The sequence below is a fragment of the Grammomys surdaster genome, unplaced genomic scaffold (genome assembly GCF_004785775.1).
Source record: "Grammomys surdaster isolate TR1022 unplaced genomic scaffold, NIH_TR_1.0 165, whole genome shotgun sequence".
NCBI lineage: Eukaryota > Metazoa > Chordata > Mammalia > Rodentia > Muridae > Grammomys > Grammomys surdaster.
This window is the reverse complement of record NW_021604613.1, coordinates 5,650,250-5,722,338: the sequence shown is the minus strand read 5'-3', so window position 1 is coordinate 5,722,338 and position 72,089 is coordinate 5,650,250. Positions and strand designations below refer to the sequence as shown.

Below are 72,089 nucleotides of genomic sequence, written 5' to 3'. Positions count from 1 at the left end.
GATTCAGGCTAGTTGAGTCTGCTGGTCTTTCTATGGAGTCACCCTCCTCAGAGCTTCTTCCAGCCTTTTCATAATTCAACCACAGGAGTCACCAGATTCTGTCCATAGGTTGGGTATAAATATCTGCATCTGACAGCTGCTTTTTGGCTCTTTCAAACGGTAGTCATTATAAGCCACTGTTTGTAAGCACATCATGGCATCAGTAATAGTGTCAAACCTTGGGGCCTTCCTGAGAGCTGGATCTCAATTTGGGCATGTCACTGGATCTCCTTTTCCTCAGGCTCTTCTCCATTTATGTTCCTGAAGTCCTTTCAGATTAGAACAATTCTGGGTCAGAGTTTTTGACTGTGGGATAGCAAACCCATCCCTCTTCTTGATGCCTCATCTTTTTATTGGAGGTAGACTCTACAAGTTCCCTCTCCCCACTGTAAGGCATTTCATCTAAGGTCCCTCCTTTGAGTCCTGAGAGTCTCTCATCCCCAGGTCTCTGGTATATTCTAGAGGGGCTACCACCTCCTACATCCAGAGGTTTCCTGCTTTGATTTTCTGCTGGCCCTCAGGGCATCAGTCCTGTTCCCCCCAATAGCTGATCGTGATTCCCTACTCTCCTCCCTGTTGCCTTTTTCACCCAGGTCCCTCCTTCCTTCCCCCTCCTGTGATTGCTTTCTCCTCCTTCTCAAGTGGAATTAAGGTATCTTCACTTGGGCCCTTAGGACTAGTTAGTCCTCTTCAGTTCTGTGAATTGTATCCTGGGAAGTCTGTACTCTTTTGGCTAGTACCCACTTATTAGTGAGTATATACCATGCATATCATTTGGGTCAATGTTACTTCACTCAGGATGATATTTTCCAGTTCTATCCATTTGCCTGTCAAATGCATGATGTTCTCATTCTTAATAGCTGGATAGTATTCCATTGTATAAATGAACCACATTTTCTGTATCCATTCTTCTGTTGTGGGACACCAGGATTGTTTATAGCTTCTGGCTATTGCAAATAAGGATTCTAAAAAAATAACAGAACATGGGGCCCTGTGGTATGATGGGGCATCTTTTGGGTATGTGCCCAAGAGTAGTATAACTGGGTTTTCAGGTGGATCTATTTCCAATTCTCTGATGGAGCTCCAGATTGATATGCAGAGTGGTTTTACCAGTTTACAATCCCACAAGCAATGGAAGAGTGTTTTTTTTTTTCTACACATCCTCACCAAGATGTGCTAATCACCAGAGTTTTTTTATATTAGCCACTCTGATTGGTGTAACATAGAATTATGGAATATCAAGGTCATTTTGATTTGCATTTTCCTGACAATAGAGGGTTTTGAAAATTTCTTTAAGGGCTTTTCAGCCATTCAAGATTCCTCTGTTGTGAATTCTCTGCTTAGTTCTATACCATATTTTTGATTAAGTTGTTTAGATTCTTGGTGGTAAGCTTCTTGATTTCTTTATATACTTTGGATATTAGCCATCTATCATATGTGGGGTTAATGAAGAAATTTCCCAATCTGTAGATTGCTGATTTATTTTATTGGCTATGTCCTTTGCCTTACTGAAGCTTTCCACTTTCATGAGATCCCATTTTTCAATTTTTTACTTTACAGCCAGAGCCATTGGAATTCTTTTTAGAAAATTCATCCCTGTGTCAATGAGTTCAAGGCTCTTTCCCAATTTATCTTCTATTAGATTCAGTGTACCTGGTTTTATGTTGAGGTCCTTGATCCACTTGGACTTGACCTTTGTGCAAAGTGACAAATATGGCTCTATTTCCATTTTCTTACATACAGATAGCCAGTTAGAACATCACCATTTATTGAAGGTGCTTTCTTTTTTTCCATTGTATATTTTTGCCTCCTTTATCAAAGATCAAGTGTCTGTAAGTGTCTGAATTTATTTCTGGGTCTTCAATTCTATTCTATTGATCAATGTGTCTATCTCTTTATTAATACCATGCAGTTTTTATCACTAATGCTCTGTAGAATAGTCTGAGGTGAAGGATTGTTATTTCCCCAGAAGTTCTTTTATTGTTAAGAATTATTTTTGCTATTCTAGGTTTTTTTTTACTTTTACTGATAAATTTGAGATTTGATTTAAGAATTATTTTGGGATTTTAAATGGAAATTGTGTTGAACCTGTAGATTTCTTTTGGTAGGATGACCACTTTTACTGTGTTAATTCTGCCAATCCATGAGCATGGGAGATCTCTCCATTTTCTTAAATCTTAGATTACTTTCTTGAGAGTTTTCAGGTTCTTTTCATTCAGATCTTTCACTTGTTTTCTTAGTTACCACAAGATATTTTATATATTTGTTACTATAGTGAAGAGTATTATTTCCCTAATTTCATTCTTTTGCCATTTACCATTTGTATAAAAAAGACTACTGATTTATTTGAGTTAATTTTATATCCATCCATTTTGTTGAAGTTGTTTAGCAGCTGTAGAAGTTCTCTGGTTGAATTTTTAGGTTTTGCTTATGTATACTATCATATCATCTGCAAATAGTGATACTTGGACTTCTTTGCCAAATTTTATTCCTTTGATCTACTTTTATTGTCTTTTTTCTCTTGCTAGAACTTCAAGTACTAAATTGAATGATATGTTGAGAATGGACATCCTTGTCTTTTCCCTGATTTAAGTGGAATTGCTTCAAGTATTTCTCCATTTAGTTTGATATTGGCTTTGGTTTGCTGTAAATTGCTTTTATTATATTTAGGTATGGGCCTTGAATTCTTGATCTCTCCAATACTTTTAACATGAAGGGGTGTTGTATTTTGTCAAATGCTTTTTCAGCATCTAATGAGATGATCATGTGATTTTTCTATTTCAATTTATTTAGACAGGCTGTTGATCTGCCACAGCAGAACAACTAAAATATTTATCAAAAATATTTTTAATTCAATATGATTTTGTAAATGTAGATGTGAGAGAAACAACTCTCAAAGGAAAATACTGCATCATGAAATAGCTTAGTGTCCTCTAAGAAACAAATTAAAGCATATTCCACTACAAAAATAAAAATAAAAATTAGAAACCAGACAAATAAATGAAATTTGTTTTTCTGTTCGGCCATCTACTCCTCAGAATGGATCTTACCTTGGACTGCAGCTGTAATACTCAGTAACATTCATTGGAAAATAATTGAATTTCCCTTTCCTATCAACTTTCAACGGCAAATAGTATCTTTGTTGGGGATGAGAGTTGACATTTACTTCCTTTTCTTTGTGCTGTGGATTTACATGGTCTGAACATTTTTCTGATATCGATTTTACTTGTTTTTACTTCTATTTCTACATTTTCTTCTATTTTGGAATTTTGAGATCAAAAGGAAGAAATAACAGGAAATTTGCTGTTGAAAATGATGGGAGAATTTTGAAGTCGATATACGATGAGAAGAAAATGATCAACATTTATTATATGGAAAATTCAATAAAAACAAGTAAACATTAAATAGCTAATGATACAACTTGGGAAATTCACTAGAAAATGGAAAGATCACCATACTCATTGTTTGCCATAGTCATTGTAAAATTGACCATACTATTAAATTCAATTTATAGGTTCAGTGCAATGTCAATAGAAAAATAACATGATGTTATTCAAGTAAATTTACAAAATGATCACATTGAAGCATAAAAGAGATTCCATAGCTAAAACAATCTTGAATAAAAAGAATAAGACTGGAATTTTTTTTCAACAGATTCAAATTATATTACAGAACTATAGTAATAAAACAGTATTATATGTCTCAAAATATTGTTATAGATCAATAGAACAAAATAGAAAGTAAAAACCTAAACAAACATGATAATTACAATTTTATTTGTGAAAATGATGACAAAAATAAACACTTGAGGAAAAGACAAGCAATTCAACAAATGGTACTAGTTAAGCTACATATCTACCTGTAGAATGCTAATAGATTAATGCTTATCACTCTCCACAGAGTCAGTTTTAAATAAATCAAAGAGGTATAGGTAAAGCCAAATATGCCAAATCTGATACAACAGAAAGTAGGGAGCAATCTTGAACTGATTGACACAGAAAACTTCCTTAAAAGAACTTCGTTAACAGATGCACTAAGAACAATAATTAATGAATGGTACCTCACAAAATTGTAAAGCTTCTTTGTGGCAAGTAACATCATCATCTGAAGAAAGAAGAAGGCTACAGGGTAGGAAAAGATATGAAAATAAAAAGCTTAGGAACTTGAATAGGAACAACCAAAGCAAATCTATGAACCATAATCAATATTTGGAAAATAAAACTTGAGGCTTTGAAGTCATGATAGAAAATCTGGATATCTTAGTAAAAAAAAAAAAAACTTAAATCTCAAAATTTCTGGCACAAAGCGTCAAGAAATTTGAGATGTTATATGTTTAAATAATAGTAATAGAGAAGAAACCAATCAAAGGCAGAGAAAATATTCTAAACAAAATCTAGAGAAAATTTGCTTAACATAAAGATATATATGCCTATCAATCTTTAAAAGGCATGCAGAACAGCAAATAAAGTGAACTAGAAAAGAAAATTAAGTACATAATAATCAAAACAGTAAATTTATAGAACAAAGAAAAAACATTAAAAGCTGTCTAGAAAAATGGACCAAATGGCATTTAAGGCAGACCTATTATAATGGCTTAAGTATTCTCAGTGGAGCCTCTTCAAACCAACAGGAACTGGACAGATGTGCTGCAGACTCTAAAAGACTATAGGTGCCAATCCAGACTGCTATACTCTGCAAATTTTTTAATCAAAACATATACAAAAAATAAGATATTCCATGATAAAACTAAAATTTCACAACATCAACGTACTATAAGTACATCTCTGATTGAAAGAGATTAATTATACCAAACAAACACAGGTAATAAATAAATAACCCCAGACCAGATAATCAAAATCAAAATAGGTCAAGTACACACACACACACACACACACACACACACACACACAAACGTGCACGCACTCAGGTATGCATGTAAACAACATACGAAAACAAAAACAAAATGAAGAAAAATCTACAAACTCTTCATTGATACCCATCAATAGTCTCAATTCTGCAACAAATAGACACCGAAAAATAGAATTGTTATGAAAATAAAATCCATCTTTCTACTGCATAAAAATATACATCTTAACATCAAGTATAGGAATCACTATAGGATAAAAGGAGAGAAAAACATGTGATGTAAGAAACTAACTGGTATATCCTTTTAAATATCTGACAAAATAGGCTTCAAAGAAAAACTAATCAAAAGCAATTTGGAAGTACACTACGAAGTTATGATAGGAAAACACATGCATACCGATCAGTACAAAATTGCAATGATTAACATGTATGCACCGTACTCAACTGCAATCGAGGTCATAGAAGAAATGCTACTAGACCTTAAATCAAGTAGTGACTCCCATGCCCTGATAGTAGGAGACTTCAATATCTTATGCTCACGATTAGAAAGATCATTCAAACCAAAACTGAACTGAAGTGTTAGATCTAACTAGTGGAAATTAAAGACTTTCTAGAATTGAATGAAAATGAACGCATATTGTTAGGCATGGGTCCCGTTGGGCTGAATTGTGGGTCCCTTGTGTCTGCCACCCCAAGGTGCTGTGGCTGTGGCTCAGGGAAGCAAAAGCATGGGAATTTGACTGTGTTTACTCAATGCATGCAGGGCAAACATCGGGATTTGAGAAGCTGAACTGCTCCACTTCGGTCATGGGGAGAACACAGTCTGAGACCTGACGGGGCCAGAGCTGTTGGGTTGGGGATCCCTGGGCCAGGAGTAGCCAGAGCCAAACTGGTCTCAGCCCTTGCGCTCTCAGGCACCGCTGGGAGGCTGCAGAAAGGCTGAAATTGGAAGTATACAGGCTAGACAGACCTGCAGACAAAGGGGCAGGGGGGAGAAGTTCCAGTGGCTCCAGGCGGGGAGAGAGTTCTTGGTCACTGCGACTAGGTTGCCTTGGTCACAGCTGGGTCTCTGTGGCTGGAACATAGAGTGGTCTTTGAAGACCTTCTCCACAGTTCCTCAAGGCAGGCCCCAAAGAGGAGAGGTAGTCCGGGTCTTAAAATGTTTATTGTTGTGGTGGAAAGTGGATGAAGCTATATCCCATGTTCTCAGAGAGGGCCTCAGGTTAAATACCTTTTGCAAAGAGGGAAGGAATGCAATTAATTGGGTATGCCCTCTGGCCTTTAAGTATCACATGAATATGGAGATTGCTTCGGTGGTCCGCAGGTCAGGGTCTAGCAAGAGAGAGAGTGGGGATGGAGACTTGAAGAATGGAGACAAGACAGGGAGTCTGGTCTATTCTCCTCTCAAGTCTCTCCTCAAGTCTCTCCTTTACTGAAAGGAAATTATGGGTATATATAAGCACAAGCAGGGGAACGCAGCTGAAGACACTTTACCATGTGCACCCTGCAGCTGGGGGCAATAAACAACAAAATAAGATATGTAAGAAAAGCAAGATAATTATCAGAGTGTGCTCAGCTCTTGTAGGCTGTCGAAAACAAGTCTCTTGTCAGGGTATATGGCTCGAGATGGTTGTAAAGATGATATCCACTTTCGGCTAGGTGTTGGCTCCCAACAGAGATGTCTTGAGGCTCTGTGGCCTGTGTCACTCACTCTACCTGTGCTACATGACCGATGGCCACAAACCTCCATGGGAGGGGCTGTGGAGGACTGGAACTAACTGAAAGGATCCAGGGGGCCCAGGAGGACAGTCATACTCCTACTGTCCCTTTAGGGACTCCAGGGTTCAAAGCGTTCTTGACCATGTTCCCAGCTGCCTCTCACACCCCACCATCCCACAGTATATTATACCCAAACTTATAGGGAACAATGTATGTGGTTTTAAGAGGCAAATTTATGGCTCTATGTGCTTACATAAAAATTGGAGAGATCACATACTAGTAACATAACAACATACCTGAGATTCTAGAACAAGAATAAATTATATCCACAAACAATACAAGGTAAGAAATGATTAAATATATGATTAAAATAATAAAATAGAAACAAACAAAAACAATACAAAGTTATTGAAAGAAAGAATTTCAATAAAATTAGTAAGAAAATTCAAGAAAATTAGTAAGACTGGTAAACCCTTATCTAAATTAACTAAATGGTAGAGAGAGAATACCCAAATTAGTAAAATTAGAAATAAATAGGGAAAAATAACAGGCATTGAGGAGACCCAGAGATTCATAAGGTCCTACAAAACAATACATGTGTTTTAAAAATTTGGTACACCAAATTGAAGAATTTTTTTTAAGCAGATGATTTTTAGATATATGCACTGTACCAAAACTGTATCAACATTGAATTAGTAATTTAAACAGACCTGTAGCCACTAGTAAAATAGAAACAGTCAAGAAAAGTCTACTGACCAAAAAAACAATAACAGCAACAGAAATTCTGAGCCAAATGGCTTTAACAAAGCATTCTACCAGACTTTTAAAAAAGAATTAACAACAATATTCCTCAAATTATAAAAAAAAACCAAAAACCAAAACCAACAAATAAAACAACAAAACAACAAAAATTAACAGGAGGAGCATTGCCCATGTCTTTTATATCAGTTACCAAATAAACTCCCACATAAGGATGCAATTAAAAAAAAGAATTACATACTCATTATTCTTAGAAAAACAGATACTAAAATTCTCAGTAGAATAATTACAAACAGAATTCTCAAACATCATAAAAATCATCTGCCATGCTCACAACGTTTCAGATTGAACATATGCAAATCCACTTAAGCAGAATGAAAGTAAAATACAATATTCTTACATTAAAGGAAGAAAAAGCATGTGACAAAATTCAACACCCATTTAGGATAAAATCTTGGAGACATTTTGAATAATGAACTTCACATAATAACAGTACTTTACAGCAAAATTTTAGCCAACATAAATTTAAATGGAGAGAAACTCAATGGATTTCCAGTAAAATCAGGGCCAAAAGTGGTTGTTTTATGCTGTTCATACCTATCCAACATAATTCTTGGAGTCTTAGTTAAAATAATTTCACAACTGTAGATTAATGGAACACAATTGGAAAGGAAGAATCCAATGTATTTTTATTTGCAGATGTTATGATAGTACATAAAATGACCCTTAAAATTATACTGGGAAACTACTAGAGATGATAAGCACTTTAACTGAAGTAGCTGAATATAAAATTAACTCAGGAAAATCAGTATCCTCCTATATATAAATGACAAATGGACTGAGACAGATAAAAGTAAAACTATGTCTTTCACAATAGGTCTAAATAATATAAAATATTGTTAGTAACTAAAAAGGAGTCATTGAAGAAAGATGTTGAAGAAGATATCAGAGGATCAAAAGATTAGCCATGTTCATGAATTAGTAGGATTAAAATAATAAATATGTTCATCATAACATAAGCAATTTACAGACAATTCAATTTTGATTAAAATTACAACACAGTTTTTACAAACCTTTAAAAGACAATTCTCATCTTTATGTGGGACCTCTCTCTCTCTCTCTCTCTCTCTCTCTCTCTCTCTCTCACACACACACACACACACACACACACACACACAAAGAGAGCTATAAAAGTACTGTTGGAGGTATCAGTAACCAATGTTACAGATTTCAAGTTATATTACAGACCTATAGCAATAAAAATGTCATAATATTGGGAAAAACAGAAACATCGATGAGACGATTTTGCAAAAACAGTGAAAAAACTTCCACAAGAGGCATTGGAAGTATTGTCTGTCTGCATGTTGAATGATGCAGATAGATTCATATTTTTCACTGAACTTGATAGAAGTGAAAGTGGGAAATGTCCTTGAACTTATTGGCACGGGAAGCGATTTTCTAAACACTGTTAGCACAGGCACTAAGATTAACAAAAAATAATGTGATTATTATAAAACATATAAGCTTATCCACAACAAACCACACACATTCAGAAAAAGTGTCCGCCTTCAGAATGAAAAGTGATTTTTACCAGATACATATCTAATAGTTGGCTACTATTCAAAATATATAAGAAAAACATATCAGAAACCTAAACATTAAAAACATATAACCCAATTTTTAAATGGGGTATATATTTCTGAGAAACACGTAAAAATGTTCAATTTCCTTACCCATCAGAAAGATAGGAATCAAGACTACTTTGAAATTTTACTTTATACCAACAAGAATGGCTAAGATCAAAAAATATATATCTGTTTATGGTAATTAGGGTATGAGGAGAAATACTCATTCAATTCTGGTAGGATTACAAACTTAAACAACCATTATGAAAATCAGGGTGGCAGTTCCTTATAAAGATGGAAATTGATCTACTTTGAGAATCAGCTATACTACTCTTGCGTAAATACCCAAAGAATACTTCATCTTATCACAGAGACACTTGCTCAACCTTGTTAACTGCTGCTTTCTTCATAATAGCCAGAAACTAGAATCAGCATAATTTTCCCTCAACAAAAGAATGGATAAAGGCAACGTAGTATGTTTACACAATTGAATATTATAAAAGATGACAGCCATTATAAAAGATGACACCAAGAAAGTTGAAGGCAAATGGATAAAACTAGAAAAAAAATTATTCCAAGTGATATATTCTAGATACAGACCAATTGTAGGTATTTGGTTTTGGATGGCAATTAAATGAATAGCAAAGTTATTATGTTTAGACCCACAGAGCTTAGGTGTAGGATAAGGGCCTAGTGGGTACACAGACAGAGCTTGTTAGGAAAGGGAAATAAAACAGACAGTTATAGATAGATGTGTGTGAAGATTGGAAGAGGAGGATCAAGCAGGGGCCTGGAAAGAAAAACTAGGGATTACATCTCGGGAAAGACAACTAAAATTAGAGCAATTTTATGCTTTGAATGGAAAAAAGAGTAATTATTGAGCATGGAAAGTCTAGCTATTGCCTACATGAGACTTCACCTCTACGCTCTGAGTGGTTTTGATATCTGCTACCAAAAGTGAAACCTAAACACTAGGGCAGCCAGAAATGCCTTATTTTATAACAGTGTCCTCCATAAAAGGTATGGTAGGGCGATGATGGTACAAAGATTGAGGGAGAAGCAACCAATCACTGATGTGACATAAGGTCCATTTCACAAGATGGAATACATTCCTCACATTACTTGGATGACTAAGAACCAAAGAGTAGATAGCCAAAATTCCAAAGGTAAAGTCAAATACCACTATTCCAAAAAAAAAAAGTAACACTGAAATTATTTCTATAGGAATACATCAGTGCCTAACTCTGCTATCATCAAACAAGCTTGTTCTTGAAGCAGATGAGAACAAATAGCAGACCCACACTCACACATTATGCAGAAATGGAAAAACTTTTGAACACTTAGTCGTAAATATGAAGACTCTATCAAACCTCTCCCCTCACAGTTAAGTATTAGAACAAGAGGTGATAGAGGACAAAAAGAAAAGAAGTACATAAATAAATCTCATATGAACTTGTAGAGATTGAGGCAGCAAGCACAGGGCCTGCACAAATACGTACTGGGTCTCTGTATGCTTTAAGATTTCCAGTTTAGTGGTTTATGGGATGCTAGGGTGTACATACCAGTGGGTCTATGATTCTTGGAATCATTTTCTTTTTTGGTATCCCATTTCAAATCTTATTTGATAAAATATATTTTCTATTGTTATATTATCTTGTGGTACTTTATTGATATCCCTTATAATCTTGTTTGCTTTCTAATGAGAGACAAAAAGGAAGTGAATCAGGATGCTAAGATAGGTGTGAGTGAATAAAAAGAAATAGAGTAGGGGAAACTATAATAAAGATATACTACATGAGTTATCTATGCTCCCCTGGGCATAGATGGAAACTGGAAGAATCCTGTCCCTGGATGCTCAACATCATTAGTCATTAGTGAAATGCAAATCAAAACAACCCTGACATTCTACCTCATACCAGTCAGAATGCCTAAGATCAAAAAGTAAGGTGACAGCAGATGTTGATGAGGATGTGAAGAAAGAGGAACATTCCTTCATTGCTGGTGGGATTGCAAATTGGTACAACCACTCTGGAAATCAGTTTCTCAATTTGTCAGAAAATTGGACATAGTACTACTTTAGGACCCAGCTATACTACTCATGAGAATATTCCCAAAAGATGCTCCAACATTCAACAAGAACACATGCTCCACTATGTTCATAGCAGCCTTATTTGTAATAGCCAGAACCTGGAAACAACCCGGATTTCCATCAACAGAGGAATGAATACAGAAAAGTGGTATATTTAAAAAATGGCATAGATCTCAGCCATTCAAACAATGACTTCATGAAATTTGTAGGCAAATGATGGGAACTAGAAAATATCATCCTGAGTGAGGTAACTTAGTCACAAAAGAACACACAGGGTAGATACTTTTCAATAAGTGTACATGAAGGAAACCGCTCAGAATACCTATGATACAACTTACAGACCATATGAAGCTCAAGAAGAAGGAAGACCAAAGTGTAGATATTTCAGTTCTAATTAGAATGGGGAGCAAAATAATTGCAGGAGGTAGAAGGTTGGAAGGACTTTAGAAGAAGAGGGGAGAGAGAAAGAGACAAGATAGAGTTTGGGAGGAGACAGAAGTGACATACAGAGAGTCAGGAAATTGAACAGAGTTGTAGAGAAATGAGGGATGGAGAACTGAGGGTAGTCAACAGAAAGTCTCAGATACCAGGAAAGCAAGAGGCTGCTAGAAACCAACAGGGATGATACTAGTTGAGATACCCAACAAAGGGGAGGGAAAACATATAGAGACAATATCCAAAGGTTAGGCACAGCCCCCAATTGAGGGATGGGGCCACCCACCCTTCTAAAAATTTTAACACAGAATTGCTCCGATATAAAGGAAATAAAAGCACAAAGAGTGGAGCAGAGGCTGAAGGAACTACTATCCAGTGGCTGCCTCACCTGGGGTTACATCCCATATGAAACCTCCAAACTCAGTCACTACTGCTCATGCCAAGAAGTACTTGCTTACAGGAACCTAATATGGATGTCTCCTGAGAGGCTCAGCCAGAGCCTTACTGATACATTTTTGGATGCTTGCAGTTAAATATTGGACTGAGCATAGGGACCCCCATGGAGGAGTTAGGGTAAGGATTGAAGGAGGTGAAATGATTTGCAACCCCATAGGAAGGGAAACAATATCAACTAACCAGACACCCCCAGAGTTCCCAAGGATTAAACCACCAACCAAAAAATACACATGGAGGGACCTGCAAATGTCATGGACTGAGCTGCAAATGTAGCAGAAGATGGACTTGTCTGGCATCAGTGGGAGGGGAGTCTCTTGTTCCTGTGAAGGATTGATGCTCCAGTGTAGGGGAATGCTAAGCCTCTGAGGCAGGAGTAGGTGAGTAGGTAAGGAAACACTTTCATAGAAGCAGTGTGGAGGGGGAAATGGACGTGGGGGTTCAGAGGGGAAACATGGAAAGGGAATAACATTTGAAATGTAGATAAATAAAATAATCAATTAAGGTTTTTTTTTTAAATCTGTTGTCAAGAAAAATAACCTATTCAATATTGTATCCAAAGCATTAGCCAGAGCAATTACACAACTAAAGTACATCAAAGGGATACAAATTGGAAAGGATTCTTCCAATTTGTGACATGTCTTCAAAATATCACTATTTGCAGAGGATAAGATAGTAGACTTAAGTGACCCAAAAACTTCTACCAGAGAACTCCTAAACCTTATAAACAACTTCAGCAAAGTGGCTAGATATAAAAATAACTTAAACCAGTAGCTATCTTATACTCAAAGAATAATCAGGCTATGAAAGAAATTAGGGAACTGTCACCCTTCACAGTAGTCACAAAGAAAATAAAACACCTTGGTATGACTGTAACCAAGCAAGTGAAATATCGGTCTGACAAGATCTTAAAGTCCCTGAGAAAGAAATCGAGGGAAGACCTGAGAAATTTGGAATGCTCATATATTGGCAGGATTAATGCTCATATATTGGCAGGATTAATATAGTAAAAAATATATAATATATATAATGCTCATATATTGGCCTACTTGCAAAAAAAGAATGTACAGAATCAATTCAATCCCCACCAAAATTCTTAATCAACTCTTCATAGAGCTAGAAAGGGAAATTTGCAAGTTAATTTGGAATAACCAAAAACTCAGGCTAGTGAAAGCTATTCACAACAATAAGAGAACTTCTGGAGGAATCACCATTCCTGATTTGAAGCTATATTACAGAGAAATAGTGTTAAAACCTTTATCACTATTTGAACCTGTATTACAGAGCAATAGTGATAAAACCTACCTGGTATTGGTAGAGGAAAAGGCAGGTAGAACAATGGAATAGAATTAAAGCCCCAGAAATGAATCCACTTACCCGTGATCACTTGATCTTTGCAAAGGAGCTAAAACCATCCAGTGGGAAACCATCTGCTGGTTCAACTGGTAGTCAGCATGTAGAAGAATAAAAAAATTGATCTATTCTTATTTCCTTGTACAAAACTCAAGTCCAGGTGGATCAAGAGCCTCCATATTAAACCAGATGCACTGAAACTAATAGAAGAGAAAGTGGGAAAGGGGAAAATTTCCTGAAAAGAACACCAATGGCTCATGCTCTAAGATCAACAATTGACAATTGAGACCTAATAAAATTACAAAGCTTCTTTAAGGAAAGGACATTGTCAATAAGAAAAATGACAACAAACAGACAGGAAAAAGATTGTTACAAATCCTGTATCAAACAGAGGGCTATTATCTAATATATACAAAGAAATCAAGAAGTTAGATTCCAGAGAACCAAATAACCCTATTAAAACCTGGGGTACAGCAATAAACAAATAAATTTTAACTGAATAATATCAAATGACTAGGAAGCACCTAAAGGAATGTTCAACACCCTTAGTCATCAGGGAAATGCAAATCAAAACATCCCTGAGATTCCACCTTACATCAGTCAGAATGGTTAAGATCAAAAACTCAGGTGACAGCAGATGCTGGCAAGGATGTGCAGAAAGAGAAGCACTCTTCCATTTTTGATGGGATTGCAAACTTGCACAACCACTATGGAAATCAGTCTAGTTGCCCTCATAAAAGTGGATATAGTACTACCTGAGGACTTAGCTATACCACTCCTGGGAATATCCCCAAAAGATGCTCCAACAAGGGCACATGCTGTACAATGTTTATAGCATCCTTATTTGTAAAAATAGACTAACAGAGTGGATACATAAACAGGACTCAGCATATAGTACATACAGGAAACACACATCTGTGACAAAGACAGACACTACTTCAAAGTTAAAAGGATAGAAAAAGTTTTTCCAAGCAAATGGTCCAAAGAAACAAGCTAGAGTAGCAATTCTAGTAGCCAATAAAATAGATTTTCAACCAAAAGTTATCAAAAAAAATATGTTAAAGGACACTACATACTCATCAAAGGAAAAATCAACCAAGATGAACTCTCAATGCTGAACATCTATGCCCAAAATGCAAGCGCATACAAATTCATCAATGAATTGTACTGAAGCTCAAAGCACACATTGAAACTCACACAATAAGAATAGGTGGCTTCAATACCCCAGCCTCACCAATGGACAGATCATGGAAACAGAAACTAAACAGGCACATAGTGAAACTAACAGCAGTTATGAAAAAAATAGAATTAACAGATATCTATGGAAAGTTTGGCCCTAGAACAAAAGAATATACCTTCTTCTCAGCACCTCAAAATACCTTTTTAAAACTCAATCATATGATTGGAAACAAAACAAACCTCAACAGACTTAAGAACATTTAATTAATTGCATGTATTCTACTGTATCACCATGGAATATGACTCATCATCAATAAAAACAAAAACAACAGAAAGTTCACATATACATGGAAGCTGAACAACTATCTATTCAAGATAAGTTGGTCAGGGATGAAATAAAGAAATTAAAGACTTTTAGAATTTGATGAAAATAAAGACACAACATTCTCAAACTTATAGAAAAAAATAAAAGCAGTACTAAGAAAAGTAATCATTGTACTGAGTGCCTCCATAAGTATATTGGAGAGATTATACACTAGTAGCTTAATAGCCCTTCTGAAAGCTCTATGACATAAAGAAGCAAATAAATCCAACAGTATTAGATGGTAGGAAATAAACTCAGGGCTGAAATCAAACAAGAAGAAACAAAGAGAACTATACAAACAATCAACAAAACAAGGATCTGGTTCTTTGAGAAAATGAACAAGATAGGTAAACCCTTAGCAAAACTAGCTAGAGGGCAAAAAGACAGTATCCAAATTAACATAGTCAGGAACAAAAGGGGAGACAACAAAAAATGAGGTAATGCAAAAAATCATTAGATCCTATTATGAAAGTCTACACTCAACTAAACTTGAAAATTTAGAAGAAATGGACGTTTTTTTAGACAGTTACCAAATACCAAAGTTAAATCATGATCAGATCAACCATCTAAACAATCCCATAACCTCTAAAATACTAGAAGTTATTAGAAGTCTCCAAAACAAAAAAGTCTAGGATCAGATAGTTTTACTGCAGAATTCTATCAGACTTCAAAGAAGAACTAATAACAATACTCTTCAAAATATTCCACAACATAGAAACAGAAAGAATATTATCCAATTCTTTCTATCAAGTCACAGTTACACTGATGCCTAAAGCACACAAAGACCCAACAAGAAAAGAGAACTTCAGATCAATTTCTCTTATGAATTTCAATGCAAAAATACTCAATAAAATTCTTGCAAATCAAATGTATCTTATAACACATGAAAATGATCCTTCACCATGATCAAGTAGGCTTCATCCCAGGGATTCAGAGATGATTTTTTTTATATGGAAATCTATCGATGTAATCCATTATATAAACAAACTCAAATGAAAAAAACACAAGATAAAAAAAACCACATTATCATCTCTTTAGATATTGAAAAAGCCTTTGACAAAATATAATACCCCTTCATCTTACAAGTAATGGAGAGACCAAGAATTCAAGGTCCATACCTAACCATGATAAAAGCAACATAAAGCAAAACAATAGCCAACACCAAACTAAACGGAGAGAAACTCAAAGCAATCTCATTTAAATAAAGAACTATACAAGGTTGCCCACTCTCCCCCTATCTACTCCATATAGTACTGGAAGTTCTAGCTAGAGCAACAAAAGGAGATCAAAGGGATAAAAACTGTGAAGGAGGAGTGTCGAGATATCACTATTTGCAGATGATATGACAGTACATATAAGCAACTCCAAAAATTCAACCAGAGAGTTCCTACAGCTGAAAAACACTTCAGAAAAGTGGCTGGATATAAACTAACAAATCAGTAACCTTCCTCTACTCAAATAGACTGAGAAAGAAATTAATGAAATGACACCCTACACAACAGTCACTGATAATATAAACTTTCTTGGGGTGACTCTAACCAAACAAGTGAATGATCTGCATGATAAGAACTGCAAGTCTCTGAAGAAAGAAATCTAAGAAGAACTCAGGAGATGGAAAGATTTCCCAAGCTCATACTAAAAATAACCATCTTATTGAACACAATCTACAGAATCAGTGCAATCCCCATCAAAATTCCAGCTCAATTCTTCATAGAGTTAGAAAACAAAACTCTCAAATTCATTTGCAACAACAAAAAGCTCAAGATAGCAAAAACTATTCTCAACAATAGAAGAACATCTGAAAGTATCACCATCTCTGACCTCAAGTTATACTACAGAGCTATAGTAATAAAAACAGCATGATACTGGTACAGAGACAGGCAGGGAGATCAATGGAATAGAATTGAAGACTCAGAAATGAACCCACACACGTATGGTCACCTGATCTTTGATAAAGAATCTAAAATCATCCAGTGGAAAAAAGGATGGAATTTTCAACAAATGGTGCTGGTTCAACTGGTGGTCAATTTGTAGAGGAATACAAATTGATCCATTAATATCTCCTTGTACAAAGTTCAAGTTCAAATGGATTAAGGACCTTCACATAAAACCAGATATACTGAAACTAATAGAAGAGAAAGTGGGGAAGATCCTTGAACACATTGGCACAGGGGAAATTTTCCTGAACAGAACACCAATGGCTCATGCTCTAAGACCAACAAGAGACAAATGGGACTATAAATTTGAAATGCTTCTGTAAGGCAAAAGACACTGTCAATAGGACTAAACAGTGGCAATCCACAAAAATGGGAAAAGATCTTTTCCAATCCTATATCTGACAGAGGGCTAATGTCCAAAGTATACAAAGAACTCAAGAAGTTAGACTCCAGAGAACGAAATAACCTGATTAAAAATGGGGTACAGAGCTAAACAAAGAATTCTCAGCTAAGCAACCTTGAATGGCTGAGAAGCACTTAAAGAAATGTTTAACATCCTTAGTCATCAGGTAAATGCAAATCAAATATCCAAGAGATTCTACCTTGTACCAATAAGAATGCCTAAGATTAAAAACTCAGGTAAAATCAGATGCTGGTGATGATATGGAGAAAGAAGAACACTCCTTCTTTGCTGGTGGGACTGCAAGCTAGTAAAACAATGATGGACATCAATCATGCAGTTGCTCAGAAAATTGGAAATAGTTCTACCTAAAGTCCCAGCTATACCACTCCTGGGCATATACCCAAAAGATGCCCCAGCATATAACAAGGACTCATAAACATGCTCCACTATGTTTATAGCAGCTTTATGTATAATAGCCAGAAGTTGGAAACAAAATAGATGTCCCTCAACTGAATACAGAAAATGTGGTACATTTACACAAAGGTGTACTACTCAGCTATTAAAAACAACTACTTCATGAAGTTCTCAGAGAAATGGATGGAACTAGAAAATGTCATCCTGAGTGAGGTAACCCAGCCACAAAAGAACACACATGGTATTCACTCACTAACAAGTGGATATTAACTCAGAAACTTGCAATACTCAAGATGCAACTCATATACCACATGATGTTCATGAAGAAGGAAGACCAAAGTGTGGGTGCTTCGGTCCTTCTTAGAAGGAGTAACAAAATACTCATGAGACCAAATATGGAGACAAAGTGTGGGACAGAAACTGAAGGAAGTGCCGTCTGAAGACTGTTCCACCTGGGTATCCATTCAATGTGCAGTTACCAAAGGTAGATGCTGATGTGGATAGATGCTTCTTGGCCATTCAAGTCTCCTCATTTGAGAATTTTTTGTTTAGCTCTGTACCCCATTTTTAATAGGGGTATTTGGTTGTCTGGAGTCTAATTTCTTGAGTTCTTTGTATATATTGGATATTAGTCCTCTATCAGATGTACAATTGGTAAAGAACTTTTCCCAATCTGTTCGTTGCCATTTTGTCCTATTGAGAGTGTCCATTGCCTTAGAGAAACCTTGCAATTTTATGAGGTCCCATTTGACAATTCTTGATCTTAGATCATTAGCCATTGGTGTTCTGTTCAGTATCTTTTCCCCTGTGCCCAAGTATTTGAGGTTCTTCCTCACCTCTTCTATTAGTTTCAATGTATCTGGTTTTATGTGGAGGTCTTTTATCCACTTGGACTTGAGCTTTGTATGAGGTGATAAGAATGGATTGATTTGCATTCTTCTACAGGTTGTCCTCCAGTTCAACCAGCACCATCTGTTGAAAATGCTGTCCTTTTCCCACTGAACAGTTTTAGCTCCTTTGTCAAAGATCAAGTGACCATAGTTGTGTGGGTTCATTTCTGAGTCTTCAGTTTTATTCTATTGATCTCCATGCCAGTCTCTGTACCAATACCATGCAGTTTTTAATCACTATTACTCTGTAGTACAGCTTGAAGTCAGGGATGGTGATTCCCCCAAAAGTTATTTTATTGTTGAGAATAGTTTTTGCTATCATGGGTTTTTTGTTATTCCAAATGAATTTGAGAATTCCTCTTTCTGTCTCTGTAAAGAATTGAGTTGGGATTTTAGTAGGGATTCCATTGAATCTGTAGATTGCTTTTGGCAAGATGGCCACTTTTATATTAATCCTGCCAATCCATGAGCATGGGAGATCTTTCCATCTTCTGAGATCTTCTTCAATGCCTTTCTTCAGAGGCTTGATGTTCTTGTCATATAGATCTTTTACTTGCTTGGTTAGATTCACACTAAGGTATTTTATATTATTTGTGACTGTTGTGAAGGATGTCATTACTATAATTTCTTTTTCAGCCTGTTTATCTTTCAAGTAGAGGAAAGCTTTGCTGAAGTTGTTTATCAGGTTTATAAATTCTCTGGTAGAAGTTTTGGGGTCACATAACTATACTAGCATATCATCTGCAAATAGTGATGTTTTGACTTCTTCCTTTCCTATTTGTATCCCCTTGATGTCTTTTTGTTGTCTAATTCCTCTTACTAGGACATCCAGTACTATACTGAATAAGTAGGGAGAGAGTGGGCAGCCTTGTCTAGTCCTGGATTTTAGTGGGATTGCTTCAAGTTTCTCTCCATTTAGTTTGATGTTGGCTACTGGTTTACTGTATATTGCTTTTAGACTCTTTTTTTTCCCCAATGGTCAGGAACATGTCTGGGTTAAAAACTTTCAGATGGGTGCAAATAGTCCCAGCTCATTAATTTTCAATAATTATCTCACAAAATCAGTGCTATCTGATTAAAGACATGTCATATTTTAGGGTCTATGACTGAGATTAGATTACTCTTTTTCAATATCTCTTTTGTTACACAAAATACTATAATAAAATATCTTCATCCTTTAATCTTGTATATTGCTTCCACTTCATAAAAATGTGAAAAACTAGAATGAAATCAATATTATGAATCTAAATGTTTGACAAAATGGACTAAACCTCTAGCTTCATATGTTTTCATAACAAAATCTTTCCACTTTATTAAGTTGCTATACCTTCCATATAAGCTTGATTTCTCTTAAGCTAGACTTTCCATATGATGTTTATCTGTAGCTCATAGAAGATGCACAAACTGGAATAGGATTACCTCATCTCGGGTTTCCAGAACACAGTATCATCTAGAATTTTATATAACTATCTTTTACAACTCTGAAAGCTACTGCACTATAGTATTGGCTACTGGGAATGTTAATGATTGTGCAGAGATTTTTCTTATATACCTATCTATTATGAAACATGCTCTATAGAATAGAGTATATCTTATATTCTCTTATTAGTCTTCTTAAAGCAGCAAATCCATCATCATTTCACGATGTGTATAAATGTGAAATGCACTGTGAGGAAAAAATAGACTGTCTCCAGAAACAGAGAAACACAAATTTCCTTTTCAAGTATATAGTTTATGAGCAACAAAGTGGAAAATCTTCCCAAGGAATGTAATTACATAATTGTGTAACACTGGTAAGGTTCTACAATCAAGAGCTCTTAGTTTCATTATCTGGACTGTTTTCTGAAGATTTTAATGAAAAACAAAATGTATCAGACATGTTTCAAGATTTAACAAAAAATGTATGAAATGATTTTCTAGATATAATTCCTATTGTTATCATAAATCTCTTCAAGTAACACCAGCAACTAAATGAAATTCCATGAGCCTCACTTTTTTTAAACAAAAGTCTCAAATCACATGCACAGCAAAGTCCTGACCTGATCACTAAAACTCTTTTTCTCAGCAATAACGACATGTCCTAATTGCAAGTAATTGAAATAAATGTAATTCTATGATACTTTAAAACAATTATTAAGGTTTTGACATTAAGAAGGATTGCTTGTAATACTCAGAGGCACCAATTTTGTAGTATAGAATAACAACCTTTATTGAAGATCAAGTTTCCCAAACCAGAATAATGCCTAAGGGACTGGAGACTTTTCCTCAGACTTCAGTAAATTGAAATATGACATTATATGTCTGCATGTTTCCATTTATTTTTCATAATTTTAGTTGTATTATTGTATGATAAATGACCTGGAAAAATGAGAAAGTTGATTGCCAAATACATCGTGTTTGTTTGTGGGCATGAAACACTACTTAGTTGATGCTAATTTAATTAAACTCACCTAGAGCATACACACTATCATGATGCTTAATGTACTGGAAATATGTAGCCAGAAATTTTGACATTATTGTGTATTACTGATACATCCTACTCTTCATATTATATTAATATATCACTGAGACAGCTTCCAACATAGATATAAGATCACAGTCTCTGGCTTTAATTTAAAAATAAGAATTATTCCCAGGGTAGAAAATGTCCTTAAGACTTGAATTTTCTATTCCATTTTCTAATTTGGTAGACTATGATATAGATCATGGATGAAAATGTCTACTTTAGAAAAATCAGTATAATAATGAAGGGAATAAAAAGTAGATCATTAGAAATAAAATGTTGAATTTACAGTGAATAACATTGCTATCAATTTCACTTGTTCTATAAGATTATTTTTATAGTTTTCTTTCAGTTTCATTTTAAAAACTTAATAGATTTTTGATAGTTCTTAGCTAAGAAGAAAAAGTAACTAATTGGTTTGTGGTCACTATCTTGGCTGAAGGATGAAAACTGACATTAACTAGTAATTGCTGCATTTGTCAAGTGCCACATTAAAGCCTTGGTGTGTTTTACTGTAGTCTCTTGAGAAGGCTTGTGTCTAATTTTTATGGTGGTGATATGGTACATAAAACCGTCCTCTGCCTCTTCTATTTTCTCTTGCAATTATAAGGTTTCTTATTACTTTGTGAATACGCCTCAGAACTAATCTTAGCTTAACTGAACTTCCTTTGAAAACCTGCCTACCCATCAAATATGACGGACCTAATGCATTCAGTAGACATAGAAAATCAATGAGATGCATGCTTTCCTGCTTCCTGCCATGATCAATAGTATTCACATAATGGGTGGAAAATATTTAATCATGACAATTCAGAATCTTCTTACCATAAATACTTCCTGAAGTATAAACTCTTTATTTCCCATTTTCTGAGCATGTAGATATTGAGTAGCATCTATAAAGAAGCTATCATCTGAGAAGTAATGCATTTATACAACATGTCAATGCTAACAACTTCAGATCACAAAGGACTGTGTTCTGGACAATGTGTCATTTTTTATACTCCCTAATTTAAATTTATATGTTGAATATACTCCATAAAAATGTGAGAATTTGTTTATATCTATGTTCATTTAAATATGCATATAGAAGGAAGGTGAGACTTTTATATTTTAATAAACTAAATTGTCATGTCTTTGAAGTTTTTAGGAATGGTTTAAATGGTTTTCTTTTGTGGTTCTTGATTTGTTGGTTTTTGAATGTATATATATGTGTGTGTGTGTGTGTGTGTGTGTGTGTGATATACATATATATATGTATATATATATATATACATATATATATATATGACTACATATACATATGGTCTCAGACGATTAGAGTTGTAGTTCTTAGCACTTAGAATTGAGATTCAGGAGAACAAAGACAAACTGTAAAACATATTTGTTCAGAATTCTTTCTCTCTCTCTCTCTCTCTCTCTCTCTCTCTCTCTCTCTCTCTCTCTCTCTTTCTCTTTCTCTTCTCTTTCTCACTAACCATAAACAATGGGTGGGGCTCATATTTAGCAAGCACACATTTGACAACTGAGTTGTTTTCAATGTGCCCATTGTAGAATGTCATTTTATAAATCTATCAATTAAATGAAATATCTCATCATCTCTAAATAGTGTCCCATTGCTTTCTCTTTGGCTTGTACTCAGCTAGCTTGTTGAGGTACTGAGTACATAGATAGTAGAGAATCAATGTTTTTGACATAGTTCATGTTAGCAGATATTTTTAAAAACTGAAGCATAAAACACACTAAAGTGAGTTCTTAAACATATATTTCCTACAAAATTTCAAGAGATCTATAATTGTAATATTTGATAGTGCAAAAGAAATATGCATTATATTTCATTTTTCTAAAAGTAGGATGCATAGAAATGTTCTAAACTTTCATTTCATGAGTAAATACTTGTATATCTCTGTTCTTTTATTAACAAGTATTTGACTATAAGTTATTTTCTATACTAGGTTTTTATTATAGCTAAAATACCTAATGAAACTACATATATAAAAATTAGACAGTATATATAAATGACTCTAACTGACATTTTAAATTCTATATTTATTATATTTATAAAAATAAGATTGCTTTCACCATATATTTGATCTTAATGATCATAGTACAGTATAAATAGGAATATACTATATCCATGGCTTTGTATACACACACACACACACACACACACACACACACAACTTTAAATTAATTTTTGAGTGAAATTATCTAGGTCTCTCCTTACCAGCAAAACTTTAAAATAACTTCTTGTGTCTTTTTACTTTGATACAGTCAGTCGAAGATGATATTACAGCAGCTACTCATGCTGTTGGATTTTCTGTTTTACAGGAAAAAGTAGAAATAAAATCACTCTTGCTTAAGATGAGTAAAAGCCAGGTAAATATATGATAACTGGTACCCCTTTTCTTGAAGGTTCTTTAGTGTCGCAGCTTGTGAGAGAATTTTCAGTGACTCCTTCATCAGAGTTGTCATGTCAGATGACAGGAGAACTTCTTCAGGATAAGCTTTTCCTGGCATCAGGTATTTCAGATACTGTTCCTTTCAATTTAATGTAGAACAGTTTTGATGTTGAATTTCAGTACAACTGTAAGAGTTTAGTTCATTTGTTCTTATTAAGAAGGATTAAAATTAACCCTCTTAATACCCCCCAAAATACATATGTGTTCTTGGTTTTCTTATTCTTTCTTATGAATTTTGAGTTATAGAATTTGCTTCTTTTATTTATAATGCATCTAATTCACTGGATATTCAATTCCTTTCACACTTTATGGTCTCTGTAATCTGTGGTGATAGAAAGAATTGCCAGCACATTGTAAATGTAAAATATTTAAAGTTCAAAATTGTTTTAAAAGTCCCTCTACTTGGTTTTTAAGGATATTTTAGGAATTAACTTCTGTAACTTCTATAAAGTATTAAAAATAATAAAAGAAATTAATATCTTTAATAACATTTCCAGTTCTAAGTAAACAGTGTATGTCTTTTCTTTTTACTTTTATGTAATTTTTCTTTAATCATTTCTTTCCTTCTTTCCTTCCGTCATCCCTCTACCTCTATTTTCTTTTTCACTTCTTCCTTCGTTCTCTTTGTTCTTCCTCTTTTCATTATTTTTGACAGCCTCCTATTTCAAGACTGATGTCCTTGTTTTATGAATAAGATGATCCTAGACTAGATACTCAGAGTTCTGCCTTCACCTACAAGTGCTAATTCTTCAGTCATATACTGCTATGACATTTTTAAATCTGTATATCTCATTTTTTCTAAATTAATAAATTTTAACTCTGGAATAAAATGTTTTGTAGGTATACTATGTCCCAGTTCTCTCTCACACTTCCAGTATAATGCAAGTATAATAAGTCTGGAATTTTTTCTTATTTGTGATTCTTCTTTGTGGTTCTTCTTTGCGATTTCACAATTTTTCAAAACCAACCCTTACACATTCCTTACTTTCTGGATGTCTATATGTGTTTATCTATAATTATCAAAACTATGTCTTTTTGAGTGTTCTATTGTTGTAAAGTGACACCATAAAACATGAAAGCAGAACTCTTATTTTTAAAAAAGCATTTAATTGGGGCCAACTTGCAGTTGCAGACATTAATTCTACCCTCATCCTGATGGGAAACATGGTGGCCCAGGGGCAGACCTTGTGCTGAAAAAGAATCTAAGCATTCTATATCCTTCAATCTATTTGGAGTTCTGTAGACTTCTTGTATATTTATGTGCATCTCTTTTTTTAGGTTCCAAAAATTTTCTTCTATAATTTTGTTGAAGCTATTTACTGGCCCTTCAATTTGGGAATCTTTGCTCCTGTCTATACCTATTAACCTTAGGTATGTTCTTCTCATTGTGTCCTGGATTTCCTGGATGTTTTGGATTAGGAGTTTTTTGTATTTTGCATTTTCTTTGACAAATGTGTCAATGTTTTCTATGGTATCTTCTGCATCTGAGATTCTCTCCTCTATCTCTTGTAGTCTGTGGTGATGGTTGTGTCTATTTCTCCTGATCTCTTCCCTAGGTTCTCTATCTGCAAGGTTGTTTCTATTTTCATTTTGAGATCCTGGATGGTTTTGTTCAATTCTTTCACTTGATTGATTGTGTTTTCCTGTAATTCTTTAAGGGATTTTTCTGTTTTCTCTTTAAGGACTTCTAACTGTTTACCTGTGTTCTCCTATATTTCTTTAAGAGAGTTATTTTTGTCCTTCTAAATTCCTCTATCATCATGAGATACGATTTTAAATCAGAATCTTGCTTTGTGTTAGTTTATTTGGGGCTTGCTGTGATGAGAGAACTGGGTTCTGATGATATCAAGTAACCTTGGTTTCTGTTACTTATGTTCTTGCCCTTGCCTCCTGCTTTCTGGTTATCTCTGTTGTTATCTAGCTTGTCCCTCCTGCATGCCTGAGTGTCAGCACTCCTGGGAGACCTGTTCTCCCTGAAAGGAATTTGTGTATGGAGAGCTGTGGCACAGCTCAAGGCTGCTGACAGAAACCAGAAAGATCCTGTCCCAGGCCGTTCCTTTGTTTCTGTGTCCTAATGGCTCTGGGAAGGTCCCTCTTGGGCCAGGAATTTGATCAGAAGTGGTGGTCTCACTTGTGCTTACAGGTGTGTCAGCACTATTGGGAGATCAGCTCTCTCCCAGCAGGATTTATGTATGGAAAGATGTGCCATAGGATCAGCTGCAGTGCTGATGGAAACTGGAAGCATTCTGTCCTAGGCTGCTCCTTAGTTCTTGTTTCCTGAGGGCCCCAGCGTTGTCCTTTGGATCACAAGTGGTGGTCTGTGGGACTGTGTAAGGGTATCCTGGGTCATGGTTGACCAGGTGCCTAGAACACCGAGACTCTGCAGACTCTGCTGCGTGGAATTCTGCGTGAGAACCGGCAGGAGTTCGGTCCCTCCCATCATCCAGGATCCTGAAAAGCAGTCACATCTCCATAGAGTCACATAGGACAGGCTATAGGCCTCAGGCCCTAGGGATTTACATACTAATGAAGGCCAGAGGGCAGAGCAAATTAAACATGCCTCCCCCAGATCCTCCCCCAATCCTCCCCCTTTCTCCCTCCCTATATAACTCGGGACTGCCCTGAGTTTTGGGGGGTAGGCCTAGATCCATCTATTATCCGCCATGACAATAAACCTTTTTGGAACCAAGGACTTCCTCGTGTTACTAGGGCCTGCAGCCGCCAAGGCCCTCAGGCAGCTGGAACCATAGGACTCTCTCCCTAATGTGGGACCCGCCACGGAGGCAGAAGCTCCTCCGGGGCTTGCGCCGCTGTGGTGGCCTTCTTAAATTTTCCCCACAGTGATCTTACCTGTTCTCGCAGGCATCTCAGCACTTGTGGGAGAGAAGCTCTTGCCTGGCAGTATTTGAGTATAAAGAGCTGTGGTCCAGGGTCAGCTCCAGGCACTGATGGCAACCATACTAATAGGTTTTTTTGTTAAATGTATAAAATTTCCATTTTCTAAAGCAACTGTATCTTATATTTTAGTACTTGATATTTTCAGAGAAAATCTGGTCTACAGAAGGTTGACAGGTTATTAAACGACAGTTATTATCCCATAGGATGAGATCAATATTCTGGAATATTTCTTCCATTTTAGTCTAGTTTCTTTAGTATTTTACCTTGTCTGATATCTTCCAGTTTCAGGGACTTTTTGATTCCTATTTTTCATGTCTTCAGCTATCTGTCATGTGTCCTTGTGCCTTTCATCTTAATCAAGGTTCAATATGTGTTGTCTTTCACCTTTCACACTGAGAAACTTACTGTTTGTGGCAAAATTCCTGTGGAATGGAACACTGCAACCATTAGTTACAAATGGATAGAGACAAATTTTCATGTACTCTATATAATATAATAAAAATTAGTTTCTATTTGATGATTGATGTCAGAATAAGTGCTCAAGAAATGAATCTCTAAAATTAAATTTATAGTTTTTAGTAATGTATCCACAAAATATAAACTACAGTAATGAGAGGCGTTGAAAAAAAACCCTCTCATTAAAAAAAGTATGAAAATATATTATCTTGTTCTATATGAGTCAGAAATATTATGAACTTATTAAATGAATGACAATAACATAAGGGCAGGAAAATAGATGTGTAACATATAAGTAAATGTAAGGATTTTATCATTTATGTAATCAAACATAGATTAGAGAAATGTAAGAAGGAATTAGTTAACTAATAGATTAAGAAATCTTAAAGTTCAGTGACATGGAATACAACATAGTCAGGAGAATGTTCACAAATTATATAAAGATTCAAGGGAGTTTTTCTAGTATTGCTATAACTGGCATAATTATACATAGATACAACATAAAGGTAAATATTGGAGATGGAAATACTTGGAGGAAGTTGGTGAGAAAGGGAGATGGGAATCAGATTTAGTTAAAACAAAGAGAAAAAGGCATATGCAAGTCTATTGTTTGAATTGTAATATAAAAATAAATTTATTAGAGCAAAAATATAAAAAAAGAATGAGAAATACTGCTTATAGAAAGAAAGGCCACATACTTTGGTTTCTTGATATATAAATACCAAGCCAGAACATTGGTGGAAGTTTTTTCCCTGACAATGACTTTTAATAGTTCCAGAAATTGTTATACAAGGCACTGGGAGAGAAAAGCATCAGAGGTATTACACAATGGTGGATCCTATGAACTGTGCTACCAACCTTTAGGCAAAAGGTCCTCATTAATACAACAGTAATACAAAAGTTATAGGGGTGATATAATACTTGATAATTGGATTTCATACTTGCTTCATGGGATGAAATCCATGGATAGTACTATAAACCTAATGGTACACCCATGACTGATGGGATCATAGGAAGTAGATGGGACTTGCTGCTGTTCTTAGTGAAATAGATATAGTGTCAAATTACCATCTGATTTTTTATTTTTTATACTCATAGACAAATGTAACTTTCAGCATTAATACATAAAGATCATATTTACAGTGCACAATGATAAGCATAGATAAGGATATCTGCCCAAAGTGCTGAAAATGAGTAATAGTTGAGCATGCAACCATAAACATGAATGATATCACTCAACCTCAAGGCTGGAAGAATTTTTGATATCAGGGGGAGGTGTGTGAAGATACTAATGGCAGAAGATAAGAAGAGAGGCTATGACTTGATCCAGTCTCAGAAAGACACAACTATTGCAATTACAAACTAAGCAAAACTATGGCAGTCTGAAAAAGAATGCTCTTTACAAAAGCTAGCCATACGTAAAGGAAGGTTTCAGGGATATTCACTGCTAAATTATTAACTACAGCGTGATTGAAAAAAAGCAGAAGTTATTGTCTTCATTTGTGAAACCACCAGTATTACTACTTTGCCACAAGTAATAGTTTGTATCTGATAGTCATACAGACTGTCTTGGTTAATGTAAGCATAATAAAACTCAAAAGAGTTTCTAACATAAGTCACTTAAAGAAAGGAGAGAATATGATAGGAATGGGAGTGAAGCAAGGCAGGATAATAATGAATAACAACCAAAATACATTTATTCATGTTGAATTGCCAAAGGTTTAGTCTTTTTTAGAAAAAAATATTAAATATAACTAATGCTTAAATCTCATTTCCAATATCACGTGCAAATTTAAGTAATAGGTGCAGTGTGCTTTTCATTGTACAACTAATAAACATGCAAAAAAGCTTAAAGATACATAGAATAAAAGAAAAAAGGGATTAGTTTTTAAAGTAACATGACAGGAACAAACTTCTGAATAAATTCAAATTGAAAAATACAAAGAATTTTAGTTATGTAGTGCCAATATAAGATGTATAGTTAAGGGTAGACTCATTTTTTTTTCTTTCAGAAGAAAACCTGGTAATAGAGAATGATAAATGGAGCAAAATTGGAAGCAAGTCCATTAAGTCAGGAAGAAGATGAAGTTATCCACTCTCTCCTAGCTAGTCAACACAGGACTTTAAGTTTAGCTAGAGCAATAATGAAACTGAAAGAGATCAAAGGAAGAAATCAAAGTATTCTTATTTGCAGATGACATTATAGTATCGATATGTGGCCTCACATATTCTACCAGAGAACTCCTACAGCTAGAAATAAAATTTCAGCAATCTGGCTGGATACAAAATTAACTGAAAAAAATTAAATGATAAAGAATCTGAGAGAATAAAATCAGGGAAACAACATACTTCTCAATAGCTTCAAATGATATAAAATATCTGGGATAACTCAGAGCAAGCAAGTGAGAAGCTTGTATTATAAAAAACTTCAAAACTGTCAAGAGAGAAATTGAAAAATATCAGAAGATGAAAGAATCTTTCATGCTCATGTATTTGTAAGATTGACATAGTAAAAGTAGCCATCCTACTAAAAGCAATCTTACAGATTCGATTAAATCCTCATCAAAATTCCAACACAACTTTTATAGAGCTTGAAAGAACAATTCTCAACTTTATATGAAAAAAAAAAACAAATAACAAAGGATAGCTAAAATAATCCTGAACAGTAGAAGAATTTCTGGAGGTATCACCAACCCTGAAATCAAAATATACTATAGATTTATGGCAGTAAACAACATGTTTATCAATGGAATCAAATTGATTCCTTTATAGATGGGACTCATCTATAAGTTTATGCACTTATGAATATCTTATTTTTGATTAAAAGAAAGCAATAAAGTGTCTGCAATAAGTTGTGCTCTTCTAAGTAGATATCCACAGGCAAAAGAACGCAAACAGATCCATATTTATAACCTGCACAAAATTCAAGTACAATTGGATCAAATACCTCAACATTAAACTAGACACACTGAACTTGATAAAAGAGAAAGTACAGAACAACTTAAACTCATTGGCACAGGGGACAGAACACCTACAGCACAAACACTAAGATCAAAGTAAAAGAGACCTCACGAAACTTAAAAGCTCCAATATGGAAATAAATACAATCAATAAGACATAGTGGTACCTACTAAATGGAATAAGATATTTTAACACTTCTACATCTGACAGAGATCTAATATACAAAATGTATAATGTATAATGAAAAATCCTATGTTCAATATCATAAAAAGGGTACTAAAACTGAAGGTCTTTTATGAAATAGACAATATTATAGGAATATTGGTTCTAACTAAACTTAATACAGTAATAGAAGACTTCACAAAAGTAATTTGACAAGAGGTCATGAGATTATTAAATTCAAGGCCAGCAAATTTTGGAACATATAATGAATTCCAGACCAACAACATAAAATACATAGAAATATCATCTCAAATAAATAAATAAATAAATAAATAAATAAATAAATAAATAAATGCAAGGTCAATAATAATACCTCCTAAAACTGATTCACAAGTAATTCTCAAATCACACAAAAATAAAACTACATGTTAATTTTTTTTTATTTTTTAAAGAATTTACATATCCAAATGTTCCTAGTTGCAACATCAAAATAACATATTTTAGCATTACTCAATTTCTTCCTTTTATTCCAGAGCTTTCAAGTGGGCTGTTAAGTTGCTAGTGTAGGATATCTCAAAGTTCTATATGAAAGCATTTAGTGCTATGAATTTTCCTCTTACAACTGCTTTCCTGGGGTCCCATAAGATTGGGTATGCTGTGCGTTAATTTTCATTGAATTCTAGAATGCCTTTAATGTCCTTTTTTTATTCCTCAACCATGTTGCAATTGAGTGAAGATTTGTTCAGTTTCCATAAGTATGTGGATTTTCTGGGTTTTTTTGGTGCTTATTGAACTCCAGCCTTAGTCCTGGTGATTTGATAGAATACATGGGATTATCTTGTACCTATGGAAGTTTGCTTTTTATCTGATTATATCTTCTATTTTGGAGACGTTTCAGTGAGATAAAGAAAAAAAAGTACTTTTTTAGGATAAAATGTTCTATACTTATCTGTTTAAACCATTTGGATTATAAGGTCTGTTAGTTTCATTGTGTTACTTTTTAGTTTCTGCTTCATTGAGTGAGAATTCATTGGTGAGAATGGGGTATTGAAGTATTATTGTGTAAGGTTCAGTGTGTGTGTGTGTGTGTATGTGTGTGTGTGTGTGTTTAATAAAGTTTCTTTTATGTTGGTACCCTAGCATTTGGGGCATAGATGTTCAGAATGGGGACTTTATCTTGGTGGATTTTTTCTTTGATGAATATGAAGTATTCTTTTCCATGTCTTTTGACAACTTTTGGTTGAAAATTTATTTTATTGAATATTAGAATGAATAATCCAACTTGTTTCTTGGAACTATTTTCTTGGAAAACTTTTTTCCAGCTTTTTACTCTGAGGTAGCGCCTGTCTGTGTCATTGAGGTGTGTTTCTCATATGCAGCAAAATGCTAGATACTGTTTACCTATTCAGTGTGTTATATTGTGTCTTTTTATTGGAGAATTGAGTTCATTAATGTTCAGAGAATTTTTTTCCAATATGTAAGTTGCCTATTTGTTGTATTAACTGTGTTTTGCATGGCAGAAGCTTTTTAGTTTCATGAGGTCCCATTTATCCATTCTTGATTTTACTGCCTGATCCTTTGGCTTTCTGATTAGGAAATATACCTCCAGTACCAATGAGTTTGAGGCTCTTTCCAACTTTTTCTAATATCAGATTAAGTGTATCTGGTTTTATGTTGATGTCCTTGATCCACTTTGACTTCAACTTTGAGGAAGGTGACATATATGATTCTATTTTTGTTTTTCTACATAATTACTGACAGTTAGACTAGCACTATTTACTGAAGATGCTTTTTCTCCCATTGTTTATTTCTTTACTTCTTTATCAAAGATGAAGTCACCATAAGTGTTTGGGTTTATTTCTGGGTCTTTAATTTTATTCCACTGATCGACCTGTCTGTCTCTGTACCAATTCAATGCAGGTTTTATCACTATTGCTCTGTAGTACAGATTGAGGATTAGATGGTCCTTTTATTGTTGTGTATTGTTCTTGCTGTTTTTTTGTTTGTTTTTTCAGATAAATTTTAGAATTAATTTTTCCATATCTGTGAAGAATTCTGTTGGAATTTTGATGGTGATTTGTATTGAATTTGTAGATTGCTTTTGATAAGAATGCTATTTTTACTGTGTTAATCCTACTGATCCATGTGCATGGGAGATCTTTCCATCTTCTGAGGTCATCTTTCATTATTTCTTCAGGGACTTGAAGTTCTTGTCATACAGAACTTGCTTAGTTATAGTTATATCAAGATATTTCATATTATTTGTGACTTTTGTGAAAGGTGTTGTTTTCCTATTTTCTTTCTCAATCTGTTTGCTATTTGTATAAAGAAAGAGTACAGATTTGTTTGTGGTAATTGTGTATCCAGCCACTTTGCTGAAGATGTTTATCAACTGTAAAAGTTCTCCTTGAAATTTTTTTGGGTCTCCTATGTATATTATTATAGCATCTGCAAATAGTGATGCCTTGACTTCTTCTTTGCCAATTTTTATCCCCTTGATCTTTTTTTGTTGTTTTGTTGCTCTAGCTAGAAGGTTAAGTACTATATTGAATAGATATAGGGAGGAGAGGCAGGCTTGTTCTGTCCCTGATTTTAATAAAATTGCTTGAAATATCTCTCCATTTAATTTGATATTGGTTCTTGGTTTGCTTTATACTGCTTTTATTATGTTTATGTATATGCCTTAACTTCCTGATCTTTCCAATACTTATGTTGATGCATTCTCAAATATTGAACCAACCTTGGAATTCTGGGTAAAGCCTACTTTCCATTTCCATAGTTGCCCTCCATTTGTGATTTATTGATTGTTTCTACTTCCATTTTTAGGTCTTGGACTGCTTTGTTTAATTCCTTCACCTGTTTGATTGTGTTTTCCTGTATTTCTTAAAGAGATTTATTTGTTTCCTCTTTAAGGCCTTCTACATGTTTACTTTTATTTACCCTGTATTTCTTTCAGCGAGTTATTTGTATCCTCTTTAAAGGACTCAATTATCTACACAAGATAGGATTTTATGTCAGCATCCTGGTTTTCAGGAATATTGGGGTATCCAGTGCTTGTTGTGGTTGGCACACTGGGTTCTGATGGTGCCAGAGTATATTGGCTTCTGTTGCTAATTGTCTTGTGTTTCTCTCTCACCACCTGCTTATCTCTGATGCTAACTGGCCTGGGTGTCTTTGTCTTGAGAATGACTTCTGTATTCCTGGGTTGTTGCAGATCCCCTGGAAAGCCTTCAGACTACTGGCTCTTCAGTGGGGAAGACACACTGATGATATACCCAGGTGAAAGGTGTGAGTTCATTGTCACTATTTTGTATGAAGTATAATGCAAGAGAACTTTGGAAGACTCTGCAATTTATAGGTTCATCAAGAAAGGAGTAAAGACTGAGTCACATCTACAACTAAAAGCAGAATTCTCTAGTTGATGGTTTTTGATATGTAGCATTCAGAAAGTATCTGAGTAACAGATCATAAAGATATATACCTCTCATTGGTAGTCTGAAACCCCTGTGTTTGAACTGCTCTAATTACTCTTAGTCTATGTTGCTATTAAGCCAGATATTGCTCTTGCTTTACTAAGCTTGTGGGAAGAAGTCTCAATTATCTTTCTCAGCCATTCTTACACTGACAGGAATTCCTCTGTGGCCAAGACTATCTTTTTATCAACAAATTATACATAACTTTGGGCATTGGAATTTTCCATAAAATATCACCCATAGTATGTATTCATTGTATAGGTTAACAGAGATAAATAACTCTTCAGGTATATTTGTCTCAACTCTCTAAATCTGTATTGACTGTCTTCTGACCAAGTGAATAATCATTTTGCATCTCCACATGTATATTTATTTATCACATTTTATTTTATGTTGTTCTTTTTTTCCTACTCTTGGTATGGAATTCATGTTTCTAGTTTAAAAAAATAAGTTATTAAATTCTCAATATAATTCATATTTGGTAGATATTACCTGTACTCTCAAATGCATTTAATGAATAATCTATATTGCTTTATTCTGCCAAGTAAAATAACCGAAATATGCAAGGATTCATCGTGTCATCCATTTAAATCAGATTCTAATTTGTATTGTTCTCTCCTTTTATCCATTGATGAAATTACATAAGCCTCTCCACTCCTCTGCACATTTTCACCTACTAAGGTGTTTCCTGAATCTGTATATTGTTTTTAAATTTTAGGAGCTATTGATTTCATGTAAGACTACTTTTATTTTTAAAAATTTGAATATGTATGTTACTGTTATAGAGCCAATTTCTCCAGTCATACAGTTCAAGAATTTGAGAAAAGTCTTTCCATTTCCTTTCACATATTTGGTAATTGTCTCTTGCTGCAATGCAAATATACAGATAATAAAATATGACATAAGGATCTATCCAGTTGTCAGTAGAATAAAAACATAGCTGAGAAATACCTCAAAAATTATTCATCATTCTTAGTACTTAGTACATACTTAGTACAGAAAATGGAGACCATCATAGAAATCCAAAACTTGATATAATAGATCATTGAGAATCAGGCCTGAACAGCTATGTCTGCATCATAACATGTGCATCTAATGCTCAGAGATTATCTCAGAAGAGGGGGAAGAACAATTATAAGAGCCAAGCTAAAAGGAAATCTGCTATGACGTAGTCTCTTCTTAGAAGTATATGCATAAATAAGATCAGAATTATATAGAAATAGCATTGAATAAAGATTTTTTTCACAATGTCTCACTCCCAGAAGAAGACTATAGGCAACTATTGACTGCGGGGAGAAGAAGAATTAGCTGAACTCAGAGATGAAACCTCTCCCTGAAACCATAGATGCAAAAACAACAAAAATGGACTCAACAGGTTTTATTTATACATATTTGAATGTATACACATGTACACACACACACACACACTCACACACACAAACATATGACACTAGTTGGTTTGTTTTTTATTGTATTATTTAGACTGTTTTCATTAAATATTCAGTCTTTTCACTGCAAAGTTTAAGGTTATTTTATCTATTGTCGATGATAAAGTAAAAAATTAATGAATCAATAAAATAGAACTTTCAAATCAGCAATCAGACTCTCATTTAGAGATACTCGAGAGATAAAATTTAGCCCCTTCAGATCCATTTTTAATTTCTAAAGTCTAAGCAGAAAAAGAATTAACTTCAATATTACAAATCATTGGGTTTATATTTATTTGTTATGTCTAAAATTTGAAAGTAATACCAAGTACACTGATAAATGTTACTTCAATTGGAATATTTAATGTTCCTAAACTTTAGTGTTTTTATCTCAATAGCAATAATTTAACAGGAGATAGAGAGTGTAAAACCTTAAAAAGTATAAAATACATTTAAATATGGCCTCTTTCATGCTAATTTTCTATAATCAAGTTGAGTAAACTACTTTATCTATATGATTGTCTATTCTCATTCTTATTGAGGGTTACTATTTTCTGTCTTCCAGCGCTGTGCTAATTAGCATGATAACTTACAAAAATGCTTGATAGGGGACTAGACTAATAATAGTAACTCTCTGATTTCAACTTTGCTTAAATTTAACAATAAGAGAAAGTTTCTAAGACGTGAGTTTTCTAACTGTCATACACTGAGTTCCATTCTGCTTTGTTGTCCATGATTCCAGAGAGTGGGTACGTGATTAAGCAACCAAAATACTCTTTTGTCTTTACAGACACCTACATTTCAAAAAGTGAGTTTTCTATTTTCATTTTTCCTTTGTCTTTTGAATAAATTGATGTGAAAATTATTTAAATGTAGACTTCATCACTTATTTACTGAATTGGATTTGATAAAATACTTTATCTTACATTACTTCTATTCTTTAAAACAGAAAGTTTGCAATATTGTTCTGTCAATTATTACTATTAGATAAGTTAATATTTATGTGGTTTATAAAAATTATGCATTTTGTATCTAAATGAACCTTTCATTTTTAAAGACTATATAAGAGTGATAAAGCCAAATGGATTCAAATCCCATGGAGGCCTCAGAGAAATTTGAGATTGGAACAATCACTGAACCACAGATTCAGCTTTTTCCTTATCTGGAATTTTTCTGTCTACCACATAAATTCCTAGTCAATTTTCCAGCTGCTTCCAGGTTATCTGCACAGTTGAAATTCTTTTGGAGTTTATAAACAAAATAAATGTGATAACCATGTCTAATCTCAAATCAGAGTGCCAAGGATAACAGAAGGTGGGGTTTGGGCACCACACATTTCAAAACTCTACAGATGATTTCAGTAGATAGTAAGTGAAAAGTAACTGTTTATTCAGGTAAGTTATTTAGTGCACCATTGTTTCTGGTAACTAAGATAGATGCTATGTAGCTCTTTTCTGTAAGCTATTTAGAATTGTTCTAACTTGTTTGTTATAATAATACTCTACTATTTATGTAAAAATTTTTACTTAAAATTCTGCATGTACTAAATTGACTCAAAAATTTAACATGCTGTATAAAAGTATATTTCTCCAATTATCACCCTTGATTATCATGGATTAAGACTTGGGTTTGCATGTGCTATGATTCAGTGGCCTGTAGCAAAAAGTAAGGGTATATTTCTTGCAGAGATACATTTTGGGATTCTGGGATAGAGCTACAGAGGGAGAACAGATTTTTATCAAAAGGAGATTTTTATCTCTTTCTGTTATTATGGATTGTGTGGTTTCTTGATTATCCATTTGCTTGTTACTTTCTTTTTCTAAAGAGAAAGGAAGAAAAAGTGCATGCAACTTGTACATAGTGATAAGGGGAAGATCTGGGAGAACTTGCTAGTAAACCTTCCATTTCTTTATCCTGTAACAGCCCAAGCCTCCATAGATGCCTCTTTATAGTATAAACCTCATAAGCCCAGATTATTTTTCTGGTCACATTCTTTTGACACTTTCAGTTTTTGAACCAATATCAGTATCATCCACTGTGCTTCACTTATAACAAACTAAGATTTAATGTTGTACTCTGGATTCTTTGAAATCATTGCATTGAAGCAATGTGAATCATTGATCAGGTGGTAACAGCAAAATTTTATTGTATCAAATATTTTTACACTTTGAACAAAACTCTGAAGAAATAAACTTATGAAAAACAATATATGTTTGTGCTCACATTTTGGAAGTATCAGTGTGTCATGTCTGAAAAGCTGTGGTAGAGAAGAGTGATTCACATCCCTGAAACTAAGAAAGACAGAAAGGAAACATCAACACTTCTGTGTTTGTCCTTAGCTCCTATTCACTCCCACAGGCTAATACAAAACAACAGTCAGATCCAGTAAATTCTCATCTGGTTTAATCTTCTCTGGAAATATGACATATATCTTTAGTGGTATATGCTATTAATATATCAGACTCTTTGAATACCATCAAAACTAACAAAATTAACCATCTCTAACATCAGAGGTAATACCAAATGCCTGATAATTTTATGTCTTGCAAGTTCTTGATATTGTTTCATCTTTCTAGCATTACTAAAGGTTAATTTCTCAGTAGTTTGCTTTTTTGTAAATTATATAAAAGTCTCTAATTGGCAAGAGATTTCTTCTATTAAATATATTTATTTGTGAAATATGCACAAGAAATAATATGTGCTATGCATTATGTAAGTTATTCCAAAGGCCCAAATAAGGATGCCAAGATAAACATGCTAGATACACCACAATGCTGGGGAATTCTGTTCCCCATGTTCTCCAAACTAGCTGATCTGTAAATCAGGCTCTATTTAAGCAAGTACAATAGTTCTTTCCATCTTGCAAATATTAACCATAATTAGCAATATGCTAAATCTTAGAAATTTAACCAAATGAAATACATTGTCTATGTAGGTCTTGAAATTTTTCCAAGAAAAAATTGCAAGGTAGTGTGCTTTTTAAATATTCACAAAGGATGCTTTTCAATGACAGTGAGGTGTCAATTATCCTAATCTGCCTTTAGTTTGCCAGAGTTCTTAAGCACATTTCATTTTTCATTTGTGACTTGACTGAAATATAACGGTTGTGAATATTTTCCTTTCCATTTCTTGATAAGTAACACTATATGAAAATAAGTTTCACTACCACATCGAGTGTGAATTTTTCATGTAGCAATTCTGAGAATGTGTCTTATGGTTCTCTAAACCCACTATTATTACACTGATAAGGTTTTCTTTTCTGCTTTTGTTAATTGTAGGTTTTGAAACAAAGTTTTACACTTTAGCACAAGTTACCATTGTATTCATCATTTCCAGGTATATGGCTGTTCAGATTGGATGAATATGTTGTCATTTTAAAACAACATTTGTTGAAAATAATAGATTCTTAAAATACAACTAGTACAAGACAAGAAATCTTCAGAAAATAGAGCTTTAACCTAACATATATAATTAATCAAATTATATAAAAATTAACAAAATTATTAATTAGTATTAATTTATTAAACATTAATATTTAATTTTTAATTGTTATTTGATTAAAATAGCTGACCTAGAACAATTTTTAAAATTTGTATTTCTTAAGATTTTATTTTATTTATTTACATTCTATCTGTTTACCCTCTCCCAGATCCTCCCCACAGTTCCTCAGCCCATTACCCCACCCTTTTGCCTCCAAGAGGTTGCTCAGCCTCCCTTGCACTTCTGGCACCTTTCCCTGGGGCCACAAGTCTCTCCAGGACTAGGTACATATTCTCTCACTAAGGCCAGTCCATGCAGTCCTGCTATATATGTGCTGGGAGCTTCAGATCAGCCCTTGTATGTTGCCTTGTTGGTGGCTCAGTCTCTGGGAGCTCCCAGGGGTCTGGGTTAGTTGAGACTGCTAATCTTTCTATGATGTCTCTCTTTCTTTTAGCTCCATTGATCCTTCCCTCAGTTCCTCCATAGAGGTCTGAGACTTCAGTCCAATCATTGGGTATAAGTATCCACATGTGTCCTAGTCAGCTACTCTGTAGGGCTTCTCAGAGGACAGCCATGCTAGGTCTTATCTATAAACACATCATAGCGTCAGTAATACTGTGAGGTTTTGGTGCCCCCCACCGTATGAGATGGATCACAAGTTAGGCCAGTCACTGGACAGCCTTTCTTTCAGTCTCTTCTTCATTATTTTCCCCATAGTTCTTTTAGACAGGAACAATTCTGGATCAGAAATTTTGACTGTTCTTCCACTTAGAGCCCTGTCTATGTACTAGAGGTGGATACTTTGAGTTCCCCTTCCGTACTGTTGGCATTTTGCCTAAGGTCACCCCCATTGAGTTGTGGGCGTCTCTAATTTCCAAGGTCTCTGGGTCTTTCTAGAGGGTACTTCCCATTGCCCACCCTCAGATGTCCATTCATTCTCTTGGCCCTCTTGGATTCTTTCCTGACCCCCATTCCTATTCTGAACCTATTCTCTCTTTCCCCTTCCTCACCACTCTACTACACAGGTGCCACACTCCTTTTTCCTCCCATGATTATTTTGAGTTTCTCATTCTAAGTGGAAAGAAACATCCTTTCTAGGACCTTCCTTTTCATTAAACTTCTAATAGTATGTGGGTATCCTGGGTATTTTGTACTTTTTTGGCTAATATACAGTTATCAGTGAGTACATACCATGCATGTCATTTTGGTTTGGAGGTTGCCTAAGATGACATCTTATAATTTCATCCATTTACCTGCAAAATTCATGATACTCTCATTTTAAATAGCTGAATAGTATTCCATTGTGTATGAAAACCACATTTTCTGGATGATTTTTTTGTTTGAGGGACAGCTGGGTTGTTTCCTGCTTCTGGATATTACAAATAAAGTTGCCATGACCGTAGTGAAGCACATGTCTTTGTGGTATGATGGAGCATCTTTTGGGTATATTACCAAGCGTGGTATAGCCTGGGTCTTCAGATAGATCTATTTTCAATTTTCTCATGAACTCCCAGATGGATTTTAGAGTGGTTTTACCCACTTGAAATCCCACCAGCAATGGAGGAGAGTTCTTTTTCCACATTCTCTGCAGCATGTTCTTTTTCCACATTCTCATGCAGCAATAGTGTCTGGATTTGGTGACTGTATATGGGATGGATCCTCAGGTGGGGAAGTCTCTGGATGGCCTTTCCTTGAGTCTGTGCTCCATACTTTGTCTCTGTATTAGCTCCCATGAGTATTTAACTCCCTCTTCTAAGAAAGACTGAAGCATCCACACTTTGCTCTTCCTTCTTCTTGCGCTTCATGTGGTCTGTGAAATGTATCTTGGGTATTCTGAGCTCTTGGTCTAATATCCACTTATCAGTGAGTGGATATCATGTGTGTTCTTTTGTGATTATTTACCTCTCTGAAGATGATATTTTCTTGTTTCATCTATTTGCCTAAGAATTTCATGAAGTCATTGTTTTTTTAAATTGAATATTTTATTAGCTTGGATTTCCCACAATAATTCTATTTTTTAAATTCTCAGATATTTTTATACAATATATTAAAATTAGTCATGTTCTACACACGCCTACTACCAGTCCTGTCCTGCACTTGCCTGCCTCTTCTTTTATTCTCTTTCAACACAACATATGCCACTGTATCCTTCATCAAGGACTTCTTTGCCAGTGTAGTGGCTGTAGCCATCTCCAAGATGGTGATAGCACCCACCAAGTGGATCAGGATTCTACTGCAGGTGAATCATGCCAGCAAGCAAATCACTGCCAAAAGCAATTCAAGAGCATTATGTGGGTGGTTTGTATAACCAAGGAACAGAGAGTCCTCTACTTCTGGTGTAGTAGCCTGGCCAGTGTCATCAGATACTCCCCCACCCAGGCTCTCACCTTTGTCTTTAAAGATAAATACAAGCAGTTCTTTCTGGGCAGTTGGATAAGAGGACCAAGTTTTGGGAATTCTTTCAGGGAATCTGGCATTAGCTGGTGCCACTGGGACCATATCCTTGTGCTTCATATACCCTCTTGGTTTTTCCATACCTGTCTAGCAGCTGATGTAGACAAAGCTAGAGCTAATAGGAAATTTAAAAGCATTAGTGACTGTCTGGTTAAGATATGGGCTTAAGGGCCTGTAACAATGTGTTAATGTGTCAGTATAGGGCATTATCATCTACCAAGCTGCAACTTTGATATCTATGACACTGCAAAAGGAATGTTCCCAGATTCCAAGAATACTTACATCTTCATCAGCTGGATGATTGTGTTGTCGGTCACTGCTGTTACTGGCCTGACTTTCTATCCTTTTGACTTCCTATCCTATGATGATGCAGCAAAGATACAAAGGAATATATATATATATATATATATATATATATATATATATATATATGTGTGTGTGTGTGTGTGTGTGTGTGTGTATACATATATATATACATATATATATATATTACACACAAACAAAAGCATGCTTGACTGCTATCAGATAAAGCAAGACTTTTTTATTTTCAAGAGCACATGGTCCTAAGTTCTCAGAAGCATAGGTTGTGCCGTTATGTTTGTCTTGTATGATGAGATAAAGAAGTACACATAATTATGTCCTATGTGTTCTCCCTGAGAACAGGCATGTTGCATAATATACCATATCTTGAACATTTCTGGACAGAGTCTCATGGCTTGTCTGTTTTATCAATGGTAAATACATATGTTGTAGTCATTTTTTTTACTGTTGTATATTTCTGCAAATAAATCTTTTATCTCTTTTCCAAAGTAATCACACTCTTACATAAGGTGACCTGTAGCTAGTGCTTATTAGGAACACTATTGCCTTTATATCCTAAAACTGTTAGAAGAATGTCAACAGCAACATTCAAACAATCTAACAGCAATTTCTGAAGCCATTCACACTCTCAGGTTTCTGGCAGATCTGTTGGGTCATTAAGTCTCAATGAGATGTTTTGTAGGCAAATGAAAGTAATTCAATTTAAAGGCTCTTGAGCAAAATATGTTCCTTAGCTCAACTGGCTAATTATAAGCATGTGGGAAGCTGGACATCTCCCAAACAAAAAGCAATTCTAAATCATTTTAACTGAAGTTCTTCAATTCATAAAACAAAAATATTCAGTCTCTAAACACAAAAAATTTTTTATCTCCAAATGATTCATCTAAATACATGCCTAATATCTATATTCTCATTTTAAGGCTCATTTGGAAGTTTATGTTACTTATTAAAATATTATAATCTAGCCTTTAATATTGTGTCACTAAAATGATAAAAGCATTTAAAGTTGTGGCTTTTACTTATACAATTACTACATTCAAGACTCAGTGCTTTGTGTAGAGATACATAGACATAAACTCAATCATTTATTCTCTTACCAGGTATTGCATTTGAATCTAGCATTAATTGGATCTTGTAGATGTGTTAATAAAACACTGTGACTATACATCACATAATGGCCATTGCCATATTATGCATCCGTGTTTATTACTAAGCTACAAACTGTAAACATTCAAAGTTTTGAATTATTCAAAGTTAAGGTCACAGCCTATTAATTAGGCTGGAAAAAATATTATGAGATTTGTGTATAGGCTATATGTTTTAAATGAATAGCAAAAATAATTCTTCAAAATATTAGAAAATACTGTTAGCAGGAGGTATTAGAAAAGACGTCTGACTCTGCTGCCAGATTACTGCACTAAGCCCATTTTGTTTCGGTAAGCTCTCCAGCAGGGCCAGAACTCCTGAGCTTGTTCTGCCAGGCTACTCACTCTAGCTTGCCCCTGTAGCAACCAGGCTTCCAGCTCCAGTTTGTTTGTCCCTGGAGCCACTAGTTCCTTCATAGTGACATGACATAATTCCCTGGTTGTCGATGGTCCCACAATCCAATAAATCAAAACTCTAAAACTCTAGATGCTTAAAGTTAGCAAATGGTTATATCTATCTATCTATCTATCTATCTATCTATCTATCAATAAAACCTCTACACTTTCCTAACCTTTAGATCTCATATCTACTCATTTACTTGAAACCACTCAAGTCTATGTCTGTGCCATTTCACCTTTCTATTTCTCCCTGTGTTCTTGTCCCTGCCACCCTTAGCACTTCCTCCCTTTTCTCTATGCAAACACAGGCCTCCTGTTGATCAAATAGATTGGATCGGGAAATTTCTGCCAAAAACAAAAAAATTCTGTTTTTGTGTCCCCAGCTTTTCTTAAAATTCAAGCAAAAAATATAAATGATTTTATTGACACTAGTTTTAATTTATGTAAATGTTCACATGGTAAATGTGTCACACACACACACACACACACGTATAGTAATGATGCTTGAATGGATATGAAAACATACATGATATACATTTATAAATTCTCAAAAAATTAAAATAAATATAACAACTTATTTTTGTTTCATTCTAGAAAATAAAATGTAAATACTCTCTCTCTATGTCTCTCTCTGTCTGTCTCTCTCTCTCTTCTTTCTCACTCACACATATAAGCTGTATTGTATTTTTCCCCATTAGCCATCCTATTATTGATTGTCTCAGCTCATCTGACCTCTCACTGGAGCTTCTCAAGTTTGAAGATGATAAGATCAAAGTTCTAGTCTCCACTTTTTCAAGAATTCTGTCTTTTGCCATTAGAATTTGAATCTCTTCAATGTTGAATTATGTTTGATTTTTTTTTATTAGTGTTAGGTTTTAACATTAGGAAGTGGATATAACCTGTCATATTTCATTGGCAAATTAAATGCCAGAACTTTTGAACTTATTCTTGCTTTTAATTTTCTGTGAAAATGTGCATTCTTTTCTGAGTTATTAATTGTTAATAAATAAAAATATTAAGACACATCTATAGTTATTCCATGGCTTTAAAACATATCACAGTAGTAAAACATTATACACCATTTTTTTCTAAAGTATGCAGCAAGCTCTAGCTTAGGAACAGTGAATGGATTTAAGTGTGTAAGATTATAAAGAGCAATGCATCACCTACTACATATTAAGAAATTAATACCTTTCTAGTAAATATATAAACCATTTACATATGCCACAGTAATCTTAACAAGATACAGTGAAGTGAAACTATTTTCTCCCCCTTTTAGATGACAAAATCAATATTAGTTCAATTTTAGAAGTCAATGAATAAAGAACAAGTCTACCTAAATCATCTAACACTGTTGAAACTAGACTTTCATACCAGGCTTACATTCCTCCGAAGACTTTTGTTTAAAGGTAACCTTGACTCCCTCTATAATTTTTTCTACCTTTTGAAATTTTGCATCAGAAATATTAATTATCTTATCATTATTCAATTTGGTTTTGGTAAACTATGGACATGTGCAGAATTTTTTATAATCCAACATTTTATATGATTTGAATAGATTTTTTTGTGTTTCTTCTCCCTGTGAATTCTGCTAAATATTTGCTTTAATAAAAATAATTGATTCAGCAGATCTCCTTTGCTCAGCCCTTTAATATCTATGCTATGATTGTTAAGTTCATGTCTTTAACAAGTCGATGGTACTGAGCAAACATAAACTTAAGTTTATTAATTTATAACATCAGGGAATGTCAGTACCTAAATAACAAATGAATAATTTCAAATTCAGGAATTATATTTAATTTGAAATAATAATATATATTACCCTCGACAAAAATCTGTATTAGCTTTAATGAATACATTACTTATGAAGGATTAAACAATTTAAAAACATTAACTTCATAGATTTAATAGCTATTGACAATGTTAGCCAGTAATATAAGAGTAAGTATCAGATCCTTTGTTTTTCTTAAAGTATTTATGGTATATGAATAATAATAATAATAGTAATAATATATTTAACTATGGTAATTTATAATTGAAACATTTTCAGAAGTTTGTCTACAATTACTTATGAAGGCTGCAGAAATTTGGGACATGTCCATAAACATAAGAAAAGAAAGTTTGCTTCATTTTCTATCATATCTTCTTTTTACAAAGTGTCCTTTTCCCATTCTAATTCAGATCTGAAGTTTCTAGCAGAATAGTAAAATATTTTACAGACAGACTAAAATACCATGGAGTAGCTGATCATGTAAAACATTATATTTTCTCCATATTTCATCTTTTTAGGTTCTTCCCAAAACATCTTTAAATGCATACCTTAGAAATGGCTTAAAATAAAATAAGGGTACTTTTTATTGTTAGTGATGGCTAGGTTGGATGCACTGAGTGGCAGAACTGGAATGTGTGATACATCCTTGAAATTATAGGAAGTACAAGCATTAGATTGTGATCAGTAGTGATGACTTAGAAACCCAGAATAATCACAGCAGGATATTGAAAAGCAAATGGATTTCATATAGCTTAACCAGTGTGCCTGACACATTTACACATAAAAGAATAATTTAACATTCTGTTTTTAGTAGCATACTAGTAAACATTGTGACATATAACTTAGAAAAGAGTGTTATGCAACTGTTTCCTTCAAAGTAAAACATCCCTTTTGGAGGCAAGAAGTATATCATAAAACTCAGAAAACTAAAGGAACTTAAGAGGCCCAGGGAGATCAGCAATTTACTGGATTCATGAATGCAAAGTTTTAAGAGCAGAAACAAATGCTGATGATAAGACATTCTGGGCACTAGCCAGCATCTTGAACAGGAACTTACCAGGAAACAATTTTGCTTAGTCAGGATTCATGTGGCTTTTCAGTAATACACCTATCTAAAGTCACTCATGCTCCCTTAAATAACCCTTTACTCATTTTTCTGTAAGTAACCCAGAGGAACAAGGAACAGGATGACTCAACAAACTACATTTTAGCAGAATAGTTTCTTTGGTGTGGGTTGGCATCCTATCTGAGGTGAATTTATATTTATTCACATTTGTCCAGAAAAAGTCAAAACCCACTAGAAGAAAACTTCTTTCCCTCTTCCAGTAAAACAAAATTATGTTTTTGGCTGTGGAGAGAAGTCAAAGCAAGAGAACAGTATTGAATTTTTATGTTTCTATTTGCATATATTAGAAATTTTACACTGTTAGTAGGTGACTAACAAGGAATAAATCAGGGAACCATTGGTGGTAGATGAGGAATGGTATATCATTGACATATGGGCAGTATTGATTGTATTCAATGGATAATAACAAAGAAAGAAAGGAAAGAAGGACAGAAGGAAAGGAAGGAGGGAGGGAGGATGGGAGGGAGGAAGGGAGGATGGATGAAAGAAAAGAGTGGATATGAGATTGGAAGGATGTGTTACTGGTGGCACCCTGGATGACATTAGAATGGATATTAAAAGATACATTGCATACATTTATAAATTTTCAAAAAATTAAAATAAATATAAATTTATTTTTCCTTTCATTCTAGAAAACAAATAAGCAAATACATAAAATCATGTGTTACACAACCATGTAATAATATGAGGACACTCAATAACTATTGATAAATATTGATGAAGTAAATTAGACTGAAAAATACATAGTAGATAATATTAGGTAAAGAACATTCTGAAAAATGCAGAGATAGAGAGAAAGACAAAATGTTGGTGTTGTGGTTGGATTAGATGAGAAGATGAAGCAATTAGTCTTAAAGGTAATCCATTTGGGAAAGTTGATACTACCTCATAAAGTTGTAAAGTGAGTATGTTACTCAGTGCTTGTCGGTATTGACAAAATTTGCAATACACAGGGTGTCACAATGGAGACCCTGAAGATCAGAAATTCATGTACTATTATTGGCTAATTATCATAATGAGTATCTGAAATTCATTCTTAGCATTTCCACAAAGCAAAAATACCATGAAATCAATTAATACAAAAAGATTGATAAGGCACATAAAGTTTATAATCATAGTATTTTATAATAATATTATATTCCAAATACTTAAGGAATTAAATGATAAATGTCAATATCACAGTCAGAAAGAATTTGTTACATTTTAAAATTAATGTATTGACTTTCCAGCTCCCATCAGTATTGGCTGGGAGCAGAGAACCAGCACTGAACAAGATCCCTCACAGCACACACTCCAGTTGCAGCTCAACCCCTCAGGTATTCAGACACATCAAGCTTCACAGGTGAGACCTTAAATCCTACCCAGAGGCCCAGCTTATCAGGAAAGCATATTCCTCACCCAACCTGAAACCCAGGCACGACTCTCACCTGTGCCTGCCAGGAGCAGAGACTTGATCCCACACAGCACACCTACCAGTGGCAGCTGGATCACCCCAACTGAATATCCCGGGGTCACAGGATAACAGAAAAGACAGGCTTCAAACAGAGACAGAGAGGGCAGATACCACCAGAGATAACCAAATGGTGCGAGGCAAGCATAAGAACTTAAGCAACAGGAACCAATTTTACTTTGCTGCATCCAAACCAAGTTCTGCCACCATAGGAAGTCCTAGATACTCAAACACACCCTTAAAACAAGAGTCAGATCTAAACTCTCATTTCATGAAGATGATAGAGAACTTTAAGAAGGACATAAATAACTCACTTAAAGAAATGCGGAAGAACACAAGTAAACAAGTAGAATCCATTAAAGAAAAAAAAACACATAAATCCTTTAAAGAAATACAGGACAACACAATTGGAGAGGTGAAAGAATTGGACAAAACCATCCAGGACCTAAAAATGGAAGTAGAGTCATTAAAGGAAACTCAAAGGGAGACAGCCCTGGAGGTAGAAAACCTAGGAAAGAGATCAGGAGTCACAGATGCAAGCTTCACCATCAGAATACAAGAGATAGAAGAGAGAATCTCAACGGCAGAAGATACAAGACATAAACACAATAGTCAAGGAAAATACAAAAAACAAAAAGCTCCTATCTCAAAATATTCAAGAAATCTAGGACACGATGAAAAGACCCAAACTGAGAATAATATATATAGAAAAGGGTGAAGATTCCCCACTCAAAGGGCTGACAAATATCTTCAACAAAATTATAGAAGAAAACATTTCCTAACCTAAAGAAAGAAATGCCTACAAACATATATGAAACCTACAGAACACCAAAGAGATTGGACCAGAAAAGAAATTCCTCTTGTCATATAATAATTAAAATTCTAAAAGCACAGAACAAAGAAAGTATTGAAAGTAGTAAGGGAAAAACATCAAGTTACATATATAGGCAGACCTGTCAGAATTACACCAGACTTCTCACCAGAGACTATAAAACCCAGAAGAGCCTGGGAAAATATCATACAGACCCTAATAGATCAAAAATGCCATCCCAGGAAACTACACACAGAAAAACTCGCAATGACCATAGATGGAGAAACCAAAATTTTTCCAAGACAAAACCAAATTTAAACAATATCTTTTTACTAATTCAGACCTGCAGAAGATAATAGAAGGAAAAGCCCTACCCATGAAGGGAAACGACACCCAGAAAAAAACATGAAATTAATCTTTTCACAACAAGCCCAAAAGAATAGAAATACACAAATATAATTCCAATTCAAAGGACAAAAATAACAGGAAGCAATGATCATTTGTAACTAATATCTCTCAACATCAATGGCCTCAATTCTCCAATAAAAAGGCATAGACTAACAGACTGGATACATAAACAAGAACCACCATTTGTAGCATACAGGAATCACACCTCAGGGTCAAAGACAGATATCCCCTCAAAGTAAAAAGACGGGAAAAAATTTCCAAGCAAATAGTCCCAAGAAACAATCTGGCATAGCCATCCTAATATCCAACAAAATAGACTTTTCCATAAAAAGTTATCAAAAAGATGGGGAAGGTCACTACATACTTATCAAAGAAAAAAATCTACCAGGAAAAACTCTCAGTCCTGAACATCTCTACCCTACATGAAAGGGCACCCACATTTGTAAAAGAAATGATACTAATGCTAAAAACACACAATTATAGCAGGAGATTTCAACACCACACTCTCACCAGTGGACAGATCACAGAAATGGAAACTAAACAGAAACACAGTGAAATTAAAAGCAGTTATGAACCATTGGATACAGACCGTTATACCCTAAAACAAAAGAATATACTTTCTCAGAACCTCATGGCACCTTCTCAAAAAACGACCATATATTTAGACACAAAACTAACCTAAACAGATATAAGAACATTGAAATAATTCCATGTATTCTATCATACCACCTTGGACTAAGACTGTTCTTCAACAGCAACAAAAACAACAGAAAGCCCACATATGTATGAAAACTGAATAACTATCTACTCAATGATAACTTGGTCAGGGAAAAAATAAAGAAATATATAAGACTTTTCAGAATGCAACAAAAATGAAGGCACAACACACCCAAACTTATGGGACACAATTAAAACAGTAAGAAGAAGAAAACTCATAGCTCTAACTGCCTCAGAAAAGAAACTAGAGAGACCATACACTAGCAGATTAACAGCTCATCTGTAAGGACTAGAGGAAAAAGAAGCAAATACACCCAAGAGGAGTAGAAGACAGGAAATAATCAAACTCAAAGTTGAAATCAAACAAGTAGAAACAAAAATAATTATACAAAAAATCAACAAATCTAAGAGTTGATTCTTTGAGAAAATCAACAAGCTAGACAAACCCTTAGCCAGACTAACCAGAGGGCACAGATAGAATATCCAAATTAATAAAATCAGGAATGAAAAGGGAGACATAACAGCAGAAACCAAGGAAATTAAAAAAAATCAGACCCAACTACAAAAGTTTATACTCAACAAAACTAGAAAACCTGAATGAAATGGTTGAATTTCTAGACATATAGCAGGTACCAAAGTTTAATTATTATCAGATAAACTATCTAAACAGCCTCATAACCCCAAAGCAAATAGATGCAGTCATTAAAAGTCTCCCAACCAAAAAGAGCCCAAAACCAGATGGTTTTAGTACAGAATTCTATCAGACCATCAAAAATCTAATACCAATACTCTTCAAACTATTCCACAAAATATAAACACAAGGAACACTAACCAATTCTTTCTATGAAGCCACAGTTATACTGATACCTAAACCACAAGAAGACCCAACAACAACAAAAAAGAACTCAGACCAATTTCCCCTATGAATATGTATGCAAAAATATTCAGTAAAATTCTCGAAAACTGAATCCAAGAACTTATAAAAAAGATTATCTGCCATGATCAGGTAGGAACAAAGTGTGGCAGTCCCTGGGGAGATCCAGCCAGCAATCAACTAATGCAGAGGCAGATACTTGGATCCTACCATTAGGCTGAACTGGGGGATCCTGGTCGGGGAGCTTGAAGAAGGACTGGAGGAGTTGAGGGGGATTGCTACCCCAAAGAACAACATAAGCTAACCTGACCACCCAGTTCACCTAGAGATTAGACCACCAACCAAGGAATGCAACTAAGGGGATCTTTGGTTCCAGATACATATGTAACAGAGGATGGCCTTGATTAACAGCAAGAGAGGGGAGGTCCTTGGTTCCAGAGAGGTTTGATGCCCCAGTGTAGGGGGATTCAGGGTAGATGGTGGTGCACTCCCATACAAGCAAAAGGGATGGTGAAGGGCAGATGTGGGATGGGGAGGTGGTGGAGGTGTAAGCAGAAAGTGGGATATCATGGAATGGGGGCTCATGGAGGGGTAACTGGGAAGTGGGAAATCATTTGGGATGTAAACAAATGGAATGATTAATAAAACATTAAAAAACATAAAGTTAATGTATCATTTTGTATTTTAGTATCAAATATTTTTAATGAACAGAAAATGTAGGATACAGAATTTTCTCACAGCTCCTGTTTGTCTTTGTTACATGGAATATCCCATAACTTTTGCATGAGGTATATGAGACATTTCTATATCATTGTCATAATTTTGTGGGATTTAAAATATAACAAAATGAATATCAATTTCATAGATGTATAACAAGATTAATTAATATGAATGAATATTCTATGAATTGATTTCTTTAACTTTCATGTTTATTTCAAGTCATGATAAATATATTATTTTGAAATATGAAGTCAGGGAAGTTTAATGACCAGGCTTTACTTCTCTGTTTTCACAGGTATAAAACAGGATGAGAATCTACGTTTATAGATCAATTTTTAATCTGACAATAGAGAAGGAAATGTTACTGATTAAAAGACTTACCTATAAAGAGAACTGTGTATGTTTCATCTTCTCAATCCTGAACATGATTTTTTTCTGTAGTAAAAGAATGTCAGTAATAGAAAAGTTAAGCTATTTTGCTTGCTTTTTTTAAAAAAAAAAATTGTATTGTATGGCAATTGTAGCTATAAAAATTAGCAGCACAGTATGGTTAAGCCTTCTGTGTTAATTGAAATGTCCCATGCTGAAATAGTGAATTTGGTCTTGAGTGTTTCTGTGGCAAGTGAATACATGAAAGATGACTAAGAAGACTAAGAAATGCAATTTTTACTTCAGTGTAATCAGTTTATATGTAAGTTGAGCAGATCAAATAGAAAATGTAGAGGTTAATGATCTTGCACATCTGTGAATTATGTCACAAGAAAGAAGTAAATAATGACCAGTGCTATGTAGGTTAAGTTCCCAACACCATGGTGCCCATTCTTCGTGTCTTTGTCCTACTGTATTATTGGATGTCCAGACATTTTGTAGGTAAGTTTTTCTTTAATCTTTTTTCTTGACTTTTGGCTGTTGCCACACTGATGGATTTTGAGAGTCATTGCTGAAGTCCTCTGTGATTTCTGATCCCTTATATAACAAATAAAATTAGACCCTTCAAAAAAGGTTTCATTTTAATTTCTGTCTTAAAAACTGAAATCTTCAAATTGTAACACTGTAATCCAGCAATATTAAGCTTTTAAGCAGTCTGTGGGTGAATGAAAAAGCAGTTAAGACTGAAAATTACTGAGGTGTATTTCCAGGGGAATCCATTTCAGGGGCATCATTTCTACTGGGTTCATCAGACAGTGACAACAGTGGTTCTAGAACAAATAGAATCTCTTATTGTTATAACTTCTGCTGAAGAAGAGTGTGCTCTAAGATAATACATGGCTTTACTTTACCAATATGTGACTTGGAGCCATCTAGGCTTAGAGGTATTATCTTATGGAGCCTGACCATAACTCAGAAGCAACTTGGGGTAGGCAGCAGATATATTTTCTTGCAGGGCCATGACAAGGTGGAATATATCTTTACATATCGCTAATAAACCTTCCATACTGGAAATATTGGGAAGGCAAAAATTGATTTCTCTGTAGCTACCTTATTTCATAAAGTGAATAGGCCTTAAAGGGGCACATCCGTTTTACAAAAAAATAAAATTCTATTATAACAGTTTCATACATTTTATGTCCCCAGAATGTCACAAATTATTGAGAATAAACTTTAAAAGTATGTTGTTTTTAATGGTTTCCACTCTCTTAAGTAATCCTGGTTGAAGAAGACACAGGTAAGTTGATTGCTAACTCATTTTCTATTGTTAAATTTTCAGATTCCTGTGACTGGAAAAAGCACCTATAGGTGGTATGATATTAGAAGAAGAAGCTGCTAAGGACAGCTACATGTTTCCAAGTGCAAACAAAGGAACCAATGGCTATATGGCCTGCAAGTCCACATAGGGGATCAGGGAGACAAGCAGATGACAGTTGAGGAGGTTGCCTCAACGCTAGGATGAAAGCCAAATAATAGCTTCAGGATAGCCTGAGGTTTCTAACCTACTGATAAGTCATAGCTATCACTGTTGCAGTAGTAAGTGTTCACCTTTTTTAAGGAATCTGATTGAAGGATATACACTCTTTATTTTCTCTGGTCTATATGTCCGATTCTTTCAGGAAAATCAGGGTTTCATTTTGCATATTCTTAATCTTGATTAATAAATGCAAAAATAGACTAAGCAAGAAAGTGCATGATTGTTTTATTAAAGTATGGGAGAAAATAACAGAGGTGAACTGAAAACAATAGTGTTCTTCAGAAGATGGAAGATAGCAAAAATTAACAAGGAAAAGACATACTTATTGAAATGTGGTCCAAGAAATCAGGCAGCAGAGCAGTGTAGGTCAGCAAACAAGCAGAAGGGTGAATGTCTTTAAAGATAGAGTGAGAATGTCCAGAGTGCCAAGGCAGGGTTGTTCAAGATTAATTTTTTTCTTATATCCAAAGAAGGTACAGGAGGAACTTGGGAAAGTAGAGGGAAAAACAGAAGGATGAAAAACTAGTTAGTATATATCATATGAGAAAAGAATCTATTTTCAAGTAAAGGAAATACACCATTAGAAATTAAATAATTTCCACATGGTTTCTGGGCAAAGCATGGACCATGGGCATGCACATGACCTAGACAGGAAGTCACTGAAGAGAATTCATACAACTTGTGATAGAGATCTTGATGTGTTACTCTTCACAGTTTATATGACTTCTGAGAGCAATGGTAGTGGAAAAAGACTCAGATTTTGTTGTTGTTTTTGTTGTGTTGTTAATGTTGTTGTTTTATGGGGCTGGTCATTGGGAGTTTAATCATGCTCAAGCGAGTATATAGGTGGCAAAAATTGGACTTGTCTTTTTTTTTGGGGGGGGGGGTTCCTCTTTTCCTTTTAGGGAGATCACAAGAATAGGCAGTGGACCTGAAAAGACTGGGAAATAAAATTGAGTGTATTATACTATATGGAATTCCAAAATAAGTAATAAAAACACTGTGCTGGAAATAAAAGAAATGAAGTAACTTATATATGTGAAATACATTTTAAAGTTTAAGTGAAAAACTGCTTTCATCTTATATGTGTGGATATTTGTGTGAATAAGTGCATGTGTACATGTTTAGTACACCTGAAATACATTCAAAGACATCAAATCCACTGGAGCGAGAGATACATTTGTTGAAAGTTATGATATGAATGTTAGGAAATGAATTGTGATCTAGAAGAGCATGCAGTGTTCTTACCTCCTCAGTTATCTACTCAGTCAACCATAATTTTTAATAAAATAAAATGTATTCTGAAACGTAATAAGATTCTCTGTATGATATTTATTGTTGTATAATACAATTGAGATGATCAATCATTTAAATATCGGTTTCAGAAACAAAATAGAGTAATTTTATTATCGTTGCATTTATCTTTTAAAATACATATGTAAATCAAGATCCATAGATTTTAATCAAAATCAGGTAACTGGAGCCAATTTCAGGTTATACCATGTCTGGAGGTACAACAAGAAATTATTGTGTTTGGTTTGTACAAACTCCCTAAGGAATCTTTGCTGAAAAGTTATTTTAGATGTTCACTACTGGCACTACTGGTTTCTTGATTGTATTTTTTGGGCATCGTGCGTAACTGCATGGATTCAAAATGTGCAGGGGTGAAACCAAAGCTTCCAAATAACTCTCATTGTGGTACAATGAATAACTATCTCATAGGCTTAAGGATTTTAACATTTGGTTCCCATTTGGTAGCATTCTTTGGAGATGTTTGAGAAGTCTTACCACTATGCTTGAGGATGCATGTCATGGAGAATAGACTCTGAAATTATGTAGCCTCATCCTCTTCCATTTTGTGCTCTTTGTTTAGTACAAGGTAAAAGATGTGTTCTCTCACTTTCTTGTTTCTTGATTATCTCCTGCTGTTGTTGCCATCATTCCTGCTATGCCTTTCTGTTAATAGACCCTGTTAGTCATTGTATCTTCTTCTGAGATAATGTAGACTTCCTTAAATGTACCCATTAGTTACACAGTAGAAGGTAAGTAATAAAACTTCTAATTTCCTTTGATGAAGCAGTAATGGATCTTTGTTAAATTTCAAGTTTAACTCACATTGATGTTTACATTCAAATTGTGGTATATTTTAATTCCTTAGACCATGAACACTAGGAGCCATAGTGTTGATATCTATATTGCTAGAGCCAAAGGTGGTTTACATAATGGATGAACAATATATGTTTCCAGAATTAAGTGATGGCTGTGAAGCCATTATTTTCTTAGCTGCTACCAATTTTCCTGGGGAAAGCATGTTGTTTTTTTAACAAAATCTTAATTGTGTGAATTTTACCAATGAAAATTCAGGAGCCAGGTGTTGGGGTGAAAGCCTGGTATCTCAGAGAAGCAGAGAAAGTACACAATGACTTTCCTCCTCAGCCAATATCACAAAAGTAGTTTTCCTTCTCCATGCAATCTCAAAAGCTTCTCAATATCAGTTCCTTCTCTTAATGTGCATTTCTGTATTCATATATTATTTCCTCTTACTCTCTCTTTCTTTTTTCCTATGTTCACTCCCTGTCAACTGGTTGCTTGTTATGCCTCTATGCCTATGTTTGCTTTTATTTAATCCAGTTTACCATAAACAGAAAGGTCTTCAGTTAAAGGTGTGCACTAGAGCTAAACAATACCACAACAAGAAACATGTTTTTTCTAGTAAATAATGTAACCTGGAGTTCACGTCATGACCAGATATCTTGTAACATTTCCCTCTTTTGTCTAAAGAAAAAGGAAATATTTTAACTCTAACATAGTAAGACTGTTTACAATAATGAAAAGATTTCTGTCAACCTTTCCACAATGTTCAGCTTGGTGGTATTTGGCAGTCTTTACATTAAGTATTTTTGACTTTAAAGTTCTGTAAAGTATAAGTCTTCTATGAACTCAGCCATTTGAATGTCCAGAGCAGTTTGTATTCTAAAGTTGATTTTTGGGTGGTGTTTGTCATCATAATGGCAATTCTGGCTAGGTAGAACAGAGCAGTAAATCTGAAAGTATCCACAGTTTGCACAGAACCCATTAGCAGAAAAGTTATGGGGCAGGTTTTTTTTCAGTTACCACAATCCAGATGGATTCTCCAGGGAGATTCATCATGCAAGGCCCACCATCTTCTTAGAGACCATAACGGTTACTATAAGGAATGGTAGAAAACAGAAACATTTTAAGAGCCATATTTAGCAAATCTCAGAAAGGTTTGAGGACCACAATTACTTAATTACATCCAAGGTACACAAAATTTAATCTTAATTACCTGAGCTGAAAATACTCAAACCTGAAAATACATACCAAAACCTATATGAAACTTAGTGTTCTGTATGACTACTATTATCACAACAAAAAGTCTATATATGCATAATAATATCACAGATTTTGAGATAATATATATTCGTTATGAAAGGTATTAAAGAGTCAAAGGAAAACCAAAAGATTGTGAGATTGATGGCAATAGAATAGTCTCCCTTTTTCCCATTTTCTTTTTCTTTTTTAATTAAATTATTTCATTCATTTACATATCAAGTGTCACCCCCTCCTGTATCATTCCCACCAGCACAATGTCAAACTCTCCTCTTTGTGTGTATGTTTTGGAAGGGGGAGTAGTTGGGATGATTTTAGAAAAGACAGAATATAAGAAAGACAGAAAAGAAGACTCAGTGACAAAGGTTAGAAATCGGGAGGGCTGACCAGTGACTACTGCAGTAGCCCAAAGTTTAATTCCCATAGGCTTCATATTATCATGGAAAACAAAGTCACAAGCAAGCAAAGACAATGACAAACCAACAATGGGTATCTATTACCTTCAGGAGGCCTCCCTATTTCTTCTCTAAGATTAATAGAACATTCAGCCTGTCACATATCCCCTTTTATCATTCCATGAGTTAGCAGGCCAGGAAATATGTCTGCAGACACTGGCTTCACTTGACTCTTCCTGACAGGCAGGATTTCACAGAAGCAGGCAAAATGGCTGCCAACACCTTTCCCATACCCCCTTCCTGAGTTCTTGACCCCATTACACCTCTCTTTTGCTTCTAAGAGGGTGTTTCCCACCCATCCAGCTACTCACCCCATGCCAATATAGCCCTTCCCAGGGGTATCAAGTTTCTCTAGGATTAAGCACATCCTCTCCCACCAAGGACAGAAAAGACTGTCCTCTGCTACATATGTGCCAAGAGTCACAGACGATCCCATGAATGCTCTTTAGTTGGTGGCTTAATCTCTGGGAGCTCTGAAGTGTCCGGTTTAGTTAATACTGTTGTTCTTCCTGTACGAATTGCAATCCACTTCAGCTCCTTCAATTTTTCCCCTAATTCTTCATAGGAGTTCCCAGCCTCAGGCCAATGGTTGGCTGTAAGTATCTGCATCTGTCTCAGTCAGTCTCTTGTAAAGCCTCTCAGAGGACAGCCATGCTCGGCTCCTGTCTACATTCACAACATGGCATCAGTAATAGTGTCAGTATTTGTTGCCTGCACATAGGATGGATCCCAAGTTGGGCCAGTCATTGGGTAGCCTTTTCTTCAATCTCTTTCCATTTATTGTCCCTGGATTTCCATTGGACAAGAACAATTCTGGGTCAAAATTGTGAAGATGCGTAGGTGGCCCCATGCCTCAACTGGGGGTCCACATCTATCTACCAGACGTTGTCTCTGCAGTCGCATCTCCCAACTATTGGACGTTTCAGCTAAAGCCACCCTCATTGGCCTGTGAGCCTCTAGTATCCCTAGTCTCTGGGACTCTCTAGAGGTTCCCCCAACCCCTACCCACCCACCACTGCTGCATATTTCCAGTCATTCTCCTGGCCCACTGGACTTTTCTCTTGTTTAACCACATTCCTAATCTTAATCTCATTTCTCTGTCTTCTACCCTACCCCCAACCCCCATGTCCCTCTTTCACTCTGCCTCCCAAAACTATTTTATCCCCTGCTCTAAGTGGGATTAAAATATACACATTTGAACCCTCTTTCTTGTTAACTTTCATATAGTTTGGGAGTTGTATCATGGATATTCTGTACTTTTTGACTAATATACAATGATCAGTGTGTACATATCATGCATGATGTCTTTTTGGGTGTGAGTTACCTAGCTCAGAATGATATTTTTTATAACCATCCATTTACATGCAAAATTCATGACATCCTCAATTTTAATAGCCGAATAATATTCTATTGTGTAAATAAACCACATTTTCAGTTGACGGTTATCATTGAATAGAGAGTTGTTCAGTTTCCATGAATAAGTAGGCTTTCTGTTGTTTTTGTTGTTACTGAAGTCCAGCTTTAGTCCTGGTGATCTGCATGTGATTATTTCAATCTTGTATCTGTTGAGGCCTGATTGGTATCCAATTATATTGTCAACTTTGGAGAAGGTTCTATGAGATACTGAGAAGAAGGTATATTCTTTTGTTTTAGGGTGAAATGTTCTGTAGCTATCAGTTAAATTAATTTGGTTAATACTTCTGTTAGTTTAATTTGGTTCCTGTTTAGGTTCTGTTTCAATGATGTATCCATTGGTAGGGTTCTTGATGTCTCATACTATTATTGTGTGTTGTTCAATGTGTGTTTTGAGCTTTTAGTATGTGGGTGCCTTTGCATTTGGAGCATAGATGTTTAGAACTGAGAATTCCTCTTGGTGGATTTGTTTTTTGATGAGTATGAAGTGTGCTTTCCTGCCTCTTCTGGTAACTTTTGGTTGAGAGTATTTTATTGGGTATTAAAAAGGATACCTTAGCTTGTTTTTTAGGAACATTTGCTTAGAAAACTTTTTCCCAGCCTTTTACTCTGAGGTAGAAACTGTCTTTGTCACTGAGGTGTGTTTTTGTTAGACTGTCTTTTTATTGAGAAATTGAATCCATTGATGTTGAGAGATATTAAAAACTAATGATAGTTCCTGTTATTTTTATTGTTAGAGGTGGTAATATATGTTCATGTGATTGTCTTTTTATGGGATTCTTGTGAACTCACTAATTTCTTGTGTGTTCTTGAATGTAGTTATCCTGCTTGCTTATGAATTTTCCTTCTAATATCCTCTGTATGCTTGATTAGTAAAAATAAATTATTTAAATTGTTTTTATGAAATATCTTGTTTTCTCCATCTATGTTGATTGAGAGTTTTTCTTGGTAGCATGGGTTAGCATCTTTGTTTTCTTAGGGTCTCCATGACATTTGTACAGGAAATTCTGGATTTTAGAATCTCTATTGAGAAGTTTGGTATAATTCTGATAGGTCTGCCATAATTTGTTACTTGGCCATCTTCTCTCACAGCTTTTGATATTCTTTCTTTGTTCTGTGCATTTAGCATTTTGATTATTATGTGACAGGAGAATTTTCTTTCCTGGTCCTATCTATTTGATTTTGTATAGGCTTTTCTATATTTTTGTCCATCTATTTCTTTAGATTATGGAAGTTTTCTTCTATGATATTATTGCAGATATTTTCTAGCCCTGTATACTGTGAATCTTCTTTATCATCTTCTATTACTATTAATCTTAAGTTTAGTATTTTCACTCTGTCATGAATTTTCTGGATGTTTTAGGTTAGGACCTTTTAAAGCTTTGTATTTTCTTTGACAAATATGTCAATATCTTCTGTAGTATCTTCTATAGTATCTTCCATGTCTAAAATTTTCTCTTCTATTTCTTGTATTTTGTTTGTAGTGCATGCATCTGTAGCTTCTTACATATCTCACTGTCAAACGTTATCTTTTAAATGAAACATCTTTAACTACAATATTTTATAGATCTTTGAGGTTTTTAAAGGTTATCTATCTGTAGTATATCTGAATAGGCAAATGTGGCTTGTTCTAACCTATTTGCTATATGACTAACTTTGAAAAAAATCTATTGGAGACTAAATAAGGCTTATTTCTGTCATTAAACTAGGACTAAAATTACCTTACATTTGATTGTCTGACTACTAAGTTATATTATTTAATATCCTAAACATTTTGTAATAGTGGGTTTTAAAAAGACTGTAACCTCATATGGTATTTTTAAATGAGTGGCATAAATACAACATCTTATACAAAAGTTGACACATATATACATTGTTTGTTGTAGCAAAATATAATCCTAAATCTATATCAATATACAAAGTCTATACCGAATGTAAATATTTAGGTTGTTAATGCTTTTATATTAAAAATGGATTCAATAATTTACCATTATATCCTATTATTCCTATGTACCACCCCCCTTTTAACACTATATGTGAAAGCAAGAAGGAAAGAGAAATGAAAACCCTCAACATAACATCCCTTACTTTTGTTTCTCCCTAACCAAGATGATTAATAGCTTGTGAACACTGCCACACTTAAATAATGACAAACTTTCATCAGCCATTAACAGACCAAAAACTACCCACCCCATTTCTTGAAAATGAAGTCTTGTTCTTTAAAATTATTTCATTCCATATGGAGATTACACCACTTCTGGGGGCCCTAAGACAATTGGGATATTAGCCTATCTTAATAAATTAGCTGTAATATTTGCTGTCCAGTCCAGTCTCGTTTTGATTTGAAAGAGCAGGGCTTAGCTAAACTGCAAGTCCTGACTAGAGCACTCCTAGAGGCTTGAATAAATGAGGTCAACTATTGTAAAGCTGTCCTGAAAGCAAGTTTTAGTAAACAGTTATTGAAGAATTCTGAGACTGGATCAACCTCAATACTGTCTTAAGTATGTCTCCAATTCTCAGAATCCTTTCAAGCATCCTTGACAGTAAATATTGTCAGGACTTCTTTAACTTTATTGGTTTCTGGTTTTTTTGCTCTGTGAATATTACACTTGCATAGGTAATATATATGTATTCAATAATACATTGATAGACTTTACAGTGGGCACAATTCCGCGAAAAATGATTATCTGCTCTTTTATTTGAGCAGGTAAGACATCTATCATTTTTATAAGTTAGTTTGAACTGTATAACAAACTGTAATAGAAATTTTAACCATACCATATAAATGGATGGCATGATGACTCTTGAGGACTCTGTTGCCAGCAAGATTTAATGGCTGGGATTAGTTGAAGTACTGGCTGGAGAATTTTATCTTAACCAATCTTAACCAGTTTTAGAGATGTACCTATTTAAAAAGATCAGCATTCTCTTTACCTGATTTGTTATTATTCTTGGTTTCTTCCTTCATTTGCAGCATAGACCTTCAGGAGTTCTCCCCAGTCAAATGTAATCTTTCTTAATTTGGATGAAATCCATACCTTTGATTCTCCTGTTGAAACAAAGACAAAAATCTCTTTCTCAATACAACACATTTCCTGCCTTCCTTTCTGAAGTTAGGACATCCTTAAAATAGATAGGTTATTCTAATTCAGAAGGCGTTTTTCCCCCCCAAATCCAGTGTTTTTCAGAAGTTGTTTTTTATTAACATTTACTAAATTTAAAGTAAGATAAAGGCACAATGCAATCTACCTCTAGAGTTTTACTTTTCCTTTTTGGTCTCTTTTAATGTATGATTACATCTCTTTATAATTGCTTGTCATGTAGAATTGTATGATATACCTGTAATATGCTTTATATTATAATATGTAAAAATTACTTCATTTTACTAGAAACATAAGAGCCATAACTTTTAATAAATGTATAATCATTAAATCGGCCTTTTTAAAACTTAAAGAAGTTGCCCATTGAAACCTGAATATGTATCTATGGTATGTGCAAATACTTTAATTTTCCAAACAGTGCAATTCAAAATGCATCCATACATTTGCCAAATTTCATTGGGTACCTTTTGGGTTTCTCCCTGCATTTCATGGAATTTCACTATACAAAGGACAAATAAGACAGTTCCATATACTTTCCTTGTTTTGTTGTCAACTGATAGAAAAATATTTCTTTAACCTTTGCTGTTAACATCATGCTGTTTCATCATTACCTTGTCCCAAAGGACCTCATAGTTGCCTATGGGATCTGAAGTATGCTATATACAATGAATGATTTCTACTTTAGATTACTTGTTGTACTTCAATAAATAGTGAAACCAATTCTGAATCATGCTGATTAAGTACATAACTTTCAATATTCAAAACAACTCTTTCTTTATATTAAGAGTCAGTAACTTTATTAAGAGATTTTGAAAAAACTTCCATAAATCATAAGAATATCATAGAGCTTCAAATTATATGGGCTTTAAGCCACCTTAAAGAGTACAGTGTATAAGTGCAAGCTGCTCTGGAGTACAGAGACAAACAGATAGATGGTATAAGTAAAAAACTGTTCTAGGCAGAGGGCTAAACAGAAAGATAGCATAAATCAGGTTTATTCAGATGATATAAAGTTATTTTGCCTCAAAGGAGACTTGAGTTCTGTCAAATGTGGGCCCCACTGGAATTTTGGGTTCCTTTCCTGCTGGGCAAAATAGGAAAAGCCTAAGAATAGGCACATACAGCACTTTAGTTAAGATAGGGGAAATGGTCACTGACTCTAGAATAAAGAGTACAGTGTACAAGTGGAAGCTGCTCTGGAGTACAGAGTCAAACAGATAGATGGTATAAATAAAAGACTGTTCTAGACAGAGGGCTGAACAGATAGATAGTCTAAATCAGGTGTGTTTAAACGATATAAAGTTATATTGCCTCACAGGAGACTTGGGTTCTGTCTAATCTGGGTCCCATGGGAATTCTGGGTTCCTTCCCTGCTTGGTAAAATAGGGAAGGAAGATGGGTGTGATTTTCAGTTTTGTGGTTATATTTTTCCTCTGGGAAAGAAGTCAAGATAAAAGTTTTTCTGATTACTGGCTCAAGGATATTCCATTTAGGGAAAAAGGTTTTTTCTGGGTGTTTCAGAAGAGACAATTAAGATATTTCTGCCTTCCAGAATTATATGGACTAGACATGACAGAGGCAGTCTGCCAGAAGACTAGATTCCAGAGTTCAAACAAAAATTATCTTGATACTAAGATTTGTTTTGAGAATTATATATTGCAGAATACACAGTCTTGGTGTATCTACTCATCAAGCAAGCTGAGCAGACCTGCTTGAACTTCTGATGTCCTGGAATTTCAGCTGGATGCAGTGAAGACACAGACATCAGAAGCTTATCAATTTATCCTTCCCTCTACCCCTCTTCAAATATCTCAATGCCTAAATTCAGCTTGAAGAAGTTAATCAAGATTCAGCAACCCTATTCCCTGGGCTTGGGGATTGAAGTGGTTAGTATTGGGCTGTCTTTCTAGGGAAAAGTAGTGGTTTTGTTGGAACAGGGAGGAATAGCTAGGATTTATTGCATAATCATAACCTATTGGTAGAAATCTGTATAATTGTTAGTAAGCTGAAGTTATAATTTCTTAAATGGTACAAAATTTACTTTGACTTCAAATTGAAGGTTTTCATTGGTATGAGTCTCTTATTGATATAAAAGTGAAACTAATATTTTTACTCTCATAGGCATTGTGTCTATACAACAAATTTAGGAATGCAAGGCTTAGACCCAGTCCTTCTTTAATTATTTATAACTGATTCAAGAGGGTTAGCCTGTGAGTTAAAGGGCTATAGCAATTGCATGGCTCTGAGTTTATTGGTAGGGCGTTTTCTAGATTTTAATTAAAAATAAAAGAGAGGAGCTAATGGACAACAGTCCCAATTCCTTTACATAGATAGTTGGTTTTCAAAAACATCAGAAATACACATAATTGACATTACAAACATTTCTTTATTAATGTTCATTTCGATTAGAGACCTGTCCGCTCCTGAAAGCTTTCCTGTCTTTGATTCTAAGAAGAAATTGATCATTTTTGGAGTTACTCCAGTTGTGGTAAGACAGCCACTAGGCAAAACTTGCCTCTTTTCATCTACAGACAAATTACTGTCCAGAAAAGGACACACTTGTGGAATAGTCAACTGATTATGTCTGCCAAGACAGAGTAATCAGCCCTTAATAATTTTGCATTACTAGTTCTGTCAGATGATCCTGGGCCAGAAGGCTGAAGATCAGATGCTCCAATGTTTTGAAGTATAGGGATTGTCCAGGTGTTCAGCGGTCTCTATAAATTGGCTAAGTTTTAGAAGCTATGCTTTGTGCTTACCATAATTTCAGTTAATTCACTCATTCTGGATTTCTGACAGGGATGAAGACTTATAGTCTCATAGCCAATCCCAGCATTTTACTTTGAGAGAAAAGATTTGAGAGGATGTTTTTCACCTGACATTCATTCTGAAGCCAGGACATAAGCCAGGTTCAGAACTAAGTCTTTTAGTTAGGAGAGATGACAGAGGTTCTGTTTAGTCAACAAGATGATGGACTGGGTATTAGGTCTCTCTTTTATGTTACTGATACAAATTGGTATAGTTATGCTCTAATTGTATTTTGAGAGAAAGGTTTTTTATTTTTATTATTTTAACAGAAAGGGTGATATATAGGAGGAATTAAGGTGGGAGGATTAAGGAAAGGAAGAGGAGAAGGAAGATGAGGAGCTAGGAGAGACAGAGAATGAGAGAGAGGAACATGAAGGTGGATGTTTGCTTGTTTGTAGCGTCAAAGGTAGTTGGTATATTTAGATTGGGTATTAGATTACACCTCTGATTGTATGGGCATCTTGTTATTGAGTATTACCAAACTTATAAAGCCATTGATTATTGTTTAAGCATTAGAGTCTCATTTTACTACCAGGCCCATGTGGATGGCGGGATGGTCTGGGAAATATCCAGCCTTCCAGAGACAGGTTGGAAGATTGGCAGAGCCATCTCCCATGCTGATGTCTTGTGGGTGCTAGGGCTGGTATTTCTGGCTGGCTGTTTCTAGTTGCAGTGCACACGTGTCCTCAGGCCAAGAAAAATGGCAGCTGAGCTAGGCAGAGCTACGGCAGCTTAGATAGTCGGCTTGACATTTGTCGAGTGGCAGTTTTTAAATAATTACTGTAACAAAACATGTTTGTCAGTTTGCCACTTTAGTAGCAGGGCAGCTTGAATCTATCAGCTGTAGCTCCCCCACATAAGGTTGGAGAGTCAGTCTCTCCTATATCCTACATATGGACAGCTTGGATAGTCTGTATCTGTTTCAACTATCAGATTTATTTATTTACATATTAGAAACATTTTTCTTTTATAACTTTTAGCTTTAAAACTAGAGGAATTTAAAACTAGACAAATGTTAATCTGTTCTTCCCACTGTTGTAATGAATATCTTCTCCCATAGATTTATGGCTATACTATCCATATATAGCTTCATTTTTCTATTTAACCTTCTAGTCAAATTTAACCCATGTTAGACTTTTTTTCCTAAGAGCTGTGTACAAATCCATTGAAGTGGCAAAGCTGGAATCTAGGAATCTTATGATATTATAGTTAACCTGCTCCAATATTCAGTAATTTTTCAGTCTTAATTACATCAAACTTTACATTTAATTTTGGTTTCTTATCATTTACAGTATTTTGTTAATATATGTTTCTGTGTACTTTTAGCATCCTTTAGTCAATCTATAGGAGCTGCTCTGTCTCTGTTAAGTGGTTTATTTAAGTTTTGAGCAGCTCTGTTTAACCTATCAGGCTTTGATTTTCCTAGTTGTTTTTCAGAATATTCTCTCCTAGATGGACAGCAAATGAATGGTTCATCTTGTTTTTTATTGGGGCTTGAGCTGAGATGTCAAACCTCCTCTATCTTGAAACCAGTCTCCATCTTAAAAGATAAAGCCTGATAATTTGACATGCAGCTGACTCCAAGCTACACCCAAGTACCAGGAAGGACCCCATGACTAGTCCTTGGCCCATACTCCAAAGTTACTCCCTAGCTACTCCCTAGCAACAGTCAATCGAAGATCAGTCTGATTGTTTCAGATGTACTTTCAAACCATTTGCGATTTTTCATGGTCTTGCTTCAGAGTACCTACCTGTCAGATTACATGTATCATTCTATCAGATGCTTGGCAGGCTGGACATCTCCTTACTTGCTCTCATTTCCCTATATAACCCTGTCTCAATGGGGCTTCAGAGCTGCTTCATGAAACCATCCTGTTTTGGGGGTGAGTAGGACCAAGCTTGAGTTTTTAATGAAGAGACTCTAATGGGATTATGTTGGAGTCAGCTCCTTGGTGATCTTTGAGTGTTCATGAATGCTTGCAGGCACAACAGAGCAAAGCTCCTTAGTCAATGTTTCCACATTAAAGCAATTGTCTCAAATATGTTTGGATGGCCTACATTTATCACCATTATGTCTGTTCCTTCTACATCTACATTAAATAGGAAACTTTCTTCCTGAATTACTATTACTATAGAAGGATTTTTCCTTAGGAACTGTTCATCTATAATTCTTTAGAGAATGACCTGACCTTTCATAGCAATGAGCATTTTGTGTTTTCTCCATTTAATTGTTTGGGCAACTACAATTGTTTTTTGAGCACTAGATGCTATATATGCAGTAGTTTTGAGCCATTCATAATGAGGTACAGATAAATCTCTGAAAGGTCTAATAGCCATTTTGCACTTTGCATTAGCATTTTCAAAAGATAAAGATTCAATTAAAATGTGTCTAGCAGTTCTATGTGATATTGCTGTATTTAGGTCTGTATTCAATCATTTTATAAATTTGGGGAAAGACTCATTTGAACCTTGGGTTATCTTTGTAAATGATTCAGCTCATCACTGATGTTCAAACTTGTCTCAAGTGTTCAAGATTATTGTATGGCATTGTTCTAAGATCTAAGATCATCAAGGGTGATCTACACTCTTAATTCAGAATATGGATCTTTATCTACTAATTGATTCTTGACAGAATCAATGTATCTAGTCCCATTTAGTTGTTTCATGATTGAGACTTGTACTTTCTAAAATGCTAGTCATTGTAATTGAGGGCCGGTCTATAACATAGCTGTCATCATATCTCTCCAATCATTTGAAATTATGTAAATTTGAGTGGCCCACTTATTGTATATATTTTTTACATGTGGTGAATATAAACCAAATGTCATTATTACTTCCTTAAATCTTTTTAAATCTTGTCTCTCTATAAGCTGCCATCTGAATTCTTGACTAACCTGTGGATTTCTCTCATCTCTATGTAATTCTTTTATCAAGGCAGGCAGTATCATTTTAGATTTTACAACAGATATAGACTGCCTTTTGGCAGTCTTCTTACATAGTGGCATTATAAGCTTTAAATTTGAGTCATTTAAAAATTTTTCATAATTTAAAGGATTGTGTAAATTTTGTTCTTCTGTTTGTAACTTAGCAAAGTTTTTTTTTATTCTCTTCTGTATCCCTTCTTTGATCTCTGTTATATATTATATAAATGTAATCATTACTGAAAAATATCTTATCTTTTCCAGATACATTGTGTCATTTGTGTTTCTCTGGATTTTTAAACATTATGTTTTTTTAAAAATCTCTAATTCTTTTTTTTTCTTTCAAATACCATATCTTGATGACTTTCTATGTGTATCTTCTTTCTTTCTTTAGCATTTAGAGGGATTTCAAAGATACTTACTAGGTCACCGACAATTGTTAGGGCTTGGATTTCTTTTTCATGTTGTTACTGGTGCTATTTCTGCAGTTCAGCTAGCACCTGGTTTTGGCGGTTGGCTCTGCTCCCTCAGCTTGTTCCAGCAGGCTGCCCCACCGGTTCTGCCTTCTGCTGGCCCTGGCCAAGCCTCTCTAACTTTCTGTATTTCTGCAGAGCTTCAGGCCTTCACTTCCAGGCATAGACTGGTAATAATTTCAGGCCCATGTGTCCTGACTTACTGGGCTGGGCTGGTGCCTTTCAGTGAGCACAGGGTGAGAGATACAGTGGACCAGGACCAGGTTGCTCTTTTGTCCAAGACTGCCTTGCACCTATCTAAGCACTGGATTCCCAGAGCAACATGTGGCTTGTGGGACTGTGCCTTAAAGATGTGGTTTTCTACTCTACCATCTGCTCAGAGGCCTCTACTCTCCCCAGAGGTTAGCCACACTGCCCTGTGTAGAAGTAAGGAACATGCACTTCCACACTTGGCCTCTACAGTTTCTTGCTCCCACTGTTTGTGGGCTTATGTGGCCAAATAGACTTCAGCTGCCCCACTCAGAAAGCCACAGCAGGATGCTACACTGTTCTTTCCCTTAGATTCATGGGTTCTAAGGCTTGATTTTAACAGCATATATATGGGGCAATGTTTATATTCATGTTTTTTTTTACCAATGTCCTAGTTTCCAAATTACAACACAGGCTTAATATTATTAATAAATGACTAGGCCATGAGCTAGACGCATTCCGAGACTGACACTTAACTCATTTTTAAAATGAATTAAACTATGTGGCTGATTTTCTTTCCCCTGTTTCTTATGTGTGTTCCTCTGCATCTCAATGGGGAAAAAAAATCCTCTTTCTACCTGACTCTCTCCAGGTCAGAGTCCTGCCTTTTAATCCTATCTCAGTTTATTGTATATTAGCTTTATATTGAAAGCTGATTCTTCCACACAGTGCACACGAGATTATTTCTACCATTAGCATTATATCAATCTCAGTAAAATCATTTATATTTTCATTCTCTGTTTCTATTTTCAAGTGCTAAAGTAGCACTATTGAGTGTCCTAGTGTCTTGAATTTTGGTGTTTCACATCCTTAATCCTCTTCTTAAGGACTTCCCAGGTAACTTACCAAATCTGATGGCTTCTCAATTTGTCCACAACTAGTGTGATTTCTCTGTTTTTATTGTCCTGTCATGCATTGAAGCACCAAATATTCTTTTAGCAAAACTGTTAAATGTTCAATTTTAGCAATAAACTTACGGCATTTGCTGGGGTGAAATTCTACTAGCTCAGAATATCCCTCCTGTCTCTTCTTGTGTATCTCTCTTTCTTTCCTTCCTTCTCTCTTAATCTCTATTTTTTCCTATGTTCATTCCCTTTCAACTGGGTACATGATCTGCCTCTTGACCTATAGTTGACATATTTAACACTATTTACAATAAATAGAAAACTTGTAAATTAAAGATGTGAACTAGGGCTGAGCCGTGTCACAACTAGATACAGAATTTTCAGTAAATAACACAGTCTCAGGGTTCATGGTGTGATCAGATATGCTGCAACAAAGTAACTTGGCTTGAGAGGTTGAGGGCTTTCTTTCTTTTTTGTCATGAATTCATAGTTTATAATGCAAAGTATCAATGATTATTCCTGCTGCTCTGTTTTATTCTTTTCTTTCATTGTACCATAATATTTACCATATCTGGCTGTGATAACACAGGCACACACACACACACACACACACACATATACACACATGTAATGTTTTTTGCTTTGTATTTGCAAATGTAGGATGAAAACAATGGCTTTCTAGAAAAGTTATCATTGCTTAAGCTACAACACAGGTCTACATATAAGTCATTAACAATCACTTAAGTTGCAGAACTAGTCACTATTGGGTATCAATGTTTCATGCTTAACTAATCATCAAAACTCTTACTTTCATTTTTTCTTTTTCTGTGTTTTTGCATTCTTTCCTTAGTCTAATTTAGTGGTTTGTTTTTCTGTATTAAAAATAATATAACTACAAAATATTATTACCCAGAAAATAGGACTGCCCAATTGTCGTTTTTTTAGAGAAGAGTGTCACTATTGTTTATATCACTTTCTTGGGATGGCTTCAATTATGATAATACAAAGTTGGCCACTGGAGACCTGACAGTGAAGTACTGTTCCATTCTTTGGACATATAAAGTGTTTACTGATTTTAAACATGATCCAGATTAAAATAGGAATTAAATATTTGATGTGAAAATGTGTTTCATTTCTATTTTCAATATGTACAATGGCAGGTGTTTATTATTTGGTAAGAACAACTTTCTAATATTACTTGTTAAAAGGGTAATTACTATTCTGTCCTCTAAAATGTCATGTTTTAAGGTTAAAATGTCATCTCTAATTTGTATTAATGCAAGATACTCACCTTGCAAAAGGCAAACAACTGTCAATGTCTTACCCTGTGCACCCTGACCTGAGACCTTGACAATGTTTGAAAATGCAAGAAAGGTAGAAAGGGAATTTGGTAAGATTGCTGGTTTCCTGGATATCACTCCTACCTTATACAAAAAGCAAAAAACAAACAACAACAAAAAAATACAAATTTCATCAAGCTTTAGATAGTTGCTGTGATTTTAATTACTTAAAAGTTTTCAACTTTATATTTATCTATCCTCAATTTCTCAGGCACATATAAGCAAGCAGAGGAATTCAGCAACTACTATTACAATATTTTAAATAAAAATGGAAATATATATTTTACTGTTTAGTAAAAGCTTGTAATTCAAATTCCTACATTTCTGAGTGCTTAGCTACAAAGTTAAGCACACTACACAATTTTTAGAAAATAAGAAATTCAGTGAACATCTCATCCAATATTATTTATTTCATCTTCTTAGAGTATAGGCAAGAATTTCTAACACTTTGTGGTTGAGAAGAGGTTAAAAAAGAAGGAAAATTTAAAAACTTTTGTTTCTCTATATTAAGTTTTACTCCAAATTTCTATGAAGCTAGGAGTGTGACAATGCTATTATAATCTCAGAGACTTCATGTGTCATCATTCTCAGAAAATGGTTCTATCTAAGTAGTTTTTGTGAGACATTTAAGAATGGAGGAAACAATTGAAATCCCATTGCACTCTGTCTTCTCATTGCCCATGTGTTACAACAAGAGAAGAATGTGTGTGGCATACTGTTATCTTCAGATGAGGAAACGGCATAATTCTGCTTCGGCCTTTGTATCAAGTATCAGAGCTAGTCATCCCCATAACTGGTTACCTTATCTTGAAATTAAATAAAATGATGTACAAATATCAATTTCAAAATGAAAGTAAAATAACACCAAACTTTGTATAGGGCAATATATAGGCCAGGTTTCTGAAGATTAATTAGTAAAACAAATAGACCATTTTTTAATTCTGACATTTATTACATCTGTATTGGATATACTAAGTTCCCAGGAATTATTTTTTGATTGAGTTAAGTTTTTTGATTGTTGTTTTTTTTCACTTTGTGGTTGTTGTTCTTTATTGTTATTTGTTTGGTTTGATTAACTCATTTTTCAGTTTCATTCAGAAAATTTGAATAATATTGACTGAGCAAAATATTTACCACAGATTCATTAATATTACATGAGTTTCTGGTACATATAACTGAAAAACACAATAAAATGCTAATTTATATTTAAACATAATGGACTAAGGATAGAAATAGACATATAATCTGTATCACTTGAGCAAGATTAATCAGTAGCTTTAAGAAGACAAGCTTATATTCTTAATAATGCACACTGAAGCAAAGAAACATGAAATGGCATTAGGAGATTTTAAGACCAAAAGTTCTAAGAGAGTATTGATAATGGTTAGAGAAAGACAGAAGTATTAAAAAATACAATCAATGTGAATTAAAACAAAATATTAAGTACTGATATTATGGGAACAGGTTACATTGTCCCTTGTCTTAGTTAGGGTCTCTTTGCTGTGACGAGATAACATGGCCAAGGCAACTCTTATAATAGGAACCATTTAATTGGGGATAGGAATGGTTGGAAGCTACGCTGCTCTTTACCTTCCTCCTCCAGTTTTATATAGAGTAATCTCCAGCAACGCTAGCCTTTAGGGTTGAACAGTGTAGGCAGGCTTGATTTCTCAGTTTTCAATGAATTGTTTAGGTGTTGTCTTCAGCAATAGGGTCTTACTATCACTTTGTGGAGAACAACCAGTAGACTGGTCATTTGCAGGGACCCATGGGACCCTTTGGCCAACAACTCAATTAAGATGTAACCCAATCCCAGTACTGGAAACATCATTTGGTGATAAGAGGTGTTCAGTTGGGACTTTGTCTCCCTCATCATTTGGCAATTTACCTTGATTTCCTTCACTTATGTATATATTTTAAGAAGCTTGTGCTGTACTGGGTTTCCATACTACCTTTCAAATGGCCACAAATTTAGCAGTTTCCTCCTGTCCTATCTAAATATCCATCCATAACTATCTGTTCTATCTTCCTTGCCTAGCAAGATTTATCTGTCTACCCTAATCTCTAACTCTATACATAAAGTATACTGATTGCAGCTTGGTGTTGATCTACAATCTTAACAGCTAATAACCACATATAGAAGAGAACACAGTCCATATTCATCAGTATCTGGTACTGATTATATACCTCCTTCCATAGTTGTCATGGAGACCACAGCAACCTGGGACAACTCTCTATGTAGTGGACTATGATAAAATGTCTGCTATTTTAATTAATATATGGCATTTAGATTAAAATTTATTTTCCTTGTGTCTCAGTTCACATTGACAGCTAAGCTAGCTGTAGCTTTACAGCTAGAGAACAACAGGCAACTGGCTCTTTATCTCAAGGTAATCTATTACCATGTTAGTTTATTAACCAATGCATTAGTCAGTGAAAACTACTAGGTCTCTTATTAAAAAGGGCAAATTGGTTTGCCTTGCACACAGAATTCATGTTAAAAGATAAATAGGTTTCAGACATAACTTTATATTATTTCTTAATCAAAAGAAACTTGCTTTGCAGTGACTAATCCCAGTAATGAGCCACCTGTGCCCTGTTGAAGGAGACATTTAAAACCACATTTTCTTGAGCCTACTATCTAAGCAGTGGTAGCTCTGCTTACCTCTACCGCACTGTTCTGCAGC

At 34.7% G+C, this 72,089-nt stretch overlaps 1 pseudogene; it reads left to right on the top strand.

Annotated features, from left to right (window-relative positions):
• Positions 1 to 40,403: 40,403 nt before the first annotated feature.
• LOC114619779 lies at positions 40,404 to 41,431 on the top strand (annotated as a pseudogene).
• The last annotated feature ends 30,658 nt before the right edge of the window (positions 41,432 to 72,089 follow it).